The sequence below is a fragment of the Mya arenaria genome, chromosome 7 (assembly GCF_026914265.1).
Source record: "Mya arenaria isolate MELC-2E11 chromosome 7, ASM2691426v1".
Taxonomy (NCBI): domain Eukaryota; kingdom Metazoa; phylum Mollusca; class Bivalvia; order Myida; family Myidae; genus Mya; species Mya arenaria.
The window spans coordinates 40152267-40224194 of record NC_069128.1 but is presented as its reverse complement, the minus strand read 5'-3'; the positions used below and the strand labels follow the sequence as shown (position 1 = coordinate 40224194).

At 34.2% G+C, this 71928-nt stretch overlaps 4 protein-coding genes across 4 annotated transcripts; 2 read left to right on the top strand and 2 right to left on the bottom strand.

Moving 5' to 3' along the window:
* Positions 1-11409: 11409 nt before the first annotated feature.
* On the bottom strand, positions 11410-15771 carry LOC128241754 (multiple epidermal growth factor-like domains protein 10). Its single transcript, XM_052958825.1, has 4 exons — positions 14243-15771; positions 13870-13963; positions 13383-13462; positions 11410-12231 (listed from the first exon to the last, which is right to left on the bottom strand). Exons 1-4 carry the CDS (start codon positions 15561-15563, stop codon positions 12062-12064), a joined length of 1665 nt encoding a protein of 554 aa, XP_052814785.1. The 5' UTR covers positions 15564-15771; the 3' UTR covers positions 11410-12061.
* Positions 15772-26926: 11155 nt separating this feature from the next.
* LOC128241138 (putative nuclease HARBI1) lies at positions 26927-29357 on the bottom strand. Its single transcript, XM_052958111.1, has 5 exons — positions 29033-29357; positions 28174-28286; positions 27870-27981; positions 27620-27667; positions 26927-27003 (listed from the first exon to the last, which is right to left on the bottom strand). Exons 1-5 carry the CDS (start codon positions 29355-29357, stop codon positions 26927-26929), a joined length of 675 nt encoding a protein of 224 aa, XP_052814071.1.
* A 3596-nt stretch (positions 29358-32953) lies between these two features.
* LOC128241137 (P2X purinoceptor 7-like) lies at positions 32954-34823 on the top strand. Its single transcript, XM_052958110.1, has 4 exons — positions 32954-33111; positions 33700-33826; positions 34079-34170; positions 34667-34823. Exons 1-4 carry the CDS (start codon positions 32954-32956, stop codon positions 34821-34823), a joined length of 534 nt encoding a protein of 177 aa, XP_052814070.1.
* Positions 34824-45940: 11117 nt separating this feature from the next.
* On the top strand, positions 45941-71659 carry LOC128241136 (melanopsin-A-like). Its single transcript, XM_052958109.1, has 5 exons — positions 45941-46010; positions 46923-47108; positions 47542-47708; positions 48908-49010; positions 71220-71659. Exons 1-5 carry the CDS (start codon positions 45941-45943, stop codon positions 71657-71659), a joined length of 966 nt encoding a protein of 321 aa, XP_052814069.1.
* The last annotated feature ends 269 nt before the right edge of the window (positions 71660-71928 follow it).

Here is a 71928-nt window from a genome sequence, read left to right as displayed (position 1 = left end):
AGGTTAATTAATTTTGTGCAAATGACAAAACTATGTTTATGCCTTTTTGTCTGTTTGTTGTGCTTGTACCTTTTTGTCACCCCTCTTCTGTCCTTTCGGCCTTTGTTCTGTGTCTCTTAACATGATATGTATTGGGATGATTGACGGCTAGAAAGTCCCATTAAATTCAATTGCGTTATTGATCAGACTTAAGACTGTAAGGGAGGGAATTTTAATAAAACTGAGTATAGCCTCTAGCGTGTTACCGGAACCCAATTCAATAAAAAGATACAGCTGATGAAGGGTCTTTAGATCGGGAATCATTATGTAGTCAAAAATATGAAGTAAACAGCAAGGCTTCATGGCAGAAACAAGAATTAAAGAACAGGCATTACGGTAGAACATTGTCCGGATAGCACTTTTTGACGCCTTAGATCCCACAGAAAGTCCATATGTAATTACATCTTTAGTCGATGACGTGTCGAGCTAAAAGTTTATCTGCGTTAACTAAAATGCCAAGTTGTAATGAAAATCAGTGAATTCAACAATTGGTGATGCCAGCTCAGGGTAAAAGCCGTGTGGACTGTTTCATTACATCGAGGCATACAGGTATACCATTTTTACAACTTTTTTCAGTTTTTGTCTTGGAAGAGCAGATTTTTGCGTAAATATCCGCAAACCAATGACAAAAAAAAAAGATCGTAGAGTATCATATTTACGTTCGATAGGTAATGTTTTATGGCGTAAACCGTTACTTACGGTTTAAGAAAAATGCATAAACATCAATTTTTGAACTTAAATATAAAAATCTGCGATCTTAGATTATGTCAGCAGTCTTGTATCACTGGTTTCCATGGAGTTTCGCTAAAATTAACTCGTTCCAAGACAAAAAATGGAAAAAGTTGTCATAACGTTCAATCTGCAGCTTTAAGTAATTTAACATGTCAAAGTAATATTATCATACACTGTCCGTTGTTAAAGGATCACGTAGTTCCTCAGTAGCCGTTTGTATTTACTTCTAAACAATTTTTGTTTTAAAAAAACAACAAGTAAAGACAAATGCGAAATCTTCATATAGTTCAAACTGAGATGAATAATTCTTTAATTCTAAGTATAAATATACACACAATAGATATGGCCATATTCACCGTGTTGACGTGACGTCATATCAAGTATTTTGCGCGTAAAAAGACATTATTTAACAGTTCAACTATTAAGACTTTTGCTTCTAAGATTTGAGTTCACATTCAGATTCCTGACGTAAATACGGGACCTTCTGCACGTACTTTAGGTTAAGTTTTTGGGTGACAGTGAATACTGATTGTGTAATGTGTATTTTTGGACTTTCTTAATGTTTGATATAAAATGCACATTATCTATCAAACTAAATACTAAGTGTTATTTTCTGAAAGTCTTAGCTCTTGGACAAAATGCCATTATCATGCGTGTGTAATACTTTAAAACTGCTGTTCACGAGCGTCATGTACACATCTTATCGGACAAAAGAATAATACCAGCTTTCGGTATGCTTTTTTATTGATTTAAAAGCGCAATGTTTGTTCTTATTTAAAATGTTCGGACAAAGTAGCTCGGAATGTCGACATAGAATCTCGAAATTCCGACTTAACTTTAAGAATATTACATACGCTGAAGACCATTAGTCTAGGATATACTCTGTAATATTGCATCTTTTATCATAATTTTATTTTCATTTGATGGTTAATGACGAAATAAAAGACTTAATCAGTTTATATCGAAAACATTTGTACCAAACAAGTATAGAGGACACTAGTTATTAGTAGTGAAGGTTTGTGTATTTGTTCGATTAAATATTCCACAGATATTTCAGGTGACGCCCAGAAACCTTTGTGTTGATCTGTCGATTTGACATACAATATTTATTTCTCTGTTTTAGACGACATTGCTTCTTTATCATTTATTTCATTTTTTGCTGTCTGGTCGATAAGTCACCATATTGACCAAAACTAAAATGCAACAATTGTTGCGAAAACTTTGAAACACCAGTAGAAAACTGGATATATTGAGGGTTTGGTTTTATATTATAACGCTAGTGTAACTACTCATGCATAAAATTTAGCCTTTACAAAATCTTTACGAACTACGTTATATTAATTCCTTTAAATTCATTTGATGAACAACGCATACTTAGCTTTGTATACTGATCTCACAAAAAGCCTTTTAATGAAATACGTTATACGATAAGATTGGCCAACATCAACAAAGTTCTCAAAACACACACACACACACACACACACATTTTAATGAAATGCTCGTCATTGTTTTGTTGTTACAAAGTTTTGCACACATCCAAATTCTTCTTGTCATGTTTTTGTATTAAATCCAAACGTTTTGTTAATAGTTATTCAAGACGTTTATCTGGGAATCAGTGGTTTAAACACTACAACATTCAGATTTATTTTGTTCATGTAAAATGTTATAATAAAACATATAGCCAAACTGCTTGTAGTTTTATGAGCTGTTGCGATATTTGTTTTCAAAGGGAGCGACACTGAAAATGGAGTACTATTGCTTTTGTCTATGGTTTTAAGAATAAGGTCAATTATTTGCATTGGATGCAATATTTATTTCTCTAAATTGATTAATTCAATTGATGGTAAGAATCACTTGTCTAGAGTTTAAAATTTAATGCAATACATTTTCTTTTTTGGTGAGAAAATGACTTAATGGTGCTTACATGCGAAACCTTAATCCAAAGGTAACCCGACGACGACGCCAGGGTGGTAGTATATCTCTTCTTATTCTTCGAATAGTCCAGCTAAACACCGTCCAAAACTGAACATTTACCTACCTCTTCAATAGCCGTTATATGATTTACAGATTATTTACATCGATCCATGCGTTTCAAATATGACAAAGCACAATCCAAGCGCAGGCAAGCATTCTGTTATGAGAACGAAAAATATACACATTTCAATCTCAGATGATTGGGAAAAAAAGCCTTGGTTAAAAGTAACACAAGACAAATTTTAGACGCATTTCTTATCTCTCGCTCGTTTTGTCCCGACACATTTAGAAAAAATTAACTGCAGGGAATCACACCATATTTTAGAAAATGTGTGACGTTTCTCATTCTTAGTTTGATTATGGGCTGTTGTAGAATTATTTCGGTAGGATCAACTTTTGTATTTTTGGTAGTGATAGGTATTTGAAATATGTACGTATACTATTAATTAAGTTGGGTATGTGTTGAATTTTATGATGATGAGATCAAGTTTATTTTGAACCCCTTTATTTCAGAAACAGTTTAATTAAGATTATCGCAAATGGCCGTCAACGCCCGTCTATTTGTAATACTTTAAACTAAATGAACTAACTAATAAGAGTTTAGGATATGCGCCTTCATACAGACATTGTCACAGAAAATGGTCTGTCACTCAAGCCATTAATTGGATATATTGTTTTGTTTAATACATCTATACCTGAATATATTTTTGTAATATAAAATGACAGGATAATAAAAGTCAAAATATTTATCTGTTGTTACGGTTACCTACGTTGACCTATCGTTTATATCAATTCCTCGCATTTTCGGTCAGATAGGGGGAAGTTCGAGCTAGTGCAAACCTAAAGAAGGGAAATATTTATAATCCCTGGGATCGGGGATGTTCCAGGTAAATAGAGATGCTCAAATTTATGTATTGTACCTGGTGAACACTTACAGTGAGTATATAAATATATCTGTTTTAATGATTGAATTCCCTTCCGGCATATTGCATTATCTCTCTGTAGAAACACAAATTCTACAGCAATGCTCTGCAGAATGGAGTTTTACAATATAATTCAGAATCCCATACTAAATCATTTACTCATGGAGCTATATCGATGCGTGTGCGATCCATTCATTGTGTCAGTACGTTTGTGCATCTCGTTCAGTGTATTTTGGGTGTTTTCCTTTGTGCTTCTAAACAGGTTTATATTTGAATGTTCGAATACTAGAATGTCCCTGTATTTTGCGTTGTATATCTGGTCGGGCTTGAGACTGTGAGGAAGTCTTGCTAATGGCTTTCAGCGTGCTAGCGGATGCCCATATTGATACGAAGATACAGCTTAAGAAAGATATCGGAAACCGTTGTGTAGGGTAAAAGTTTATTTCTTTTGACAAAAGGTGAAAGCCATTAATTAGGATTTAGGAATAATCCCCACTGTGAAACTTTGTACGAAAAGCTCTCCTTACTACTTGTGTTAAAAAGCCATATTGAATTACATCTTTAGCCGATGGTAATATTCTGGGTATGTTCCTGTTCCAGTAGACTCGTGTTTCACTGCCGTTCCAATGCGGTAAACCCACCATTAATCGATGAGGTAATTGTTCTGGTGTGGCGTCTTATATCATACGTTGTTAAAATATAATATTCTATTGATGGTTTTAGACAAAAACCTCGACAATTCCAGTACATTTCAGAATTTGACGTCGTCGCATTCCCTTTCATTGTGATATGAGTTTGTTTGTGAGGTTATTGGTTGTAAAATCTTTACGGACCGTTACAAAGTACTATGATACATCCTTCATACACAAGGATTAAACATTTCTTGTGAAAATGAAATTTTTCATCGTAAATTGATACTTTGCTTTTATTATTAAATTATTAGTATAATTTCTGTTCTCAGCAACGTATTTCAAATTTAAAATAGTCGCTTTTATTCAATTGAGCATAGCTAAAAACACGCTATATTTGTCTTGCAAAAACGAAGGGATGACATTGCTTATGATACTATTACTGACATTTATCAAATTATTTAAAGCCATTCATGACGTTCCTTCCCTAATTTCGTGATTATGTCAGTTGTAATATTTTTAGTTGCAAGACAGTACTAAGAAAGACTAGCAGAATATCCCGATTTAATAAAATATACATTAATGATCAAAGAAGTACTTGTGTATTGACAAATATCAACATTATGATAAAATTAATGTAAATGTCTTAGTGTTACACAAGTTCAGGTTAATCATGTTTTTGTTTTAACTCGAGTTTAATAATTGTCGTTTGAATATTAACAAAAATACAACAAAACTCGGTACCTCTTCTTAAAATTGATTTACATACAGGTAACGCGTCAATAAGTTTAAAGTGTTATATAACAATTCATACAAAGGTTTGCTTTGCTGTTCAACCAGAAGTTATCAGTATTGTCAGTTACAATTTGCACCTTTCTTAAGTCGTGTTTAGGTTGATAGGGAAGTCATCCCGAAGACACAACGTTCAATTCATACTGTTTAGGTCTATTCATCGGTTCCTCCATTGTGTATTACTCGTTTAACTGCTGCAATTCGCATCACAAACAAATACATATGCTTTAAAATCTGTGTAAACAAGCTCAACCGAAGATCATTTGATGTGACATGTTGTATTATTTGTGATCAGCTCAAGGCATTGCAATACTATTGTAAACATAGAAACCGTTAATAATTGAAGGTTTATCTAGCAATAAAGCCATAAGATGCCTTCTAAATTATTTCCATCGAACAAGATGACACATCATGATTTTCATATGACAAAAAATACACGGAACATATACATATTTCTAACAATGATGTTTAGAAATAAACGTAACATTGCCCCAATTTTAAGACCCATTTTTATCCATCGCGCGTTTGTACTGTCACATTGACATTAATCTCTTAAGAATAGGAAATTACTCCGCATTTTAGAACATTCGTGATGTTTCTTAGCAGTGGTTTAATTATATGCTGGTGAAGAAACTTTTAGCTTAGAAAAATACAAACTTGTAAATGTATTTCATTCATCGATATATTGAATGTGTATGTATTTTAAGTAATCGCAATCCGAAATGAGTATGCATAATTGTATCTTAAGTTGATTATATGTTGTAATAAATGAGAAGTCGTGGTTGTATTGTATCCAGTCATGTTGTAACATATCAAGGTCTATGGACGGCAACGCCCGTCTATTGTTTAAAGGTATAATTCCTACATAATTGTATGTTCATAAACGTGAACAGGTTGGTATCTGGAACTTACGTTTGTTACCGACACAGCGTTTACAAAGGTCGCTGCTTCGAAGAGCATTGTAACTTCAACAATCGATACTATGGCCAGTATTCAATTTAAGCTTCATAAAATGCTGAATTTAAGAACAAGGAATGTTAGATTATAACACGACACATTCGACGAAATAAAGCATATTTTTTATGTTTACATTTCGGCTACTGAGCTTGTTTTTGAAATTATTTTTCACATGAAGATTATATGTGTGTATGTGGTATTATTACATTTGTGTCACTCGTTCGAATCACTTTGCTCTTAAATGGTGCCTCTAAAACATGGCTTTAATTTCAATTGTTGACTTCGGTGCTTGCCCCTTTAGTTTTAACTGTATGATTATTCTCTCATATAGTAAACAAGTTGCAAAGGGTATAGTTTTAACAGATTTAAAACCCCCCACAGATTTACCGTTTTTACAACTTTTTTATTTTTGTCTTGAAAGAGCAAAGTTTTGCGTAAATATCTGCAGACGAGTGATATAATATTGCTGACAAAAGATCAGATCTCAGATTTTCACATTTCCGTTCGAGAGATGGTTTATGGCCTTAACCGTTACTTTCAATTGAAGAAATATGCATTAACAATTTTGTATCAGCTTAAATATTAAAATCTACGATCTGATATGTTGTCAGCAGTCTCATATAACTGGTTTTCATGGATTTTTGCAAAAATTGGGTCGTTCCAAGACAAAACATAAAAAGTTGTCAACACGTTCAATATGTGCGAGTGCAGCTTAAACACTTTATCCGAAAACTATTTTATCTGCAGCAAATATTGTGTCGTCTGTATTATACTTGCATGGGGGATACAAATCTAATTTATGATGACCGCTGCTGTTATCAAGGTTGCACTTCAAGGAATTTTTGAGCTAAAGGTAAAACGTCTGCACCAACACCGGATGTATCACACAAAGGCCAATCAAAATTCAGACGAGGCTGACACAAACAAAAGGTTAAGAAAAGCATCAAGATTTAATGAATTTTTCAAATTCATACCATGTCATTTTAGCTATTGGCACTAAGTCTTTACATAAGCCAAGACAATAGAATCAAGGATATAATCAGGTTAAACGAATGTTATATCTATCTCAGGGTATAAATTTGAACTAGTACTTTGTATTATTCATGGTATTGCCTTAAGTGAATATTATATCGTAGTAGTTCATAGTAGATCATACCGATTACCATCAACATGTCTAATGCGGTAAATCCATGATCGTCGTAAAAAAAGAAAAACAATATTTTAAAATACAAAGAAATATATTATAAACTATAATTAAAACAAGAGATGTTTGTCAAACATTATGCCCCCCCCTGAGCGCCATGTTGTCAGGATTAAATGGACAATTGAATGAAATATGCATGGACCGAAATGTCAGCTGATTTGTTGCTGTTTTAAGATTATGACAATTAAAGTGTGAGGATAAAGTGTGTTATGACCGTCATGAACTTTGACTCTATGAACTCAAAATCCAGAGTCATCAGCTGGTCACCAGAAACCGAAATGTCAAGTTTGAGGGCCATGGGTGCAGGCATTGTCAAGTTATCACAAGACAAGTTTTTTTCGTTCAAGGTCACTGTGACCTTGACCTTTGACCTGATGACCCCTTAAATCATAAGGGGTCATCTACAAGTCAGATGCAACTCCAAGTCAAGTTTGAAGGCCATGGGTTCAGGCATTGTTGAGTTATCACTCTGACAACCTTTTACCATTCAAAATCACTGTGACCTTGACCTTTGGCTCTATGAATCCTAAAGTCAATAAGGGTGATCTACTGGTCAGGCTTAACATCCATGTCAAGTTTAATGATCATAGGTTCATGCATTGTTGAGAAATCAGTGGGGGAAGATTTGTTAACTGTTTTGCGTTAAAGGTTACTGTGACATTGACCTTGGCCAAATGACCCCCAAAGTCGATAGGGGTCATCTACTGGGCAGGCCCAACCTTCATGTCAAGTTTGATGACCATAGGTCCAAGAATTGTCGAGTATGCTTTCAAGGTCACTGTGACCTTGACCTTTGACCTCAATAGGGGTCATCTACTGGTCAGGCCCAACCTCCATGTCAAGTTTGAGGGCCATGGGTGCAGGCATTGTTGAGTTATCACTTGGACAACCTTTTATCATTCAAGGTCACTGTGACCTTGACCTTTGGCCCAATGACCCCTTAAATTAATAGGGACAATCTTCTGGCCAAGCTCAATCTCCAAATCAAGTTTGAAGGCCATGGGTGCAGGCATTGTTGAGTTATCACTCGGACAACCTTTTACCATTCCAGGTCACTGTGACCTTGACCTTTGGCCAGATAACCACCAAAAAGCATAGGGGTCATCTCCTGGTCAGGCCAATTCTCCAAGTCAAATTTGAGGGCCATGGGTGCAGGCATTGTTGAGTTATCAATCGGACAACCTTTTACCATTCAAGGTCACTGTGACCTTGACCTTTGGCCCAATGACCCCCAAAAACGATAGGGGTCATCTACTGGTCAGGCCCAACCTCCAAGTTAAGTTTGAGGGCCATGGGTGCAGGCATTGTTGAGTTATCACATGAACAACCTTTTACGATTAAAGGTCACTGTGACCTTGACCTTTGACCCATTGAGCCCAAAAAAACAATAGGGGTCAGCTATTGGTCAGGCCCAACCTCCAAGTCAAGTTTGAGGGCCATGGGTGCAGGCATTGTCACGTTATCACTCGGACAACCTTTTACCATTCAAGGTCCCTGTGACCTTGACCATTGGCCTGATGACCTCCAAAAACAATAGGGGTCAACTACTGGTCAGGCCCAACCTCCATGTCAAGTTTGAGGACCATGGGTGCAGGCATTGTCACGTTATCACTCGGCTAACCTTTTACCATTCAAGGTCACTGTGACCTTGACCTTTGACCCGATGACCCCCAAAATCAATAGGTTTCATTTACTAGTCAGCCCCAACCTTCATGTGAAGTTTAATGACCATACGTCAAGGGATTGTTGAGTTATCACTCGGACAAGCTTTGGTCTACCGACTGACTGACCGACCGACCGACCGACCGACCGACATACCGACATGCCTGTGCCAAGCAATATACCCCTCTTCTTCGAAGGGGGGCATACTAATTAAAGCGACAGTCCGCAAATCGGGCAAATTAGCCATGAAAAAAAAATAAAATTCATCTATGTGTTGATAAGCATTCCTGACTGACGAATCCAAAAAAATTTTGGTTCAAATCGACCTAGAAATGAGTTTTTCGTGTCATTTTCAATATCTCTTCTTAACTATCGGCCCCCGAGAGTTAATGGTTATATAAATAGAAAAAACAGTGGGATTCCAAAGTTCTTGCGCATGCGCAGGGCGATACTATTTCCCGGTCTCTCCTCGTAAAATCCGGTCTCATCCGGTCTCATAATTCCCGGTTCATAACTTATGGCCCCAGGCAACGGATTGTGTTGCTGATGTTTATAACACGATTTTGACAATCTTATTTGTTTTTATATGTAACAAAATGGTATAAAATATATAAACATTATGTCTTAATTTATGCAATTTGTTATAGGTATACACTATTTATGCAATTCGTGTTAAAGGTGTAGAGAAAGATGCGATGCAGTACAAATGCTCATGTTTTTTGCATAAAAGATTGAGGACGGCTAGAGTATGAAGTAACTTAGAATTGCACCTTTTAAATTATGTTATGTTATGTTATTGTTCTTCCTTTTATGTTTACCCCCCCCCCCCGACATAAATTTTTTTAAGCATAAATGATTACAATTGAAAAATTCCATGTTTGCATATCCGACTCATATCGATACGATACGATATGTTTATTGCGTAAAACATTATACAATGTTCATCGCATGTAAACAAGTAAATCAATGAATGGAGAAAAAGTACACAAACACATTTTCTGGAGCTAAAAGTTGCAATGTTATAACATCCTATTATAGTAATTATGCGTGTGCTTAGACATTAAAGCTACTAGATGAAGAGTGTTTCTTTGAAGTTGCGCCATTCTGAAGTAATCAACACATTATGTCTCCATTTTTCGTTTATAATTTTGTGCTATTCGCTAATGCTAGGTTTATATTAGGCCACGATTACCACGATGTCCCCGATTCCAGAGCATCGTGGCGAACGTAACAGAGCGTGGAGTCGAATCGGGGTGATCGTGGGGGAGCGTAACGGAACGTGGTTGAATCGGGGACATCTTGGGCATCGGGACAGATTTTAAATCAAACTTAAATTTCACCACGATTGCCCCGATTCATTTTCTAATCGTGACATAGCGTGGCCTTCGTAACAAAACGTAACGAAGCGTAACAGAACGTGGAGTACAATCGCAACAGATCGGGACCAGCGTGGACACATTTTTTCATCCCGCTTCGCTGCGACGTCTCACGATAGCTCCACGCTCTGCTACGATCTACCACGATCTGTTACGATATACACTTTTCTACCATTTATTGCTCCACGTTGCGTCACGCTCTCCTACGGTATCCCCGATTGTCGTTCACGTTCTGATACGCTCTGACACGCTCCAACACGTTTCCTCACGATAGCCACGATTTCCACGCAAGCTGCATATACATAACAGCTTTATCTACTGGTACTCTATCGTTTAGGATTCCACATGAAATGCGTCGGCATAAAAATTAAAATTAGACGATCAGTTGGCAGAAATACATAAGGCAACTTGTCGTGGAAGCGCATCTGCTGCAACAAAATCAATAGTTAAACAAAAGAAGGATAATAGAATTCCTGAAGTACTGAGATAACTTACAAATTTGATTTACATGTAGTCAAGCATTGTTATTTTTTGTATTATTATTATCAATAGTATACTTATAACTGAATTTAATATGAAAAAAACACACACTCAATGTGTTTGTTATTCATGACATTAATTTCAGTACATGTGCATATTTCATGTTTTTATCTTTGCCTAAATTTATTTTATGTTTTATTGATATAAAATTTGAAATAAATAGTGACATAATTATCATCAAATATCTAATGTTTTAATCAACTGTAATCTTTTGTAATCCTATTACCCCCCGCGCTCATTAACACCTTTTTGATCACGCCCGATAGCTACTATAAAACAGAGACCGGAGGAGACCGGGACCGGATGAGACCGGGACCGGGAAATAGTATCGCCCCCAAGAGTAGTCGGAAAAACCGTAGACCTACTTTCTCTTTTGCCGTCTAAAAATAGCAACTTTCGGCAATTTTCAATTTGTTAAATCTAAGTTATTAAAGCGATTTTTTAAAAAATAATTGCGGTTCAGTCGGTCTGAAACAATGTGGAACTTATTAAAAACTTTTCAAATACGGTTACTTTTGCGGACTGTCGCTTTAAAAGCAACTGAAGTAAAATTTATGTCGTTTGCAGTGGTATACCAATGTTAAAAAATGTACACTATTGTGCGTAAAATGTTTACTATTGCAGAATGGGACCATTTTTGCAGCCTCTTTTTCATAAAGAGTCTGATAAAGAAGTCGTGAACAAGAAATTGTTGTCCACCGCGGTCATTTCTATGTTAGCTGTTATTATATTTGGTGATTTTTTCTATCAAACTAAGCATGTTACGTAAATAAAGTCTGATTTTAATTTAATTTAATGCTTGTTAATTAAATGAACTATCTGACCGTGTCGTCTGACATTTCGAGACCTTCCCCGTGTTGTTGTTGTCTAGTGTTTGAGACTCATTGTTGACAGTCATTCATACATGTTTTTACAGAATTTGTTTTGAAATCATATATTAAGTTTTTGGTTTATTTGTATTGCATGTTCTTTGCATGTAGACTACAAAATATATTGTAAAAACAATCAAGGTTTATTTGCGAAACGCTCATAACAGCGTTAAAATAAACTCCTATCATCACCTACAGTATCAAATTTTCAAAAAAAAATGCTGATGAATTCAAAACTCACTCTTAGTTACAATGCTGCTCTATTCTTCAATCGTATGTTCAGAAAACACTTTCCAATCAGATGGGGCTCTTCTTTAGAAATGCAATAAGAGTTAGCAGATGAAAATCTTTGTATTTAGTTTCTTTAAAGGTGTTCCAAATCAGTTTGAGTCGAGCTCGTGCCGTCAGAAATGAGCGTCAAATAATATTGCCCCACTATCTCACCGAAGTCATCATCATGGAAGTGTTCCCGATTATAGGCGTACGAATAAACGCCGTTAGAGATCACATCTGTCTGCATAAAGGACGTTTCATCTGGAATAAATGTACGTAAAAAAATTATTGCTATACGAAAAGAGGACATACATATTTAACAGAAACGATATAAAAGCTTAAATAATTAAATCAATAAAACGATGTTTTATTAATTGAAATCATTGTTAATAAATGGATACACGACTTTCATTTGAAATATGGATACTTCTTTAAGGGGTAAACACACCAATCAAAATAAAAGTTAATATGTAATCCACATATATATTGATGTGTAAAAATAAATTGTGTTCATGCTTTTCACGGTCGAAGTAATATCGGCATATTATTATGTAGGAAAAGTGGTATTCCAGCTTATAATCGTAACAATGAACATCTTGAAAGTCAGAAAGTATATTAAATATGTATCCACATGCATGACAGAATTAAAACAGTAACAAAACTTTGTCATCATCAAACCAATAGAATCGTCACGACAACTAATCGCATCAAAGACCCCGATAAACGGCATAAGAGATTCAGTGTACGGTATCAACATAATTATCTACTGACTATGTAAATTTAGTAACGCAAAACATTCATAAACGCACATTGCATTGGTTACAACTGAATCGACCTATACAATCGACGCAATTAAATACGTAAGCAGGGGAGGCACGTTGAAAATTAAACTTCTTTGAATTGTTGAAACAAACGGTTTAAGGCAGCTACTAGAGCAGTATCAATTTACTGTCTCCATTCTGCAAAACGTCATTGCTATCGGGTTTTGTTTAACTGATTGAAAAGTATGTTTCGCTAATATAGTTAAAAACAGTAGTTGGTTGATTTGATTAAATCCGGTTAATGTCATTTCCCTTAGTGTTTGGTCTTATCAACAGCGAAGTTAAGCAGGTAGGTCGTTCATTATATTGGTGAGTGAAATACACGATTGTTTTCGTGTCAAAAAAAATATGACCATTAGCTCAATAAACTGCCTTACTTACAAATCTCCTGAACTCAATGAATACAATTGAGTATTTTATAAATGAAAGATCCTATATGAATCGAAAATAGATTATATTTACTACTCAATAATCATTGAGGACACTTAAAACATTCATGAATGTACTAGTGTAAAACACCATTAAAATATTCATATGAATGTGTCTATGAATGCGCATTACTATGTCGTGGAAACATCTCGAAAAACGTACTTTCCTCATGAATATCATAGTATACATGGCTGTTTTGAGTACTAAAACTGGGCATCTGGACAGGAACTGACATCCTCCGTCTATTGGTAGAACAAGTAAGGGAAACATGTTAACATGATATTTATAGGTATTCCATCAATAACTAGAACCATAATTGAAATGTGTACTGTGTACAAGCAAAAAAAGGTTCTATAATGTAAATATGATGTCATAATGTTCTGCTAATGGAAACAAATATGCAGTGCCCATTGGATGATGTGTTGTTAAGGTTTGTTATTAAGGTTAGGCATACTTTAATGTAAATATGATGATTTAAATTTACTGCAAGACCAATAACTGTTTGTCGTATGTGCGTGGTATCATGTGAAAGCGCTTGACAGTACAAATATAACAGGTATACACTCAAATGAAAAAAACATGCCTGACATGTTGGAACATGTTTACATATTTCGATAGCTATTATTTCAGATTTTGATAAAATATATACCTAAGTAAATATCCGACAACTGACAAGGATATGATGACGATAAATCCCAAAACTGCACCCATAGCTACCATACCAATGCTTGAATGGTCGATGTCTACAGAAACAAAGCAATATGAATTGATAGTTATGTAGTCAATACCAATACACATGCAAATATCAAAGTAAATAATACTAATCATAATGAAATATTACAAAGGGTCAGCTTAATAATAACACACTTTGGTATGATGGTTAATTCAAATCAATCTCAACCTGTTACGAACGGTATGTTTGCAGGTATTACTGTTATCAATTTTGATTCTGTTATTGCTTTATCAGAAATAAGTACAATGTTAAAGGCCTTCTATAATAAATAAATATAAAAATAATTTACCAGAGCACCATACTCCATTGTATCCGTCTTCACAGCAATAACAAAGGCCATTTCTATTACATTGTCCCAAACGACAATTTGAAGGACACGGAATGCATTCTGATCCATTTCCATTAAGGTATGTTCCACTTTTGCATTCTGAACAAAACCAATGTGTTTTGTTTGATTTACATTCTGTGCAGTTAGCGACCTTTTCGCTGCATATTTGCAAGCACTGACGACCAAAATACCCCCTAGTACATCCTTTTAAACAACGCCCAGATTCGTCGTTGGCACATTCAGTTCCTGAGCACGTCGATGGACAAGGAATACACGCGTTCAATGTTTCATTGTAAAACAAACCTACATTGCACTCCAAACACTTTTCGAAAACTGTTTCATCAAGGATTGCTGTGCATTTCCGGCAAAATCTAACGAACTCGGAGCAGTCTTTATTACAACTGGATCCGAAGTAACCGTGATTACATCCCTCCACACATGACCCATTAACGGGGTCGCATATAGAGTTATCTGACCTTGTTAAACAATTGGAGTTACACGTTGTATTGCAGTATTCTCCAAATATTCCTCTTTTGCATTTGTAAATACATCGTCCTGTTACATTATTGCATTGGTCATCCGGGCATAGTAAACTACACCTTTTACATATTCCAGGTTTGTACATATAATAACCCAATTTACATGTAACACACTGGAAAGGATTTTCCTGTGAACACGATAAACAGTTTCCATTTAGGCATTTATCATCACAATATATACCCGACCAACCCTCAGCGCATCCCTCCGTGCACAAATATCTGGTATTAATTATAATTTTGCATTTCTCTTCTTTACACAATTTAGGGCATAGAAAACAATCAGCAAGTTTGTCAATCTCACATGTACTTGGTAATGACTTTTCAGTAGAATTGACATTAGCACAGTTTTTGCTACACATACGTGTTTGTCCTGTCAGTTGATTTCTTTGCAATCCAACATTTTTATAATTATATGAATTATCCTGAGACGTAATCTCACTCAAACACAGAGATTTCGGGTTCCCTTTGTTGTTACATGAAACACAATTACCTTTCGAGTCAAACCAACATGTAGATTCGTAACAGGTACCACCTAGATGGCCAACCAAACATCTGCCTTCTTTTAAATAACATTTGTTGTAAATGCATGACTTTAAACTCGGCATATGACATACATCTGCGATGTTATTCCCTGTTTCGTTGCAAGTATGAAAGCAGTTTTCATATATTTCACATACACAGGCAAATTGTTCAGCACATATAAACATGATTAATCCCAACATAACAGATATTCTTTGAAGCATTTTGTGCTTTAAACGAAACGAATTAATATCCCTACAAGATGCTAAACGCAATAACACATTTACACAATCATGTGCAGGTGCATACAACGGCAAGTTAAGACTTTAAACATACATTAAACGCGTTAATATTTTTTTAAATGTGTTTTGTTGATAATGCTATACTAAGTGACCGTTATCCATACAGAACGATACATGAAGATAAATATGAACCAAGCGTATATTTCAGTTTTCTTGAACGCGGTAAATAAATAAAAAAAAAAACTTGGTTAAGACTTCATTATGTTTTAAACTGTACGTAAGGAAGTTATACAATCACGAAAGGAAATTTAATACTATTGTCAGTTAACAATATGTTTCATATGAGCTGTTCCATGATGAACTTTGCATTGTTAGTAATGTAAAGTTGTCAGTTTCTTCTAACAGGAGATTTAATGTCTCATGACATTGACGAACTCATTAGTAGTGTCATTAAACCGGGTTTATGTTTAAACTTTTTGCTACTGAGCTTGTTTCTGTAGCTTTTCGCATAAATATTGGTGGTATGCATTCGTATATTAAAAAAGTAAACTAAACAAATTTAACATGTTGTAATTCAAATTAAGTATTACTGTGATGAATAGCTTTTCTCAATTTGGCAATTCATATTTGGTAGTTTTATTTAACAGAATATTTTCTTAGGTCCATGGAAAAATCTAACCGGAAATAATTGCTTCTCAAAAATAATGTGAAACAAAGTTTCAACAGAAAAAAAGACAAATAGCTCTGAATACAGATAAGTAATTAAGATAATCGCTTCGACACTTAATAATAAGTAGCAAATTACAATAGGGCTACTAAGGCCTTTTGTAACTCATAATGTTTAATACGTTTGGACATACACAACTGCTATATGAACTTTTAAATAAGGCTTACCATTGTTTATAGCAGAATATTTGAATTATGCTCAACATGTCGATGAAGCAAAGTGTGATTGTGGCCCATTTATACGAAACATGAATTAGATTCCAATTCATGTGTAAAATAATTCGTGGCGAATCAATACGTCAATAAATGTCGGTTTTATTTTCCCTTTGAGTAATTGTAATGTACTGAAAAATAAAATTGTCCAGTTCGGCATTCTCCATAACTTATTTTTGGCTATTAAGTATATATAAACAGCATCCGGATTAAGTTTGCAAATCCGGAATTTTTTCAAACTTATTTTCTTTGTTTTTCACCCAATGTTTTTTATTTTTGTATTTTTAAAATGTGTTAGGTAATACTAATATGAGATATTTTTTGTTTCCTGAAATATAATTTAGAAATATGTTTTTTCTGCATTTAAAGTAAAGTTTACCAATGGGATTCCCATTGGAAAATGGCCTTCCCGTTTTCAACATCATAATATGAAAATAAGAAGAGGTTTACCCTATCACTACAACAATTGCACCGATGTTGGTTACTGAAGTAACGAATCTGAGCTACACTTTGGTCATTTTATCCAGTTTTCAAGAACATAATATGTTGGTAAATAAAAAGTATATACTTGCATCAAGATGGTAAGTCAACTCGTGTGTTTTTATTTGTTTCTGTTTTACTGTACATATCATTTAAAAGATACATGGTACACATTCGCTTATTATCATCTCACATGTTATATGTATTAAATCACGAACTGTTAAAAATATAGAGAAAAAATGTGGTGTTGCGTTGTTATAATGAACTTTTAAAAATGTATACCTTAAAATAAAAAAAATGTCCAAAACCCAAACATTCACAGCATATCGTCAGAATAGAATGCAAATAAATAAATTGAGCAAACTGTTACAAATGTGGTATCTAAATAAACAGTTTTAGGCGAATTATCCAAAAAAGGTTAAAATTCAATCTAAACCGAATAACGTCGTTCAATCAAAGAAAACTTAAACGTTTTTGGTGATTCTTTCATTTACAAGATGATCGGAAATCAGGGAAGTTTGCCCTTTCTCTGTTTGTTTTTTCAAATCTTACAAAGCTCCTCAAGAGCTTTCTCTAGAATTTAATAATTAAAAAAGTGTTAATTCTAAATTGTCAACACATTGAATTATTATTAGTGCTCTATACGAACATTTGCCAAATAAGTAGACCGCAAACATTACTGCGCAGGTGATGCGTCGGGGGAATTCATGCGAAATTAAATGTCACATTATGTTTACAGAACAGTACCACACCAATTGCAAGATTTCGGCATTGACGTATTGCTCGGGAAACTTCTTTAACAGTCTGTGAGTTGTATGTAACAACGAACACTTATCAGAAGTTAAAGAGAAATTGAGAGTTTAGATTGGACTGTAAAAGTAACTGCCTATATTGTGAATTTAACATTTGAGGCATATCTAAGGTTAAGGATGAAACTTATGTTGACTTTTTCCCGATGTTAATGTTATCCCACTAGAATATAAACCTACTTTTAAACTTGAGAAAAGAATTTTGGTTCATATAACATGATTACTAAATATTCAGCTTGTTGGCATATCTTGACAGTTTGATAAGGTTCACATTAGATGCTTTCATGTTTCTGTATGTATTTATGGAAGATTTATACGAAAATGCAATATCCGTCCTTTATCTATACATATTTGCCCAAGTGTCTGGATCGCTAATATATGTTTATGAATCAATTATAACTTGAGAGACACACATTTTCTGGTGATAAGATTTTGACCCGACACTCAACAAGTGACACGTAGCGAAGCAAAACAATTATGCACAGACCCAATTGAGAGACAAATAAAGTCGCTGAATGGCATGTACATTGACATAGGTTAATCAATGAGTGACGGTACTAACGTCTTTAAAGGTCAGCGAAAAAAGAGCTCACTAGGGGGTTTGCGGTTATAATTGGCTTTGATCCTGTGTTTAGTTGTATACTGTCAAGGCTTCGTTTATGCTCAGCATTGCGCTAATTGTATAATAACATTGTCAATAACAGATATGAAGAACAGCAGACAGAAAATGACAAATATCACGCTGATGTAACAAACGTAGCATGCGCATGTTACCGGCGTTTTCGCAAATGACATACTTATAATCCGTTGCAAGACAGCAGTTATATTAATGTTTAGTAGTCTCATATCAGAAGCTTAATAAGATTAAGACAAACATTTTGTAATATTAAACTTATAGAGACAAACGCAACAACAACGCGACAATGAACATTTTCAGAACTAGCTTTTTAATTTGCAGTGTTTTATGGTAAAACCTGTCAAGTTATAAATACATTACATAATCTAACTTTACTCACGCTCCAGAAGCATGTAAATATCCAGGAACATAGTTCCCATGTCCTTCAAACAACCACGAGGATAAGCACGAAGCAGAGAACATTTCCAATCTAAATAGACAGCTAATTTAGTGTACTAGTTGTACTAGATACGTCGATATATCTTTGTTTATCACAATTGAGCGACTGATATAATTATCATCACAATCATCATCAGTAGTCATAAGCAGCACTACTAGCAGCAGAATCAACCACCATAACCACCAATACCACAACACCAAACCAAAAACCACTATGTAATTACAAAAGGGCGCGATATGGTTCTTTTGACTACAATTGATTTTATATGTTAGTGAAAATGTAAAGTCAATATATTTACCAATGCAATTCGTTGACTTTTCTGTTTTCTCTATAGATAATCCTATACGAGAAAATTCACTCAGTGACAATTTTTTTTTTTTTTTTTTTTTTTTTTTTTTTGTAAATGCCTTCAATTTTTCGTTGAAACGTATTAAACTGTCAGAGTGTCCTTACGAATTATTTTAAACGAACCTTTGTGACCAACAAATATATTAGTTACCAAGAACACGGCCAATGTTAGTTACGATTGTACAGCGAAATTTGTTAAAGCGACTTGATGTTACCCGTGTTGTTTTCTAATATTAAAACTTTAAAGGAATACTTCCAATGTTTTGCATACATATCACGGGAAATAAAGAGTTCATACCTCAAGAAAGACCCAATATTAAAGTCTTCATGCAGAAGCAAATCTTTTTTCAGTCCAAGTTATAACCGAGTTACGACGCAAATGAGAATTCCGCAACAAAGAACACAATTCACTGGAAAGATTACATGTAAATTGAAAAATATATGTAGAACTAAATTAAACTTAACACAATATGTTACCTATACATAGCTAAATCAAAGATTTTTAACTTTATTGTGACCAAACTAAAAACGTTCGTCACCAACGCTAAGAAATAATTTAATGCACGGTGATGAAGTTATTTACCGTTTGTTATATTAGCAAGATGTATATAAGGTACAGTTAATTACTTTTGATATATTGAAGTGTTTTCTGCATTGTCCGTTACCAATAGTACGCCTCACCGGCGAAACATGAACCTATACATTTTACAAATAAATTCAATATTAAATAGCGGGGAAATTACTTCGTATTCTATAAGTAGCAACATAAAGTACTGACAGAACACAGCCGTTGTTTGTCACGATTTGTACAGCGAAATTTGTGGATGCGACTCCATGTTACCCGAGTTGTTTTGCCAAATTAATACTTTAAAGGCATTTTTACATACATATGACGAGAAAAACAACATGCAAACACCACAGATAGACTACACATACATCACAAAGGTTGGTATCACCGCCTTGGAACGGTCAGCCAAATAAATATTCATTATGAATTTTGACAAGTGTATTGAGTTGTAACCTCACATTTATGATTAACCGATGGTTTATGTTGTAAAACAAACGATATCAACATATAAATTTAATTTAAATACTCAGCAATTAGATACAAACGTCGCCTGCATACGTTTTTTTTATGTACGATAAACAAAGACAGTTGCATCTATTCGACATAATTCGTAAGTTAGTTAAATCTTTAAAAGATGTGTACATACAGTTTCAGGCTATACTTTGCATATTCCTTTGTTTTCACTCAAAGAACCAAGGTAGATTTAATGTGATTTGGTCGGACGAAAAATATCTCTTTTATATGTTTGTTTTTAATATATCTTGTTTATGGTGAGCATATAGATTATCACGTACACTATTATTACTATGCCTAATGACTTCCTCAACTAATGGTCATCTTCAGACGATTATTTCAAGCCATTAAAGTAATATGAAAGTTTAATAAGATGCACATCATGTGCTCTTTTGTTTCAGCTTGTTATACTGTACGATTCGTCAGAGGATATGATATGCATCCATTATTTAGACAGCTAATGCACGAATACTTAACCGAATATTTATATGAAAACTGCAGAAACGAGTCAAGCAGTTGCAAGCTCTTAAACATAAACCCTAATGGTACAGGACTAAAGCCAGTAACACAGAACAACAACACAAACAGAACTCACGAACAGCAAACAACATATAAAGTACCATTATATAGGGGTAATTAGGGGTGTTTATCAATATTTGTTGGGTTACCTCTTGAAACAGTGATCAAAATTAAATTAACTGGGGGTTAAAATATGTTTCTGTGCACAACCGCATACTTATGTCAGCTATTCCAGCTAAAGAAGAAACGTAAATAGCAAACATTATCCAAATATGTATACACTTGAGAAAAATGAAAAATGAAAAAAAAGGTATAGGTAACTTCCTACTATTAATATGATTAGTGATCCTGAATCTATCCGTAGACGAAGGAATGAAAAACAGAGTTCCTTATATAATATTTTTAAAGATATGATGCAGTTACTGTTTGAAACAAGAAACACACAATATAGCCTGCCTTAGAAAAAAAAACGTTTTAAACTGTGCAATCGTTGAGTTTAATAACGTTGTCAAGTTCAATCTCTAAAATTTTGGTCAAAGCAAAATAGTGAAATTATGAACAGTGATGCTTATACCTTGAACTCTGCTAAAACCGGATTTAGCCCTTAGAATTGTTTTCACTGTGCCTTCTCAAGGCGTTATCGTATCTGTAGCCTGTTGGGAGGGCAATCGTATTCGTTGTAAACCATGCATGACTACAATTTTGACCGCAAATATCAATACAATTCAACTAGCGATAATGACCGATGTGCATACCAAGTTTGAAAAAAGGGAAGAAAAAAAAAGTTTAAACATATTTTATTCATCAATACATGTCAAATACAATGTAAATCAAATACAAGTTCAAATGTTATGAAACGGATGAGAACGAAAGACAAATAAATCTTATAATGTTCTTCTACAAACAATTTGTAAAGTGCTTTTTAAGTGACGGACATTATATAAACTCTATATAGATGACAAAATGAAAATCATAACGATGAATATAAAGTAATAGAATGTTGAACTATATCTGGGACATATGATAACACGGTTACCTAATTACTAGTATTACGCAATATCGTTAATTGAATTCAAACGGAGAAATATAGAGTTGAAGAAGGAAAGGTTAGGTGGTTGGTTTTGGTAATTCACTTCAAGTGTCAAGCAATCTACTTAGCATAGAACTATGAATGACATTACAAATTTAGTCTGAATTCGATACAAATGTTGGATAACTAGTCAAATCGTTTGGACAATTGAATAAACAGATGAACAGCATCAAACACTAACTTATTTTGATCTTCTGAAAGAGTTTCATCACCATAAAGTAGGTTATTAAGAGTTACTTCAGTCAGCTCTTCTACAGAAGACCGCATTATTCGCCTTTGATCTGTATAAAGAGGACAAATTAGGAGAAAATGATAAGATGTTTCCTGACTTCCACACGAGCAGAGGGGAGACGGCACGATATTTCTAACAAACAGGTGATGATTCAGTGAGCTGCATTCATTGCGAAGACGTGTATGCAAGACTTGTAATCGGCGCTTACCATAATAAAAAAGATCATTCGTTTTTGGGACATCCGACTTCAGATAAGTTTTAAATCCAGAAACACTGTCAATCAATTTTACTTCGCCTGGGAGATTATTCCATGCAGATATAGTAGAAGGTAGGAAAGAATTCATATAAAGTGAAGTATTTGTACGAATGCTAGATATGTGTGATGAGTTTCTTAACAATCTTGACGAGGCTTGGCCTACTGTTTGTGGAACGAGGTCAGAAAGGTAATCTGGTGCAAGACCATTTTTCATTTGAAAAAAAGAAGAAGCTTGTGTTTTTCTCGCCGAGAACTTAAATCCTCCCAACCAGATTCGATCTTTAGAAGTCGCAGGGAAACAAGTCGAGTACAACCAGTAACAATTCGTGCACACTCAGTTTGAATTTTATCAAGTACATCCTTGTCATATTGAGTACAATTACTCCAAACAACATCAGCGTATTCCAAGATTGGCGTATGAATGATAGATAGGTGACCTCAAGAGACCTCCTATCAAGTTGATAACGGAGTCGTTTCATGATATTGACTCTAGACCAAGCCTTTCCAATAATATAGTTAATATGATAATGCCAATTTCCTCCATCAGAAAAGAAAATACCAAGGTGCTTGTGTGATTCCACTACAGGGATAGCGATATCAAACATGTACAGAGAGGGATGTATTGGTTTGTTCCTCTTTCGAGAAATAACCATTGATTCTGATTTGTTTGGATTAAACTTGACCAGCCACTTTTCAGCCCAAAGACTTATTTTATCAATATCTCTCTGTAATTGAACAGCCCAAAAAAAAGTTGACATTCTACGTTTCTATTCCTTAGTCATAGTTTGATACGCTTTAACAACATTGTACTATTTACACCCTGCTAATGCATTTGTGTAAACCAATGCTAAATAGTTCTTTTGACACAATATGTAAAGGACCAGTTGCACATTGGATTAATTAATTAGAGAAATAAAATAAAGTTGAGTTTGCATCTAGAATAGAGACTAAAATAATGTTTGATAAAATCCCGAGGTGCAAGCGATATTTTATTAGAAAGAAATGTTTAGAAAATACCAACGTAACTAGACAACTGAAACACTATATGCTACTGAAGTAGACAAGTGGGCGGATCATAGCGCTTTACACAAGCAGTACCTGAGCGGTTGCCAAATCAGACTTGAGAAATAAATAAAGAAATACTAAACATACAAACGAAATTTCAGATGAAGAAATTAAGCTCCTGTTTTAAGAATAAATGTGACTTTAATATTTTCGAATTGAAATTATCAATGTTGTTAAGTTAATACTTTCTAAGAACTTATTGCTCATATCTATGTGCACCTGAGTCCTGATCCTACTTACAAAGCTTGATGCGTGTGCGGTCTGTGTGTAGTAATTTTATAAGTAAAAGTGGTGTTGATAGGACAGTCAAGTGCGTTACAACAAGACCACCGATCCGTCTATTTCACTCCGAATTTTACGGTATTCGACACAATTCTGGTAGAAAGTTATATACCCTCAAGTTGCTGGGTTACGGATTTTAGAAATCAATTTAAAGCGGGATTAGATTAGACATTTCATCGACTCCGTGTAAAAAATAACATCTTTGCAAATAATGTTTGTTACGTGCTGGCTTGTCAGAAAACGAATGACAAAAGGATATTTCAAAACAATGTTGAGGATGGCGAATTTGAAATTTTAAAAGGATGCATAGGTTCAAATAAAGATACGTTAGGAAATAAGAAAAATGGTAATCCTTTTTTAAACGTTTTCTTGAACATTGAAGCCAAATGCTCTAACTTTTGCTTTCTTACAAAACAATTTACAAGCGAACAAAATAGGATGTTATTTCATCGTTCAAATATATTTTTGAACTGTTTTTTGTTCAAATATGTAAATAGTTATTTCCGGAAAATTCACGAACAATTAGCAAATTATCTGGGCCCGTATTCACGTACATTTTTTATTGACTCAAACTCAGTCTCAGTCTCAGTCTCAGTTTCAGGCTATGCTAAGACTATTTTGATTTTGGTATTCACTAACAATTTTAGACTCAGACTCAGCTGAGAATACTTTATGTCGATGATGCAAGCGGTATTTTTCCATGATTACGTCAGCAGGTGCTCTCACGCGCCGTTACATCATTGGCAGACGGATAATGGACTCGACAGGTATATTGTTTACATGTTTTTCATTAAATTATTGATACTGATATCGTGCATTTCGTTAATAAAATATTTACATGCTGATCATATACTGAATAATTTCTCACTGAGAACTCTTTTTTACGTAGATACCTTAGCAATGGACTAGAAAGTTGAGTTATTAAAACGTTGTTATTCTTTTAGGGTTTCTTAACAAAAAAGTCCCCCATGGACAGAGTCAGCAGAGGTAAGAGCTCCTTTTCGGAGAAATGAGAGGGTGTTGGGTAAGGAAAAATGCAACAAAACGCCGGGCAAAGTGGCAAGATATTGCCACTGTTGTAAGCCAGTACGTTTGATAGTTGAAACAGACTTTATTCCTTATTTGTAAATGTGTTTTTTTTGTTGCTATTTCTTGTTGAGACAGCACAACACGAAAGATAATTGTTCATAAGGTTTACATTTTGCATGCGGTATTAAACACAGCTTTCAACAACTTCATTATAAATAACAGTTACGTAACATGGCCATGCAGAGCTGTATTACTGCCTCATTATTTCCACTGAAACACACTGTACTTATTTAAAATATACATGTATCATCATTCTAGTGATGTGATACACTTGTTATTTAATGGGCCAATGAATGAAAATTATTCATATTTTTTTTTATTTATTTAAACTTTTATAAGAATGCAATATACATTGAAACAATAACCAGTGGACATTCAACTTAGTAAGATTTACTCAAGTTAAAATTATTTAAAGTAGCACACCTCATGTTGTTATATTTCAGTGAATTCACAGAGCCACGTTTTTCGGAACAGTGCCGGAAAAAAAATCAAAATGTAAAAGGACGCTGTAAGTAAAATATGTTTACCATGCTACTAGTTCATAGAGGCAGAAACAATCTAAAAGATTTGCAATAAAAAATTGCGGAATTTACTGAAAGTATTCATGTTCATGTATATGATTATATGCATCTCATTGTGTCAGTACATCATTAACTAAAACAAAATATTTCTAGATGTTTGGTTGCTTTAATTGTTAATTCAGTCAGGTGTGAAAATATGATAGAAAGTTACATTTTCTTAACACTTCTGTATGTGTTGATGCTTTCAAGGGACTGTACACCAGATTGGCACCAAACAAAGTATTTTTATGAAAAGAACCTCTTGACAATTGTTTAATAGAATGTGTTACTCTTTGATACAATAATTGTAAAAAAGCAGATATAACATATTCTTTATATGAAGCAGCATATAGTGATTTTGTTTTAAAATAGTGTATGATTGAAGTCAATGATAAATGTGATAGCTATGCTAACATTATATGTATTAAGCCGAGTATAATATAAAAAAAATGTTTTCGTTGTTTTTCAGCCAAAAGAAAAATTGTCACCAGGGGGCAGTCCACAATAAATGAATTAACTGCAGAAAACCTTTCGTTTGACAATGTCAGGATTAGGGAGGAGACCAAAAAAATCAAGCTCGAGATGGACCTATTATTGGAACAAAAAAATGCAATTATTTCAGTGAAGGAAATGGCTGATGCAGCAAAAAGTTATTATATACAAAGGTCTTCCATTGAGTTTCATTCAGGAAATCCTTTTGTAGATTCCTTTACTTTTAATAAATAATTCTGCTCAACCAATTCATTGGATATTTGAAAGTAACAAGCACACTGTTAGATTACCTTTGAAACATTTTAGGCCTGTCCCTGTACTTTTCATTGTAGATTTGAAGGTGATGTACTTGCTTAACCTAACTGTTCTTCAAAATTACCTTTGAGATCCTACATCAATCTTCTTAAATTTGAAGCTTTGTACAGTGTTGAATTGCAGGTATGATTGGCTTAGGTGCCTCTATTTTTGATCAAGTCAAACTGTTCTTGTTGTAGTAAGTAATGCCCTGAAATTCATGTGCTATTAAAGTTAGAAACCATATATGTTATTCCGCTACTGAATAAATAAATGTTCATGTTGTAAATACAGGAAAAAGGTTTACCATAGTTGCATTAAATACAAACCTACCATACATTGTTGATTACACTTCAAGTTTGCTGATGGCATTTCATATATATGTTACAAATCATTGTTTATCCATGTCCGATGAAATATTCTTTGTAAAGTTTGCTTAAGTAATTATTTAATAAGGACATAAGGTATGTAGTTTGCTATATAGTATATACATATCAAATTTACAAACTGTATGGTGCCATAAAAGCATCAGACAATTAAGTTAAGAAACAAAACAGGAAATCAGTCTGTTAGGCTAAACTTATCACTTTACATGCATGTGCCACTAACTAGTGCTTGATCGTCCTGTATGAAAACCATGCGTTCCTAACCCGAACTCCAAGGTCCTTTTGTGCTAAAGTTGCCTTGCCAATAGCTTAAACGGTGTACAACACATTCACCGTCCATCTTGATGCTATGTTACAAGCAGGTTAGCATGCATCAGAGGATGATTAAATGCTAATGGGTACATAGACGCCAGGATCTCAGCACCTGAAATGAAAAAAAAGGTTATGATTGCCATCTATGATGTTCTGCCAGAAAAGCACAACACATTTAACATTACATGTGTATGTATTGATAAGATGAATGTTGTATTACAAGTGATTTTACCTATCGCTCAGTACATTCTGGTCACGTACTCTCTGGCGGCCCTCCAATCCATGTTGTCCCCAACATCAACTCCATGATAATGGGTGTTATCATTGGGGTCGATTGGGTCCACAGCAACGATATCCGTGCGATCGATCCCCAGATTGTGCAATGTGATGCAGTTTCTAATATGCATACATGCCCTTTCTGGAGAACAATTCAACATCCTCCGAAGTACCTGACAACAAGAAAATGCATTGTTTTGGGAAAAAAACACACATTGAAAGAACAAATTACTTTATAATTCTTTATTTTATATAATTAAAACATTGTCATACATCTATATAATGTTCCTTAAGCAGAGGGAAATTTTAAAAAGTGTTAATGTTATTCTACCTGAAATCGTTGCTTCAAAATTCCAAAGGTTTGCTCAACAGTGACCCTTGTGCGACACAGTGCCCCATTGTAACGTGCCTGTGCCTCTCCCATAGGATTCATGTAGGGGGTTAACATATACCTTGTACAGGCATAGCCACTGTCAGCAAGTAAAACCCTTGCATATCACCTGTGGGTAAAATGTGTCATTATATTACAACTACACAACAGATCAATTATAAAAATAGCCATATTGTCCTGGTATTTTTACTTCTTTATCTAGGAAGCCTATATTTATCCATATGAATGCATGCTATAACTAGATAGGAAGCATATGGTTCCATTTAACAGTACTAATGTATCCATTGATGAAGTCATATACATGTTCATACCATCTTCAAAATTCCTTCGGAGTGCACATTGGCGCCAGATACGTGCATCGTGTGTCCACCCTGGCCACACCACTACTGCTGATGTGATCCTATATGAGGCATTAACTACAGCCTGAAATATACACAGTTTAATATTTGTGATTTCAATAATGCTAAATTACATATAATTCAAATCAGTTCAATAAATGTTATGTTAAGTATAACTTTATAATTGAGTAGAAACTCAAGGATTAAGATGGTTATGGTAAATGAATTCAACATCTTGGAAAATGGATAACATTCAATTCAATTCAATTCAATTTACCTGAACATTTATTGTAGGAAATCCTTTCCTCCCAATGTAATCCTCTGGATTGGCCGATGGCTTCTTTATTGAAACATGCGTGCAATCAATTACCCTGACAACGTTGAGAAAGCCTGAAACATGATCATGTATAATTTAAGACTTAGTAAGATTTTTTTGTTATTGGTCCCAGTCTTAGGTGTTCAGAAAACAGGAACTGTATATCATCAGTTACTCTCAATGGTTCCTGTAAAAACATAGTAATGTATTGAAATTCATACTCAGACTTTTAAATGGAATATTTAATTACATCAAATGAGGAATTGGATCATTTATCACGAATTATATATTAGTTACTTCGTTCAGTACTGTTAAAATACATGTAGAACTCCTTGTACATGCAATTCTAACTTATTTTACTAAAATATTTATATCAACAGTAATATTTGCATTGAAATGAAGGAATATGTCAAACAGGCACAACTTCATTTATCTCAGTTATTGTCATGCTTAAAAATCAATTGTAAAGCCTTTTTATTATTACTTACTTCATACATGTATACATAAATCCAGGTAAACATAAACATACATGTATTCATGACAGAAAGAGTGAAAAAGACTATAGGTGAGGTATTTTTAGGTTAACCTACATAACAGGGTACAAGGTTTACGTCCCACTAGGAATACTCTCCTTCAATGGAAGTGACATAAACAATATTTTTAGCTGAGTAATTCCTTTAAGGTTTAAGCTTAAGAAGTGAATATTAAGTGGATATTACATACCAGCCATGGCACCGAACTGCTGCTTCACTTGGCGGACACGATCACCGGACGGGAAGCAGATATACCGGTCTGCAAGAGCAGAAAGCACCTGTCCAACCTGGAGGCAAACTCTGCTTACTGTGGGCTGGCAGGTTGACAGTGTCACCGACAGTTAACTGGAAAGCTCCTGTTGCCAAAAACCGCAGGTAGCATAAAACGCACAACACCAAAGGTATTGCGAAACATCTGCCTGTGTCCCGGGCAGCTGCCTGGCATAAATCAATAATGAAGTAGATCGTATCTGGCTGGAAACGATAGCGAGCAAATCTCTCCTCTTCCCTTAGGTCCTCCAGAGGGTTACTCCCATCGCGAAAAACACGAGGACGTGGCACTTGCCTCAGATACATGCGATCTATAACGATGGCTCTATGTCCAGCCGCCATATTTGAAGGTTGCAAAGCTTCTAAATTATAGACTCAACGTTTGAGACTCAGGCTCAGACTTTGGACTCAAACTTTGATCTAAGAGACATTAGTGAATACCGTTTTACAGCCCAAAGTTTGAGTCTTGAGTCCTAAGTCTACATTTGAGGCTAAGACACGTACGTGAATACGGGCCCTGATTATTATTTGTCTACCCCACCCACGCCTTACAACTTTTTTCAACAACTGGTCAACAGCGTGATCTTCACTCTTTGCCTGGAAAACGACATGTCTTCAAGCGACTTAGGGCCACTCACACTCAATGAGTTAATCCTCTGTTATCACATAACGGTTCAGATATTTTCGAGTGAAAAGTATATCCCTATTCACAAGTGTGAGTGAGACTCAAGTGTTTTGCGTGAATGGGACATTTGTGAGTGCTCGGCTGGGCCACTTGAACCGCCCTCGAGGTTTGGTTGTGGATACGATTTGAATGAGTGTAAGTATTAAATGTAAATAAAAAGAAGAAAAGATGGAATATATCCGAGATTTGGAAAAAATAAGGGACATCCTCGTTCCAAGACAATACTCAAAAGACTGGGTTATTCCTTTGAAGTACTTCAATAAGGGGGACTTCAATAAAAACAAATTAAAAGGATGCTCCAATCCGTGAATCGTGCTGATCTAAAACGCAAAGCAAACTGGGTGGTTGCAATTCTTCCCTGGCTCCAAGTATCGGCAGCTTTGTAAGACCTTATTTTTCCCAGATCATATTCGTTCCATCTGTGGAAAATAGGATCATATTCTTCACAGCTGTGAAAAATAAGATCTCATTTGTCACACATTTGAAACATATATATGATCGAAGCCGGTTTTTATAATGGTAGATGAAATTGTGGTTGTTGTTGTGACTTGTGTTGACATAAACAGATGTACTGGAAAGGGTATTTCCAACGCTTTCAACGGATTAGACTTTTCGGGTTAGATTTCTGTTCCGAGCTTGCCTGATATAGTCGAGCATCAATGATAGTGTAACAATTCATCCTCTGGGACACAATACGATCAAGATAAATATAGAGAAAATTTAGTTTTGGGAATTGGTGGTGTTGCTGTTATTATTATTATTATTATTATTATTATTATTATAATTACTTTTATCATACTATAATCATTATTATTATTATTATTATTATTATTATTATTATTATTATTATTATTATTATTATTAATATTATTATTATTATTATTATTATTATTATTGTTATTGTTATTATACAACCTATCATATCTAAGGTTAAGGATGAAACTAATGTTGAATACTCCCCGAAGGATTTGTTGACTCGCTGGAATAAAACACTTTACATCTTATAAAACATAAGAAACCATATATTTTGATTAAGCAGCATTATTATATTTTCAGCTGTTTTACATATATTGACAGTTTGATAATACGAATACATATTTAAGTCAGGTGGTACAATGGAAAACGGCTACACATCTAAAAAAAAAACAAAATAAAAACATGCATTTTTTCCACTCTAAAATGTTAATTTGTTAAATTAAAATTTCTTTTGAAATGTAAATGTCAGTTTCAGAATAATATTGTCGTTTCTTTGTCGCCATTTCTAACAATGAGTTAAAAAAACAAAAAAAAACATAAATATGTTTACATTGTATACTGTGAACACCGCCATGATCATCCAGGTAATCCGATATGAACATGAATATATACATGTATATGTGGCTGTTCTGAGTTCGGCCCTCAGACTGGTTTCTGACAATGAGGGATGACTGAATGAAACAAACTCTAAAATATAAAAAAAGCTTTTATACAATTAATTTCCTAAATTGTTTTGCTAACACGTTCGACATTTCCAATTTTCATTCAATAAAGGGCGTCGTAGTAATTTGATCATGCATTTAAGCCCTGTTTGTTTTTGAAAGTACTATCGTTATTTTTGGAAGATTAAAACACTAAAATAATTTATTGATTACTGTTCAAAAACGGTTCTCCGGAGTCCCATGCTAGTCTTCCTTCATTAAGAAAGTTGTTTGCTCCAATAAATATATGCGTGATTGGGGGGTCGATTGTTAATTTGAATACAAAGTCGTCTTCTTCTTCGTCGTAGACTGATACAAGATATGCTCCTATCTCACTGCATGCCAGTCTTGCGGCTGAACACGTTTGTTGTGTCTCTTCAATCAGATAGCAGAACGACTTGAAGAGGATCAAGCCTTCTTTGCAAAATGTTATCGCATGTATTGCCAAACCGGGCAATGCCGACCATTTGTCTTTGCCGTTGTAGTCCTGGTCGAGCAAATCACATACAAGACGCTGTTTGTAGTAGCGAATGGTTGCTTTGCACTTTGACGAACTTGAGTGTTTCGAACAAAGGTCTAAGCAATCTACAACTGACCGAGCAGAAACACTCTCAAAATTATTCCCAGATACAATCGATATTCCTTCGAGCTTCTTGTATTTGGAAAGTTAAAGACATACCGCAGTTGTAAATGAATTGTTTGCAAACGTTGCGAATATAAATGCAAAATGCATAGCGCAATAAGGCTGTTGATCGTGTGCGTATGAAGTGAAATTGGTACTCTGAAATACTGCAGATTGCAAGTGCAGAACATATTGACATGACGCAAATCCGCCCTGATATAAATATTCATAGCTATTCAACCAATTGAGCTATTTAGCGACAGCCATGAGTCTTGATACAATATACAATAAGCTTTCGACACCGATTTCTCCTGAAACATAATCGAATCATCCCTCCCTCCCTCCCTCCCTCCCTTCCTTCCAAATGTTTTTGAATGTATCTTGCATTTGTTATTCTTTTAAATAAACTTTAATTTTGCTACAGGATCCAAATCATAGTTTGCCTTATCGCTAGGTTCTAGACAACACCTCAAGAACTTTCTCTTAAATTTTATAAGAATGATAAGAATCGTGTTTATTCTAAAACTTCTATACATTGAATAACTAGATGATCTAGAACATTCGATACAAATTCTAGTAAATACATTCTGGTAACATCATAGCGGAAAACATGGTTTACATTAATGAATCTGTGGCACTTTACAATGGAACGAGGTTATTAAACAATGAAGTACTAAGTTTATATGTGTATATGCATGTAACAATTCAAATACCTTGATAGGTTGAAAGTGTTATACGTATTTTACATTATTAACACCACTTGCAAGGTTTTGGTATGTCCGTATTGATCCGGAAACTACTTTAACAGCCTTGGGGCATGCAATAACGAACTAATATCACGAGTTTAAGAGATATTGAAAGATTTGAGTGGAATGTACGAGCCTGCATTCTGCATTCTGAATGTAACCATTGAGGCATATTCAAGGTTAAAGTAGAACTGAACTGTATTTTGACAGCCTATTTTTATCCAACTATCTATTTTCGAGTGTTCTCGATGTCAATTTGATAAGGAGCTAAGATCTCATATCGAAACTGAAATGTATTAAAATAGCGCTCAAAGTAGCCTCTGTTCTGACCAATTTCTAAATGTGACATGACTGGTGTCCCCTTGAATACTCACCGGCGTTGCTATGCCCGAAATGAAAACAACCGCCGAACTGTCAACATTTACAAAATGGAGCTGCCTGCGAACGCTGAATGTAATAATATTTCGCCGTACCTGTATGAGCCTGAATGCGGTACGTGTGTCAGTTCATCTAACAGTAGTGAAGGTGAAACTGACGAAGAATTGGACGTTGAAGAACAGGTTCTTGGACCCAAACCATCGAACTGGTAATAAATACTTGCACTTTTAGTCAGTGTTAGAAAGAAATCGGGTTTTCATTTCGATTCAATCAGTCAGTAACCCATTTCGCTATTTCTTATTTAATTTGACATCTATTTATTAGAAGTGAATATGTAGCCAATTATTACGATCAGGTTAATTATAGTGCGTTATGTGAAATATTGTTTTAGAAAATGGTTGGTTATGCTTTATTTTTGGTTTTCTAAATTTTAAAGGTCGCTATGTGTTTTTTTTAAATTGTGTACAAACTCGTTATTATGAAACCTGTCTGATTAAGTTCTTTAGCTATTACATTATGAAAGTGTCTGTGAATACAGTGACTGGTTTCTGCAGACATTTCCCTAATATAACGGTATCATCATTGCTTACTAGTCATTCTAAATTGCCGTCCAGGCTTTTATTTAATGATGGAATGCCGTCCAGGCTTTCTTTTAATGATGCTTACCATCATTAAAAAAAAAGCCTGGATGGCATTTTAGAATGACTACATTGCTTACATATTCTTAATTGTACTCATGTAAATATTATACATGTAAGTGTACATGTAAGTGTACATGTACTTTAATATGATTCAGGTGCCAGTGTGGAAAATGCGTCCAAACGACTGTAATAGAGTCTGTATGCTGTTGCAGCATTGCCCTTGTCCAGGCTAGGATGATGGAGCAGCAAGTCAGCTGTATTTCTGACCATGAGGGTTTTAAGGTTAGATTTAATTATGTATTACTCATATTGCAAACATTATGAATTTAGTAAGTTGAGTTAGTGGTTTCATGTAAATGAATGAATTAAAAGGTAGGGTTTTTTGAAACAATTATTAAAAAACACATACAGTTTTGTCAAACATGATAGTATTTGCCATGGAAATGAGAGAGATGTATAACAATTGGAATGTAACATGTGTTTAGTTATGTATTCTAAAAGTCATTGCATACATATGAACCTATTTCTTTGCAGTCCAACTGCCTTAACCACTGGGTCATTGAGACGAGTTTTTTCGAGTTCCTGCAACGTGAAGGCCCACCACTTGAAGATACACCAATGAATGAGTAAGTAATAATCAGTGGTTGAAATCAGCACAAGCCTGCAAGCCCTGCACTGGTAAAATGTCTTTTGGGCTTGCTCAAATTCTGAATTTTATATAGCAGGGCTTGTTCAAAAATATGATTCCATGCAATAGTATAAGAATTCGGGCTTGAACATCCGAAAGTCTAATGTCAATGACTGAATAATAAATGGGTGCCAGGAAGTATTGATGTCAGGGCTGATCATGATGAGAATAGAATTACAATTATTTCAGTTTCTTGTTATGCAAGTCCACTGATAGATACTCTTTCTATCATGAATACCTAATCATGAATGCCCTAACCTGATGTAAAGATAAGTTATTCAAATTTTATATTTTTTATCCATTGCATGATGACACTGTATTGTTATGGTGTGTACATTGTTCAGAATAATGCATAATGTATTAAGCATTTGAAACCGATTTTTGAAATGAGTTAATTTATGTCATTTAACATGATGTTCCTTTATGTTTTACAGAACTTATCGGTATGTTTCATACCGAAGATTTGCAAGATTCATATGGAAGCACCTGCCGAAACATTCCAGGAAAGTGCTGCCATCATGCGTGGTGAATGCCATTCGCCAGGCATTTCCCTCTGAGGAATATTGCGGGTTTAAATATGCCTCAGTGTGATTTTACAATTTCTTTGCAAAAGCAGAATTTACACAATGGAAACTACACCAACAATACTTATGTAAAAAACTACAGAAACAAGCCAACCAGCCATAATTATATTAACATAATAATATGGAAATCCTTCTGTTGGTGGCGGACCCGTGGTCTAGTGGTAACCAATTGACTGTTAAGTCAAAGGTCACAATTGCGTTTCACTCTCACCACAGAAAAATACAAACAGTCTTTAGGGAGGGACGTTAAATTGGGATCCCGAGTTACTGTGCTATACATTGGTGCATGTTAAAGAACCAGGGTAGCTGCTCTTACCAGGGTAACATTCTGTCTGTGCACTATGCTTCAAAAACCTAACAATGACTAGCAATCGGAGCACGCTCAGAATGGGCAAAACTCAAATGCGAGTATACATAAGGTTACACACTAGCATACCTTGGATTCATGTTACCAGTGTTTTGATCTTGGTCCATTTTCATCAAGTTTCTTAGTGATTTTTTATTCTTAGTAAAAAAAAATACACTTTTATTTGTCTATAAATACTCTCCTATTTTGAACGAAAGTATGTGTATGCATTTGTTATTTTGATATTTTCATTGTTTAATATTTTAATACTTTTAGTGAACATTTTGAAAATCATTATTAGTTTTCATTTAATTCAATTTCAGTAAGGAACTTGATGAATATGGCTCCTGCATCCATTTGTATGATAACTGATGTCAAATTATGATTAAAGTATATCTGATGTATGTAACAAGTGTAAAAAATATATGTCACAAATCAACAATCTTGTAAAGTCTCAACCAAGATCTTGTGTGTTGGGACTCCACCAGGGGAACTTCCTGATGGCCACACTTGTTGCAGAACAAAACTTTTTAGGTGCCAATCTGGTGTACAGTCCCTTTAAAGTTAATGTTTGAAAAACATCATCTATGACACATAGGCTTTGGCAGTCTTTGGATCATTTTATCTCAACAAATAGGCCAGTTTGAACTGATTGTAATTAAAACTAACCTTCCAAACTTCCAACACAGTGGGAACCAAATACAACTGTTGGAAGTTATAAAACTGTATGTCAGTAAAGCATGTTAGGTTCATGAAACCTAACATTTTAATGACCTTCGAGGGACTTTCACCGGAAAAAAGGATGGCTCCACTGAGGAGGAGATTCCCAGCAGGCATTCGTCCACACATTTTCTGGGAATACCACACTTTTGTATATTCACATGCATGACATATTATCTTCACAATAAGCCCAGTCCCTATTGCACATTTCTGTATGTTTGTACACATACCACATGATGTACATGTTGTGAGTAGTTCATTCAGGCATGATTCATAGACAATGAACTTTGCCTCTTCATGTTCAGAACATGGCATATTGGCGGCTGAAGGAGGGCTGTCAGGAGCCCAGTCACTGTCACTGTCATCCAAAGTGTACAGTGACCCAGGTGTACTAATGCAGTCATGATCCGTCTGTGCACCCATATCCTGTGTGGTTATTTCCGTTCCAACACCTTTTGTTTCATAGCTTGTGGAACACTAAAAAAATAGAAAATTAATTAAGTTATCAAAATTGCATTGTAATGTGCTACAGCACATGCCCCAGTAAAAGTCAGCACACGTTTTAACTTGCAACAGCTATTTCAATAGTAAGACAAACCAGTGGTGTATCAATGCACCATTCAATTGTAAACACGCCCCCCCCGGCTGAGAGTATACCACGTGGGGGAAATGGGCTGTGCTTTTACCTTTCAGGTTGCCCTGCAGTGTTGTGTGCGTTGAATTTGTTTGCACACCGTCAACATAGGGGAATGGGTCATACCTAGGATGTCCAAATGATGCAGGATTTAACTAGGGCATCCCCGCATGGCTGGGATTTTACCCCGGATCAGCTGGACCGAAAGTCAAAGTGCCCGTGCGGGCGTGGTTACAATTGACTGCATAACAAACCCCCCTCCCCCTCAAAGTCATTATATATGCAAACATGTTTTTCATGTATTTCATTGTCTTAATGCATGAGCATTTCTTATCAACTATACACAATAACTCTTATGGTGATATGTTTTAGTCAAGCGTCTAGCTATTTAAAAAGAATGAGTCAATGATGATTATTAGTTTAAGTCTTGCATATATTATTAATTCACAGGCACAGACAAATTAAACTCTTTATTATTGTATAAACAAATATTATATACCAATGGCCAGATCGTTGTCTGACACTGGACATTGAACATCTGCGGTTTTGCCGTGGTAGCTCCTGATTTCTTCAACTCATTTGCCACTTGTAATTGGTCACTGGCATACGCGTGGTCCTTTAATAATGGAAATGACCAATCAATGCATTATGAAATGACATCATAAGATTTACTATCTTCAGATACTACATTGCCATACGCATCAATGAGGTTGTCATACCATACATGCAAAATTTATGAGAGGCTTCCTAGGCGATTTTGGTCTGAGGGGATATTGATATTATACAAGGGGATTTCTACACAGCCATTTAAGTGCAAGTACTAAAATATGATATAATAATTAATACAGAAACACACTATTATTAAAATATTTTTTGTACTTAACCCATCACGGTTATTCATGGAATTTCACGCTCAAAATACTATGGATGCTTTCCACTATCAACTTTAAGCAAGCTTCTTCCTTTTTTTATATTCCATGGGATATGGATCCCACAGCCAGGGACCAGGGGATGGGTCAGAATTACATGCGATATCTCCCCCCGTAAGGGGGAAATGGCATGTATGAATTAGAATGGGATGTTGTCAGCTATCTTATTACAGCCTCTTATTATCGACAAGCATACCTTTGTCATCACAGAGTTCAATCACACAGACTTACCATAAGTTCATTGATAAACAACTTAGATTCAATAATACAAGTATTTATATACCTACTCCAGATCATTAAAGCTGTACGTCCAATATGAACAAAATCCCATGAACCATATCTAAAGATTAATCAGTAATATGCATACATGTAGATCTGTAAAAGGAAAATCATCATAAAATTTCTACCACCTCATTGTTATTTTAGTATTCATGTCGTAAAAAATGCGTCTTGGCGATACAGACTAAAACCGTATGATAATGATTACCGTATTCATATCGTACCGCCAAATGTGGCAGTAAAGTGGATCACAGTGTTGAGGGAAAACTCACAAATTGTTACCCCCCCCCCCCTCACACACACACACACACACACACACACACTGCAGTTTACAAACAGTTATTACAGATATATAAAACTTACAAGAAATGAGCTTTTTGAAAATAAAAATGGTATGATTCTATTTCATTGATTGTAAACAAGTGTGGAAGATTATGTCCTACTCCTAAAATAAACTTACCGTCTTTTCCCTTCCATTGAAAGTCTCATGAAATATATGGGGAATAGCACCGTTTCTCAATCTGTAGCCACGACCTTCGCTTCCTAATGGTAATAAATCAAACTGAAAAAAATAAAACAACAATACAAATCATAAAAATTTGATAATCATATTCAACAATATTTTGCATTCTTTTCATACAGAATTTAAGTCATTTACACTGCATAATGTTAGTTATTAATTTATTTTATCTTGCTGGCAACAGCCTACAAAACGCCTTATTATGTCTCTATTTAATACCTACAATTACGTAGCCTACATGATATTTAAAAGGAAAATGATAGAAGCAGCGATACGGTCATATTCCGAAAAACTATTGTTACATTTAAAGCGCTTTGATGAATATGATTTTTAACATAGGATGTAATTAATGAGTAACCTTGTCAAAATGGTTGCTACACACTCTGTCTCCGTACTTGCCAGCCACTGGCACCCTCGGCCCCGATACCTCAAGGACGGTTCTCACATCCTGTGGAGCACAAAGCAATTCATGTTTGTGGATGCTTTGAATCCATTGCTGTAGAAGAACAGCATCTCTTGGAAATGTAAAACGACAAACCCGGTTTGTCTTGCTAGAACTGTCGCAACAGCCGACAAAACACCTCATAATGTCTCTATTATTCGGTCCCTCTATTATTTAAAGCGTAACAATCCCGCCACCTGTCAATTGTCGTATGTTTACATCCGGATGTATCCCGGTCTAGTGTTATTAACACATGAAGACTGGTAGCCAACATAATTGCATGATGGGAAGGGTAGCGCATGCGCATTTTACACGAAGGGAGACAACAAGATGTCCACTCATTTCAAGGGCATTAATTCATCTAGCAACCATAGAATGGGCAGAACAGAGGCCGAATTCCGTGGAAACGGTAGAGCGTAGAAACGAAATGTACGTTTCTTATATCAAACTTGAGCGCGTTAAGAAGAAACAATAAATAAAATAAAGAACTAGAAATTACAGTTCAGTTCACCTTTAAAGATGAAACTTATGTTGAATACTGCCCGAAGGGTTTGTTGACCAGCTAGAATTAAACACTCTACATCCTATTAAACGTAAGAAACTATATATTTTCATTAAGCATCATTATTATATTTTCAGCTGTTATACATATATTGACAATTTGAAAAGGTTTACATTAGTTGCTCTCATGTTTCTGTATGCATTAGTGTAAGATGCATACGAAGATGCATTATCCGTGCATTACACAGCGATTATTTGCATGTTTGGATCGCTGATAAATGATACCAGATTTAATTCACTGAATAAAAGTGTATTAAACTGTGCGAAAATGACATTGGAAAAGAGGTGAGATGATATATGTTTATGAATCAACTTTTCAATGTAGAAGTCACCTGACAAAATAAATATTAATTTTGAAATACACATTTAAGACTTATGGTAGCACAACCCTTATGCAAAACTCTACCTGATTGTTGTTTTTTTAATTTTAATGCTTAAGCTCTTGTGGTAAAGCACAAGGTTTGAAATAAGACATAACGATCTTAACAACAGGTAAATACTCGTTCGTGTCGTTTCTTAGTGAGTGTTTGAATATAAGCTAGTAAAGAATAATTTCGCTTCAAAGAACTTGCGTTTGCAGTTGTATAAGTTAAGACCTTGGTCGAGAATATGAGACTCAGACTCAGAAATGCACAATTTTATTTTGTTAAAATATATTACAGGAGTCAAGGTGATACAAATTGCTGTATCACATGCGTTGTAAAATAAATAGACACATTAGAGAGATATTGAACTATTGAAGGCCAAAGATTATACGGCCAAAGATAATAAGAGGTGGGACTGTTTTTCTTTACAAATAATGCTGATTGCAATATATATAAAATATACGATATTTATTGGTCGGTATCGGCTTCCAAATGTGCTTAAGCCCTACGCGTATCATTGCTGCCACCAATCTTGTTCTACATCGCATTCAATCAATGGTTAATTACTCCAACTCGTCTGGCTTAAAACAACTCTGCCATTATACCGTTATGACACTTGTAATATATTTCCGGAATGCGTGGACAATGTTTCACATACCTTTGCCATCAATTTTCAGTCTCAATTAAACACAAATTTGATAATTTTGTTTGGAAAGGCTATATATTCCTGAATATATCAGTATTTGTTTAATTTCTCAGAGTAAAGCAAGTTGTGTCTTTTACTAAGCGAAATACCAGTTATATTCCAAAAAAACTCCATCTATCTGTTGTTTAAAACGACGGGTAGATACGGAAAACCAAAAACTAACCTGAAAGAAAAACAAAATTCCGTTCCTAATATTTATATCGATATGTGCCCTTATCGGTCACAAAGAGGTAGGCGGCGGATTGGTGCAATCCTGGAGTAGGAAAAATAATATGATAAATCTCTGGGGTCGGGGATGTTCTTGGTCAACAGAAATGCGACAATTAGCAATGTATGTTGAAGAGTCACCAGTTATTCGAAGAGATGTTTCAGAACTTTATTTTAATTCATCTACTGATGAAGCTGTAGCATATTGTGTGCGATCTATTTGTGGTGATGTAAGTTTGTGTATATCTTTCAGTGTATTTCGGGCCTTTGCCTTTTACCCTGAAACAGGATTTTTTTATTACATGCTCGACTACAGGAATATCGCTGTAGTTTGCATAGTAAATCAGATTGCCTTAGGGCTATAAGGAAGGCTTCTGTAATTGATGTACTAATTGCCTTCAATTTGTTAACCGATGCCCATACGATACCAAAAAAAATCAGGAATATTAGACTGACATACGGAAGTCGTTTTGTTAGCGAAAAGCCGTTGACAATGGTTACCCATATAAAAATTGTATGTGATTACATCTGTAGTCCATGATGTGTTGCGCTTAGAGGTTTATCTAAGGTATATCTTCGTCAAATGTGCAACGGTGAGGTAAAACTGAACCTTTACTGTGCGCTATCGCGTGATATTCATTAAACAGAGAGCAATGTCACGACACAATGTTTTGAAATATCTTACTATGATCTGGTTTCGTGATATGATGCACGAGTGATAAACAAAGTTTGTCACGTGACCACAGGTGCAAACGCTTGTAGGAGTTTTGCCAGATTTGATTGTCAATCATGGTAGTTTCCTATCAATATTTTTACGCAATAGTTAGTAAAAGTGACATAGCGCTTTTTATTTAGTACTTCGATCTGTGTTTTGCTTACCATTCATGTATGCGTGTTTAACGAGGATACTTGGGAGGAAATATTGTCAAGGAATACAAATCACGTAGCTAACATCATGCACCAGTCAATTGTATCAACGGCTCCCCTAGATCCGGTAGCATACCGAAGATAGCCGGGGAAATGGGCAGTGTTTATACCACCCGGGTGGCCCGTAGAGCCGGGTGAATGTGGTGTTTTGTTTTCGCGCCAAACAAAGCAGGGAATGTGCCTTACCTAGGGTCCCTGGGGTTCGGGGGCATTTGGCGGGGAAATTACCAGCTGCTCGTCCCCGCAGGGCGGAGATTTTACCCGGGGTTAACATGACCGAAAGTCAGAGACCCCGCTATCCCCCGGACCTGGGAGGGGGGACAGTGGATACAATGGACTGGTGCAGTACATTATACCATTGCAATTTCGATTGTTTATTAATGATGGTTATTTGTTATATAAATGGTTTGTGCCATGCGATTTGTACAAAACGTTATTCTTCGAAGTATTTTAAATTTTGTTAAGGCACTTTGGCATTTTCATAATGCTAAAATAGCTAAAATGGCAAACGCACTTAGGCATCTCATATCGATGAATGAACGTAATTTCTGTAAAACCCTTCACACCAAGCATACAGAAATATTATATATTGAAACACATTCTTTGTGTAAATATTTTGTCAATGCAACGAACGGAGATACTTTAAATCCGTGTATTCTTCTATGGTCATTAACATCAGTTGAACATTCCAAGTTATACATTTAAAATGTTAAGTTAATTAATTTTTATGTAAATGTATTTCGGGTAATCAAAATGCCTTACTATTTCAATTGATGCAGATTTGTGATTTAGTTTATAGACTGAAGTCAAAAAATTTAATGGGCCATTAAAAGGTAAATTGAATATGGTTCTGTTAAGATACATGCACGATATAAACGTGTAATAATATTCAATATAAAAGGTTGCTTGTGAATGAAAAGTCCACTTAAGTAAAGCCGGAACATTGATAAAAGTACATTGACCTTAAATTGAACATAGTGTAGCTTACTTTTTCGAAGATATTTGCATTGAAAATCAAGCAGATCCTTACAGATGGTGTCTGAGATGTTTTGCGATATATCGAGGCTATAAAACATGCGTCATTGTTATATTTACAGATTATTACCATACACATAAAACCCTTTCAAATTGTGCCAAAGGATTATGTTTCACCTTTTTGTACATGGCTTCTAGTTGATTTCTTCATAAAACAAATAAACCGACAGACTGTTAAAAATGTACATACACATTACCTACTAAACCATAATTAGTTTATATACACATTGACGTCATCTACAATTAAAACTTTATCAACCTCGAGTCCGTTTCCATTAAGAAAACCAGTACATGCGTGTTTTTCGATAGCCCTGTTAAAAAATTATCCTATCGGTTAAATTTAACACCTTGTTCTTTGATTACAACTGAAATAACCTAAACGAGTCAAAATGCTCAACCATAACTACAATCGAGGATCATTAAGGTGTGTCCACAGCGCCACCGTCATCGTCAATAAATTACTGCCGACACTGCATCTTTGTACAATTATGCAATGACTTCAAAACGCTAGAAAGAGGTTGACATGACGATTCAAATTAAAGAAAATAGTGTCAATATTATAGTTTTTATGATGTGATATTTACCAGATTTCATCTCAGCATTGTTTCTTATTTCAAATGGATTATTAAAAAATCTATTTTAAATACGACCCAGTTTGCAGGACCAAAGTTGGTGTTTGGAAAAAGAAAACGTTAGGTCTTGCGCCCTACATTGTTCTTGATTTACAAATGTCAATCCCGTTGTTATATGATGCAGTCATGTAAAGTCTGTCGCACTTGTTAAACACAGGCATTGTTTGACGATTATTGTTAAAAGTGTATTAATTGCAGTTTAAGGAAGCACACACCTTATGAAAACCTGCACTTAATACTCTTCATTTTTATGCTGTAGAATATCTTGTTAGGCCCAGGACTAGAAAATTTTAATTGGTTTTAGAGTGGATGTTCGAATCCATCGAACATCACATTTTTTGCTATAATGTTGTTGTTTTTTATTAGCTTTTTCTCAGAAGTTTAATTTAATTTTCAATTATAAGTAATAAGACACTTTCTGCACATAGATATTAAACTTCATTGAGTATCTTAAAACATGTAGGAACGGCTTAAATAATTTCTTGAAAATTACAAAGTCTATTTATTTTAAAGAAGACGGTAAAGCATTTTGATTATGTGGCATAATGTTCCCAAAAGGTTAATGCTTATAATTATCCTGAAAGCAGATATATTTTTCGTTACTCTGGTACCATTATATTAATAAAATCATGGATTTTTTTCTTGTCTCTTGAGTGTTGTCGTTTTTATCACACTAAATGATTTTTTTATAAGGGTATAGTAATTCATATTTAAATGAATTTGCTATTGGAAGGTAAATTTAGTTTCGATTTAGTTTTGGAATCCAGGAAAAAATGCACATTAATAATAATAATAATAATAATAAAAATAACTTTATTTATAGAAGGTAACACATTAAGACATAGGCATCATATTATGAAAAACATAACACATGTCTTATTTACAATGCGGCCTTCTGAAAGAACATACACAGACACACACACACACACACACACACACACACACACACACACACTAAATAAGATGTGATGCAAATAATTAATACTCAAAACACAAATGTGAAAAACACATTTTGAACAATACCGCAAAAATATATATTGTTAAAAAAGCGTCATTACCTTTTTTCGTCATGGCCTATAACTAAAATTAATGATCATTTTAAGATTAAGAAATTGTCAAGCTGATCATCGTTTGAAATGATGTCCATTAAGGTCTTACCAGCTTAGATATAGAAATATAGTCTGTAAGGTGTATTTTGTAACCGATGACGATGTTTGTTCTAAGTAATGAATATCTAATCAATGTTAACATATTAAATGTAATGTAATGTGGTAAGATGTGGTGTAACTGCCTACACTTATAGGATATGGAGATGTGGTCTTATTGTTAGGGTGTTTTATTACTTGTTTTGTTTGTATAACTGATATCATATTAAGTGTGACCGAAAGCTATATTTAATACGCTTATCCGGTAATGCAGTGTCAAATATGTATTAATTAATTATGTAATCACACGAAGGTCCAAGTTTCGAGTACAAGTATGACGTAATTCCTTTTTTATAGCACTATTGTAATATTACCTGAATTGTCCGCATTTTACCCTTCTAATTTTAGCATTAATCATTAAATGCCTAGTTTCACTACGCATTAATACATTTCTCTTCTAAAGGTTACTGTTTCAAAGTCTGTAAAAACTTTATTCTTGTATTTGTTAAACCTTTAAAATTGTGGTGTTGGCAAAAGTGTATCATTGATGCCCAAGATTTGACAGATGGCTTACTGCAGCGTAACAACAAAAGCAATCAATATTCTTTGATCTAATTTCATATCCAACATCTTGATTGCATTGCCAAATGTTTTTACAGGTCAGGAATATTGCACATTGCATTAAATGTATTGTCTACTTATTTCGAATGTATAAAACAGGAAATCGGCAATGTTAACTGGCGATTCGGCAATGCATACATTCAAATCGGCAATTTAAACAGTCAATTCGGCAATGGAAACAGGCAATTCGGCAATATAAACCATTAAAACAGAGTTAAAAACAGTCAATATAAAACAAGCTTATGGTTAGTAAAATATTTTTCTTAATTCGTTTTGTGATTATTAATTTATATTTTTGTAATTTGTTTGGTGTGTTTACTTGTTGTTGTTTTTTTGTGTCGAAGGGCCATAACATACCAGCTATAACGCTAAAATTAAAATCTATTTTCTACTTCTGTGAAAGAACAGTTTCTATCGAGCATTTTTGAGATTTCTTTTTCAAACTTCGTAATCGAGAAAATGCGGCAGAACTAAAAAAGGCAGAAATGGACCACCACGAAAGGAGTGATATGACGAATGTAATGCTAGTCGTGTGACAAGTATCTGAATCTGAACATTCCTTCATTATATATATAGGGTTACAAGAAGCAAAACAGATATATGATGTTGAAACAGATAGTGGTAACAGAATGCTATTCTGATCATATGTCTTATTTATAGATGGACGACTGTTCTTTCACCTCAATATTCATATGGGTGCGCGAAAATGACCGTGTAGTAAGGACTGCTATATAAACTGTCAACATGAATTAAATTAAATCAAATAGGTTTGCTTTTGGTTATTTATTCGTTATAAGGGCACTTTATATTCAACAATCTAGCACATCAATAAAAAGCGAATTACCATGTCTGGTGGAGAATCTTTGTTCAACATGTCTAAAGCCTCTACTCATATACATGACTATGTGTATTACATGTATGGGTCATACGTTTTACTAATTCTTCTGTTCGGTTTAATACAAAACACAGTTACTTTCTATGTGTTCATCAGTGACATGCGTTTACGATTGCTGCATATTTATTTTATTGTGGCTTTAGCCTTCGCTGACATCGGTATGTGTGTTTGCGGCAACTGGATGATTGTACTCTCAGCGTTTTTTCGTCGCTGGATATTTGGACATTCAGGTGTGTACATCCATTTGTCTTAAAGTGGCGACACTCTTATTTAAAATCAATACATACACATGTATAACAAACAAAAATATTGAGTAATACACTATCAACTTATTATTAAATAATGCATTTATGGAGAATATTAATTACTGATAACAGTTTATAGTCGTGTATTTAATAGCTGAAATATTAAATGATTGATGAATGCTTAAATATTTACTGTGGTCTACTATTGTTACATGTAGTAGAAATACGGTGTTTTCTGCACCTTTCTTTCAAATTAAACACAGCTTCTTCCATAAAACAAACATGTATTAATCCTTTTCGGTAAATTAAATCAATTGAATTAAATATGGTAAATTTCTTTTGGTAATAAATGTGCATCTTAAAACTTAGAGAGGACACCTCCAGTTTTGAAAAATATATTTCGTTTGGTTGTAAAACGTCTTTTCATAATCGTAATAACGTGCGTGTGCCCTTGGTAATGTTAATGGTATCTTTGTCTTTCAGTAGCCCTAAAAATTAAAGCAAATATATTTTTACTACTTTAGTAAACAAATTTAATTCTTTAGGCATTTCGAATATGATGAATATTTCTTTTTTCCCATTTAATATAAGATATAATTGATAAACACCATGTCCTTTGAAAAGTATCTCTTTACATTGTCCTTTTTTCGACGAGTTGTTGTTGTTGTTCGTTGGTTTGTCGTCTTCGTCAATGTTGTTGTCACAGTTAAGAAATAAAATGTTGTCCATTAATAAAAAATAAATAAACTTGGTACGTATTTCAAAGAGTCATCCATAGCAAAGCCGATATCTCTAATTGTAACAAATGTTGATTGTTTGCCCTTTGAAGACTAAAAAATGGCGAGCTTTGGTTTTTGCTCCGAGGACTTGTTATGAGATTTAGCGTATATCTTTTAGGTTGTGTATATTACGGATTTTCCACAACGATGTTTGGGATTACCCAGATCTTTCTTCTCTCGGCCATCGCCTTCGATCGCTTTGTGATCATTGTAAGACCAAGGGGATTTTCATTCTCCAAGACGACAGCAAAAATCGCAGTTTTACTGTGCTATATAACCGGTTTCGGATGGGCCTTATTACCTGGTAACGTTCTGTCATTAGCCATGTATTTGCCTGAAAATGTTTGTTTATAGGAATGTGGTGTTTCAGTTTGCAAACATAAGACGGAAGTGAGTTAAGGCGGTTACGGAAAACAAAACAAACTCAGAACATCCTCTTCCCTCTGCTATTTTCTATAGTACTGTCGGTAAAAACTTGAACGGACTGGAAAGTCTTAACTTTAGCTTTTTTAAATACAGTGCTGCCTTTAAATACAAAAAGTGATCAGTATCTTATCGCTTTCCTGTCTGGAAACTTATTAAAATTTTAACATCGTATAGCTGCTTAAAATGTTTGTTTTTTGTTTATTGAAATAGCGTTCCATTTTGTGACTGGTGTTATATCGAATTTGAATAATATTTTGTTTCATTAATTGTATACACCTTGCTCTATTATCACTCTTAATTTAATCTTTCAGTACTTGGATGGAGTTCCTATCAACTAGAAGGGATCGGTATTCGATGCGCCATCAGCTGGAAAAGCAACACCCGTGGAGACTTGGCGTTCTCGATGTCAATTCTTGTTTGTGGATGGGTGTTCCCGCTGGCATTGATCCTTTACAGTTATGGTGGAATATTCTGCAAGGTAATGCGATCTTACTTTATTTTCTTTTTTCTAATTAATGACGTATTAGTCATGAGATAGTTGTGTCTGGTCGGATCAAAAAGCTCTTGCTGTGAACAACACATGAGAAAAAACAACATTGAATATGAATGTGCATATTTTAAAATCTAACCAGACCTCACATGTTATAAAGTTTTTTTTAATTAAGCATAGACAGCTGATCTGAATAAGCAAACACGTATTCATCCATAAATGAAAGAGTGTTAGCTTGTTCCCTTTTGTTTTTATTCGACTTTAACCATTTTGCCATATCAAGTAATAGCACTACATGTGTACGTTTTTACAATCTAAACACACATATTATTTATAGCAAAAAGTAACCTTCCAAAATGAGTATCGTTTCCGCTCGTGATTATCACGGAACTTGAGGTCCAGTATGTATAATGGCATAACTCACCGACAAAGAGGAGTTTTCACGTCTGTTGTCAATTTTATGAAAGCAATGGCCGACGGGAAACCAAAAATTGCCACACCTAGATTACAATAATACTACAACAAACTAATCGATGAATGAACATTAAAATAAGTTTAACACAATTTATTGACACACTTCCTTCTCCAGCAGAACCGGTATTTACACGTTTACTGGAAGATTCAGGTAAAGGTGTTAAGTAATTCAACTGACAGGGACGTGTTTTGCTTAACGTATTTATTTTACTATTTATGTTTGGAAACAGGATTTATCCCAACCAAATGGCATCATATATTCTTATGAAACAAATTACTTAAGTTAATTAGTTTTGATCGACCCTTGCTATGCTCCCATGGTGAAACGTCAAAATGTAATCAATAATTATTTGAAAAATGGAGAAATTGACGTCTAAATGACAAGACATGTAGAATGATTTTTTAGTTTCCTTTCACGTGTCATTTTAAGACTGAGATACTACTATTCTAAAACGCTAACGTGTTTTTTTTTGCTTGCATGATCATGTCTGTGTGCTCTCGAAACACATTTTAAGCAAACATTGTGGTTTTTGTTCTCAACTATCTGTGATACAGGTCTGCATTTGTGTGTTGATGATTGGCCCAAAATGTTCAATAATTGAATATCATTTGTGTGTTGATGATTGGCCCACAATGTTCAATAATTGAATATCATTTGTGTGTTGATGATTGGCCCACAATGTTCAATAATTGAATATCATTTTAATATATAGCTAAGACAAGAGAGAATAAGGACGAAAACCATCAATTCCAACCTACGATCAAGGCGGGAAAGAAGAGATCGACGCATGGCAGTAACTGTTCTACTTATGATTGGTAAGTGTTGTCAAGCAAACACTGTGTAAATACAATCATCATCTAAAACCAACACAATACAAATGTTTCAGAATAAAATAGTGTTAAGAAAGTTGCATTCATCTAAAATGATGGCATGTAAATGCTCCCTCGTTTTATTGGCATTCGTATCAGTGATTGTGAACGCCTTTTCGTAACAAATCTATAAAACTGAAGAGAATGGAAACGAAACAATAAATGCAATTATCTATTTTGCAATGTGAAGATGATAAATGTATTATTGAAGACTGTTTATTTATTTTTTTAAAAAGTGATTATCCTCGGATCAATATCCGTTTTTCGTATTTTTAGTTAATAACATTACAATATTACCATTGATTGATTAAATACTAAGGATGCGAATGAATATTCGAATATTCGATCAAACGTTTGGTATTCGAATGTCAAAATCGGTATTTGAATATTCAATGTTTTGTGTGTGAATAAATGTATAAATAAACCTTTTGCCTACAACTCTGTTGTTGTGTTTAAAGTTCGTTTGTCCTGTTTTTACAACGATTGGCCTATACTGCCAGAGGTTTGAATGTGATGACAATACATCTAACACGCGTCATATTTCATTAAGGGACATATCGTCGGGTACTACAAAAAGTCCCCGTAGTTTTACAATAACTGCCTTTTTAGACAAGTTACACAAAATCAATTATTTTCGGTAAATGACAATTAAGGTATTAACTAGTTCCCGAGTGGGTATGTTTTTTCCATAGTTTTATTTAGTGGAGGTCAATCCCAGAACGACGCTGCTCGTCCTACGGAAAGACCAGAATTCCATCTTAGTTCACGTTAATAACAAATATGAAGGTACATGAATATAAATGAAAAGTTTTGTTGTTTTACTTTGTTCATAATGTATTACTTCATGCCTTTCTGAAATAAGGAATTTCAGAGGCTCATTTGGTGAAATTCAGGGTCTGTCGCACGTATTGGTTACGACAAAGTAGGGCTAAAATGCCCCGACTATTACTTTAGCGAATACTATAATAGTTAACACAACTTTTAAAACATGTATTTTGGTAATCGAATATTCGAATATCCGTTCGAAAGAATTACCGAATATTCGAATATCAATTTTGCCATTCGTTTGCATCCCTAAACACACATAATTTTCAGCAAAAATAACATTTCTGTCAATTTTGATCAACTAAAATTTGGAAAATATCTGTACAGGTGCTTCGTTGCATGATGTTTTGATTGATATGTTCCATTCATCCTGTTCTCACTAAATAGTTGTTATAAAAAAGGGATAATATAGAGAGATTGAATATGCTTTTTAACGTGTATCTCCCTCTCTCTCTCCCTCTTCCTCTCTCTCTCTCCCTCTCGCTCTCTCTCTCTCTCTCTCTCTCTCTCTCTCTCTCTCTCTCTCTCAATAAGTGTCTAATCAGTTGAAAAGTAGTTGCGCACTATTTCTTTTATCCTATACTTGGAAGCGCAATGATACTCACTAAAGTCACTTTACTTGTGATATTATACATATCATTCTAAACCTGTAAATCGATAACTTACATGGATGACGTAGTTTGCCAACATATGCCAACATGAACCCGTACAAATACTGTTTCGCTCTGTTTTCGATATGTAACCTCTAGTTTCTCTTTTCAGTTGCTTTCATCGTCAGTTGGACACCTTACTCTATCATCACACTAGCTGCTTCATTTGGAGAAAAAGACATTACCGAACACTGGGTCGCCGTGTTTCCTCTGTTAATAGCAAAAACCTCGATTATTTGGAATCCAATCATTTACGTGGCTAGACATGGAAATTTTCGCAAAGCTTTCTTTGAAAAATGTCCATGCTTGCGTGATTTCATACAGGACATTAAAACATTTTCGATCGCTGACCGACTACTGAGCGATAGTGGAAGCATAACCAATAGTAAGAAGGTTTCAAGTATTTCAACATATGAATGGGATAACAGCGCGTCTTTAAGTGATTGTCTGTTGAATAAGACGCTTCGTGAAACAAGTCTTTAGTCCAGAGGTTGTAATCATGAACTACTGAAGCCCGAGTTGTATTACACAAATGTTTTTCAAAAATACGCCTGATGGCTTTATTAAACCGGACACGAGGTATAGCATATGATCTATGGTAGTATGTCGTGATAAAACTAAACAGTATTTATTCTTGGGTAGACGAATAAGGGGTTCTCATTTTGCGGACATTGCGTAATTTTGTAACGATACGCCTTTACTTCTTCTTGTCATTTTGCATGAGACTCAGAGGGACAAGCCTAACTTTTAAATGGTAAAATTTTCCTATATGACTGCTTCACTGACCGCATTTTTTGCAGTCCGCGAGAAGACTGAAAGAGACCAAACTGAGCTTTTATTGTTTATTTGTACAAGGTGTAAAATGGGATATGACTTTAAAATTATCATTCAATATCCGAAACGACAAGTCAAAATGTTTATTGCCTACAAATATCGGTAAAATGAGTGTTAAGCCAGTATTCATGCCAGCTTTTGGTACATACGGCATTGACAATATTTTATACCTTACTAGATTACCTCGCTGCCGTGTGCGTTTCCCTTCTTGACTGGATGGTTCTGGTGGATGGTTTTGTCAAACATTTCGTCGCATAACTACATAGTATTTGCTTGCAATTTATTAAATTTGTATTGTATTGCCTATGTAAAACTTAGTGTTGTTGCTCGCCTTAAATAAAGTCAAAGGTGTTCATGTCCGTATAACACAGACCTATATGCATACGGAGTAAAGTAATTTATACGGCGGCAGTTTACCAATCATGTCACCGTTGAATGTCGAACAATGTGTTAAATCTGTTGTGCATAAACTTTTGACTGTCGCAAAGTTTGACCGTAAATGTATGCATCATATTTACGTAGTAGTTGTCATTAGTTTATAATGGTTGTTCAGGAAATCATCTACGTTTTTTTGGGGGGGGAGGAGGATTTTTGATCATTAAAATCAAATGTGTAAAACATGATTTGCGTTAAAAAAGTGTTTTAATTGTGTTTGCATCAACCTATACTTTTCGCATTTAACACGTGTGTTTATCGTTAGGCTCATATATCTAAGCATTGTTTTACTGGTTTCAGAACGAGTGTAAATGAGGTGTTTTTTTCAAATTAGCCCACTGAAGTACGCAGTATCAAATATCTGAAGATATATCAATGTATTGATTCTCGGTTTACTCATCTGTATTCAATGATGTTTCTGATTTCGCGTGAAATACACCCAATACGTAGATTCTTGAATTACACAAGTGTAACGTTACTTTAATTAACCTTATATCGCCCAACTTATATAAACGTTAAACAACAAATCGAGCATTGATTATTTTTTTCTTTTTTGCGACGAATGTGTCATGCTTTGAACATATTACAAGTCAATTCAGGTAACAACATTATTAAGTAATTACAGGCCACTGGCCAAGAATACATAACACCAAACGTAATTAATAATGCATGAATAAGTACAATATTTATATGTAAAACTACATTTATAAACCCAGAAGCTGAAAGTTTAAACATAAACCCCGTTAAATGGCACAGAACAAACGCTAAGACATATGGCACAAAAACCTCGTTAGGAAACGGAAATATTTGCATTTTAAATGTCACTGTATCATTCTGAATTAATATATGTTGTTGTAAATATAACATTAAAACGTGTGGTTGTATGTTTGTCATTGGCATTATGGTGTCCAAACATTGACAAGAAGCTCAAAAGGGCAGCAAACACGTATAAACAAAATCAATAAATCTTCATGATTCTTTATTATATTAAACATTTTAAGCCGATGTTATTGGTCGATGACAGGGTTCTCATACCAAATTGATGTCATGTTCAGCATCGGGTTCCGATTCCTAGAAGGAAACAAAGAAACATAATCGTCGAAGATATATTTAAAAAACACATAAATTAAATCTAATTACTTTGAGATATATAAAAAAGGCAATCCGATAAACGATACAAATCGTTAAAAAAGCTAGGCATTTTTAAACTCATTAGGATTTCTTTTAGCAAATTACGTATGGTTTAACTTGTTTCATGACTATATTAGGTTGTCAATTGCAAGTTTCTGAACATAGTACAGATTCAACTTTTGAAATGTTTTGGTGTGTTTTTGTAAGGAAAATGCCACAACCTAAACAATTAGATATTTTCGACTTTCCCCCATTTATTACTGTCAAGGAAACGGCGTGAATGGACACTTCCTGTTTCCAAACTTTACGAGTTTTACTCTGGCGGTGTGTAAATTATCTAGATCAATCGATACTTTGCTAGTTCAAAACTAATAGAGGAAAGTCAGATTTATGTCCGTTTAAAAATGTAGTAAATGAATGTTTTTCTGATCATATGTTCTACTTATAGATGTTCTTATGGTTAGGTTTTGGGTTTTTGAGAAAGGCAAATCCCTAAGAACCATTTGCATTTTTAATCAGGGTTCATGCGACTGATCTGCCAAAACGCGAGTATCTGCATGCACATGCATGTCAAAACAAACAAATTATATTTCCATCATAACAGCTTAAGATGCATCATTGTTAGATCAGGTTTTATCAGATTTTGCTGCTTCAGATGCCTAATATATCATTCAGAAAAAAATAAATGATGTTTTTTGTTTTTGAAAACGTGATTTTGTACATAAGTGTGTGTTTTATGTACAATTGTATTAAGTATCAATAATATTAGTCAAACCAGATGGTGGCATGCTTGAGTAAAATCACCAACGTGGTTTGGTGTCTTTATGTTCATACATTCGTCTTATGTTTTGTATGGGCCATGCAGTCGGTGTATCTGATGGTTTATTTGTTGATTTATCTCTTCGAACTGTCATTTACCATGAAATTGGAGAATGTGTTACAAATGTTCAAAATAACACGCATTTTCATATTAGAGGAAATAAAGAGTAAATGTGTATACAAATTAAGCGTAGTATTAATTTATTTTAAGGTTTTTAGTTTGCATTTAGCTTTATTTTCTTCAAAGGTTCGGCTATATTCGATTAAGACAAAGACTATTATCCACTATTTAGTGGTTACGTATAATATGTTATCATTTTTCATCTTGGAATGTCGGATACATTTCAAACGAGGATGTTGGGTATGTTTATGTTACACACAAACTTAATGGACATGCAATGTTCTGGTTTCTGTTTTTATTGCCCAAATGTTCATTCATACAAACATTTATAAATGACATATAAATGTATACCATTTAATACAAACCGTTATACTAAATAGTATGTGAACAAATAGATATTGATCTAACTCTTTGTTTGAAAACTCCTATTAGCGTTTGTGACTTGTTTTCTAAAAAAAAAAGGTAGACGAAAAAATAAAACAATGGGAGAGGTGGTGTGTATTTGATGTTTCGAAAAAGTGTTCCTATTATAAATGTTAAATTTAAAAATGAAAAAAAACACTACTAACCTTAAAAAAGAATGGATTTTATAAAGTACAGTTCTTTGATGGATATTTCATTCAAATGCGCTTTACAATACTACTATATATTAGAACCGTTTTGTACCCTGTCTTATGTCTTTTAAACAATTGTCTATTGTAATGGTATCATTTTATGATGGTAGGTTTACTCTATGCTGGTAATAAAAAAATCTTGAATCGTGGGAAGTGTTGTGTCCATCTTGCATTTGTATTCGTTTTATAGTTAAATAAATTGTTACAGAATGTGCAATCCTATCATAAATTAAGTATATTTCAATATAAACCAAAAAGTCCCGGTTCGTTTTGGAGTTAATTTGTTTAGAGATTATTAAGAAGGAAGAGCTAATATAACTATAACGTAGTCTGGCATGATGGCTGATAAAACCCCTATTTCCACACGATACATTATAAAACAGAAGGATTGAATGGGAAAAGTCGATGGTATCCCTCACTCGTTATATATATGCTACCAAGGTAGATACGGTGAAGTAGCAGAGCTCATCATAAACAAGACATGTCACAGAGACAGCGCGCTCGACTATTCCGCCGCTTTTCTGTGTAAGGATTGAAAAGTTTTGGCGAAACATGCATGGATCACTGTTAGATTAAATTTCAATGCAATACATGATGTGCAGTGATATTAACATATATGTGGTTATATGGAAAACTTTAACCAGAATATTTAAGTCTTATGATAAATGGCCATTATTTGCAAAATACGGTTATCTTACTCGGTTATCCAGTTGCGTTGGGTGGTTGAATACCATTGTATAAAGTCCAATACATCAAGTAATTGCTGAGATATTATCCTATTTGTGCTAACATGCAAGACCTTAACCAGAATTTCTAAGTCTCATAAATTATATTATATGAAAGATAGAGTTATTTTACTTGATAAAAGAAGAAGGCTAAATGGTTGGGAGCCGGTGTGTAAAATTTCAATGTCATACATGATATATTCGCTTAGGTATTGACTTAAAAGTGGTTACATGCAAAACCTGAACCAGAATTTCTATGTCGAATAAAAAGGGCCATTATTTGAATTTAATGGAAACTTGAGTTATCTAACTTCGTCATTAAAGTAGGTTGGATGGTTGAGTATCATTGTTCAAGTCTCAAAGCAATACCTCAAGTAGTTGATGAGATATTAACCTATGTGTGCTAACACGCAAAACCTTAACCAGAATTTCTAAGTCGGGTAATAAAGGCCTATTATTTGAATTAAATGCAACTTAGAGTTATCAAACTTTATTAAATAAGTAGGTTGGATGGTTAAGTACCATTGTATAAAGTATCAATGCAGTACCACAAGAAGTTGCTGAGATAATAACCTATGTGTGCTTGCACGAAAAACCTTAACAATAATTTCTAAGTCGAATAATAAGGGCCATTATTTGCATTAAATGCAAACAAGAGTTATCTTACTTGGTTAATTAAGTAGGATGGATGGTTGAGTGCCAAAATATCAAGTCTCAATGCAATACCTCAAGTAGTTGCTGAGATATTAACCTATGTGTGCTTGCACGAAAAACATTAACCAGAATTTCTTAGTCGAATAATAAAGGGCAATTATTTTCATTAAATGCAAACAAGAGTTATCTTACTTAATTACTTAAGTAGGTTGGATAGTTGAGTACCATTGTATCAAGTCTCAATGCAATACCTAGTAGTTGTTGAGATATTAACCTATGTGAGCTTGCATGCAAAACCGTAACCAAGGTGTGACGCCAACGCCGACGCCGACGCTTGGGTGAGTAGTATAGCTCTCCATATTCTTCGAATAGTCGAGCTAATAAGGCTGTGAAAATATGTTTATTTTGTTTTGAATCAAATTAAATCGTTTATTTATCTTACTTAAAATACATAAATAAATAATATACATACAAACATATTCTATTTTGTTTAAAGAAAGCCACATGAAGAGCAAATTTTGAAGTGATGTGTTACGCGCTAAAGTAAGAATACACTTTCAGTTGTGTTACATGTTTATACATTATTTGACTATAACTATGTACAATGCGCTATTATTGCTGTTCTTAAAAGTTGTATTCAATCTTCTCAGAGAGGAATACCTGGCAATCATTGACCATTACGAAGACTAATGCACAGTGACTAGTTAACCAAGTAAAAGGTTATCTGGTCAAGTATTCCTAAAACAATGACAATAAAAATGACAATTACAGCGTCCATTATACAGTAGAAAGTCTTAAAAACGTCTGATCTTTTCGTTTAGCTAACGTATATGAAATTGGGTCGATATCACATTTGTTGGCAGTTATATGGCTATGATTTTGGTTGAATGGAAATAAACCAATTGAACTGTAAGTATCAGCTTAATAAAAGATGCGCATGTCACACCATTGTTTAGTTACCAATGTAATACCATGTCCAATAAGAAGGAAGATCATTTCAAATATGACAACAGGTTGCGAATATGTTAGAATTATGAGAGAAGAGTAATTGTTAGATATTGAGATCTTGCTAGGTTAGTTTGAAAACGAATACACATGCCATACAAGAAAATTCACACAAAAAACGTCGCATTTCAAGAAAATCAACCTTTCTACTGACAGACGGACCGATGGACAGTGTGATTACCATTTACCACTTTCAGGCGCATAAAAATCCAATTACAATTGTTCATCATTTAGTAGGTTAAGTACATTTGAGATGATGGCATTTCATCAGCCAAAATAATTGGTTTTGTTTAATTTAATCGATATGTCAATTGATATATGATATGATTACCTAAACCAATCCTGTTTATGATAGTTCTGATAGCTTGCTTTAGAATCAGTTTGAGCTTGTTTATGTTGTTTGATACACAAGTATTGACCCTAGACAACTGGCCTGCGATGCGACCCACTTCATGGGACACCCCTTCACCTTTTTATACCATCTTAAAAATCTCACCATTTCATTATAACTATCTGAAATGATACTTCCTTTAATAAACATTAACGATAGGTATCTTAATCATATGTTTTGCGTAAAAATGTCAATTAATATATAATGACAAAAATAATCATCAAATCATGTTTAATCATGGGTATTTGGTCTGATTACAATCTGAATATGTCTTTAATATAATGTCATCGTAAATTGTTTACAAGGAAAAATACCCTAGTTATAGCAAGGGTCAATTTAAATGTAGAATATTCAGTCATATCTGACAAACGACTAGCAAGCACCTTTCCAGGTTATAATTCCTAATATTGGTTGCCTTTGGGTAAAATGACTTTGATAGTAGCTTTCTGACATGCTTCGATATATAGGTATTTTCTTTTCCCTGAAACCATGTTAAATTGCTTTATGTTTTACTATTACACTGTGGTTATTGTTTGTCAACATGTTATGTTCATATAACCGATAACTCAAACAAAAAGAAATCACTTCTCAATGATTGTCAATTTTGACCTCTATAATTAAAACATTCCAATAATTGATTCTTAGCCATAAAGACAGATATCAAGTTACTGTTATATATGACCTTCTGGTCCATGCCCTGTTGGCCTGTCTTCTGAGGGAGATATTTTACGGTTTAAGAGATTGGAAATGTATTCCCATTTCAAGTTTGCCAGCTCGTTGCGAATATGTTTGAAATATGATAGGAGAGTAATTTGTTAGAGACTGAGATCTTTTTAAACTAGTTTGAAATAGAGAACCCATGACAGACAAGCACATTTTAAAGATTGTAAAAAACGTGGCATTTAAAGGAACTCAAATCAATGATTCTAGAGTCATTGCATCGACAACCTATTTACTGACGGACGGACCTAAAGACAAACAGTGTGCTTGTTGTTAACCACTTTGAGGAGCATAACAAACCAAGTAAAATAGTTCATCGTTAAGTAGGTAAAGTTCGTTTCAGCGCAATGGCATTTGTCTTTGAAAGTGTTTTATGTTTTTTCGTGTCTGTCTGAAGTAAATGGAGAAGCCTGATGCATTACTTGTTTTTCTCGACGGCTCTTTTGTCCGTCGTCGATATTTTTAACTACACCATTGTCTGGCAACTAGATCCAAGTGAGATGAAATGTATGTTGAGTCCGATTCAGGTGTACTGCAAATGTTTTTACACAAAAATGAAAATACCCTTTTCGACAAGCAAACTCTTAACTCGATTATGAAAATATTAACATATTTCAGCGAGATAGCAATTATACACACACTTAAGTGTAAATAAAACCGTTGACTGCGTAAATGCTGAATCGCTAGGAATTAAAACATTACATAATCCTTATGATTTAACATGCTGTATATCTCTCTATAAACATGAAAAATACATTTACAAATATTCAGTAATCAGTACGTATGTGAACCGATCAGTTGATCCATACCGACGACAATATCACGTACATATTGAGAAACATCGTATTTGCATTGCGAACTCGAGTTGTGTGCCTTCATAAAATGGTCGCATGCTTATGCAATGCTTGGCACATTTAGAATATATAAAAATATTGATCATTCTAGAAAATATTAAACCTCTAAAAACTAAATAACACTTGAAAATTTTTAAAGTATATTTCAAAACAAACAAAAACAACCAATAATTAGCAGTATTCTAGACAAACGTAAGATTTGGTTAATTAAGTGAATTATTTGGGAGTGAAAAAGGCAAGCTTGTATTCAAAATAACAAATAATTAGGAACTTAAAATATAATGATACAATTCCACACTTCTATTACATTTCTTTTGATTATCTTTGACATGTCCGATGCCGCAGATAATCGACCCCATTGTTAAAATATACATATTTTATTTTACAAAAAAAAACAACACACCGTAGCCTAATCTTTAAATGATCTACGATCCCCTCTCGGACACCCGTCAATTCACTTATACCATGCTTAATCTATCATTAGTAAAAAATCATGAAAACTTCCATCGTTGGTAACTAAACATGAATGAATACTAGGTAGAACTATAACAAAAACCTGTTTAAGGAACCAATTGATCACTAAAATTATCGTGACTGTTCCGATGGCAGGTATAATAAACTAAAAGTTAAAAAGTAAACAGTTACCATCACCATATAAATACAAACAACATAAATGAACATGAACAGTAATGAAATATCATAATTCACCTAAAAGCATGACATGAAATACATTGAAATGAATGAATACATTATTTTAAGTAAATCTTAAGTGAAATGTTATACAGTTTCATATAAAAAAATAATATTAAGGAGAAGTATATATTCTGTGTCATGGGCATTACTTGAAGTCGTTTAGGATTTTACTTAAAACTTCATATATAGATAAACCGAATTTAAGAAAAGAGCAGTGCAAAGTAACACTATTTCTGGCTGCATTATTGTTTTAATTAGTGTGTTAATGTTAATGGGTATCCTATGTTCAAATGAAGTTGATGCTGCTCTTAATTTGACGGGGATTAAGCCGTATGTGACAGCACTTTCTTCTTAAAAGCCAGATTTAGGAAAATGGCAATTTTCCTTTTTGTATTTCAATTAAGTAGCAAACAGATCCTCTAGAAAATAACTGAAATTTTATTAAAAACAAATATTTAGTTTCTTGATTAAGATTATCATACAAATCAAGTATCTCAATACTTGACAGGACTATAATATGCTATAATAGACAGCTGCTTCTTTATTTCATGTCATGTTTGCATTTTGTTACATATAATTAAGCTTGATATATCAAGATGCTACCCTCGCATCCAATTTTTTCGTCTACTTATTCTGCATATTCACTTTTTTGTGCATACATCACAAGTCTGTTCCATGATGCGATCCATGAAAATAATTGGTGTTCATTAACGTATCCGAATTGATATTGTTTAATTCAACAGCAAGGTTCAGATCTTTGACAGTTGGTATATATATAGCTGTAATGGCTAGATAGTGAAAAAAAATGTCAAAGCTCACCAAGCATCGTTGGTGTTAGCTGAAATGTAAATAGTGTTGAATATCTAGAAGCGCAATGTCCAAACTTAGTATGCATCTTAACGTAGCGTTAATTCATCAATATGGTTAAAATTAAACACCTTAAGCCCTGCCTTGGGGATTCCATAACTTGTATATGCCATACCAAGTGTGTGTTTACCACGTGATCAATTGCATAATATATGCCACGTCGGAAGGCAACATTTTTCCTAAATTGAAAACTGAAAACATAGATTACTTTTCTTTTACTACACCATTTTAAATGAAACAAATGGTATTCTATGCCGCCTAAATATCCCCACCATTGTTGTACTACAGGATAATGAAAAGGTGATTGGTTTCATCAAACACTTTGAGAAACCAGATTTTAACAAATGCTTTGACAGTGCTCCGCCAGACGGCCTATTTTTTAACGAAAACATACTCTTAATCGAACCTTGGTAAATGACCGGAGGCGGGTTTCCGTAGAAGGCGCAGACTGCGCTATGTTTAATTTCAAATGGTGACAAAATAGTATAGTTATCTTTGTTTATTATCTTCATTTGAAGTATAATTTTGGGCTCCGACGTAGCATTATAACATAATTTATCACGTACGCACACTGGTTCCTATTTAGTAAAGGCATATATGAAACTGAAATTGCCAGATCCATATTTGGTATTTAGACGCATGTAGTATCCCTTACTAAGATATTTAAAATCCTTCCCCGTGCGATGCAGAGTGAATATGGACCTCATGTCATAAATCTTGAACATCCTGATATAAAGGCTAGACACTCTTAATTTCAAATATGTTTGCAAATAAACATATATGGATAAATAATAATATAAAATCATATCAAGCCTATCATCAAAATTGTTGGATGCATGCATGTCTGCTTTTTAAGCAGGAGATGCAGCAATGCAAGATTCAGTCATTCTATAAGAGCAGGTTTCATGATATTTGGCAGCAACACATGATGAAATCAGAAAGGTATTCAAATCATTTCATTTTGTTCATTTGATATTGGTACAGGTGTTTTAACGTACATATATACTTGCCTTTCGTGTTCATTGTCAAACCAGATTGCCACAAGCTTGATTTAAATCTCCACTTTCTTTGATTTACTTGTATAGGCATGCGGTCTGTAATATTGTATTAGCTATAAATATGTTATGAAGTCACAATATGTTTCGGTCAAAAGTGTTGATTTGTCTTTGAGCTGTTAACTGGTCATTCAGTGGAAAATTTGTCACAAATGTCTATTATAGGAAAACGGTAGTTCATATGCGAGATGTATGCATATCAAAAGTCAGAGTCACAGTTAAAGTTCCTTGTTAACAGTTTTTTTTTACCATGTTTAGGAAATATTAAAGTAACTTTGCACATCTTCTAACCATGATAAGACATCCAAACCCTTGTTGGACATTGGTCAAACTACATTAGGTTTCGTTTATCTAATCCGTAACTTAAGCATGGATAAGATAAATGAAAATAAAGGGCAACACATAATTAAGATTTATGGTGTCATGTTATGTTCCTTATCCAACATTTAAGTTATATCCAATGGGTCTCAAGTAAGAAGTTCAGGGCCATAATTTCCCTCTTGTATTTCTCGAGCTACTACAGAGTAATATTGTACAACATGATAACATATATGTTCTTTAAAGTAACTTGTGCATAATTTGTTTGTAAAAGATAAATACAGTTACATGTTTGGAATCATAGACTTAAGCGGAACTATTTCAGGCATCCACTTTGCAAACACATGAACACTAAAAGCTGTTTTAGATAGTGTGCAGCAAATCGGACGACCTGAATCCTGACAACAAACACAGAAGTAAAATGAATTAGGATACAATACCATATTTGGTGACCTAGTACCTGTCTGAATGGCGTACAAGTTCAGAACTTTTTCATGCTATATCCGAGAAGACAGATGTTGCACATATCAAGAGATTTTGGAGAATGGATGGCCTCTTGAGAAACTATCGAGACAATATTCCAGACAAATTAATCTAATGAACACTGGTGCTCCGTTTCGGGGACGTACCATCCTAGTTTTGTCATCTAAACCAAATAAACTAGCTTGAGAATTCATTACTCAAAATTGTAAAACATATTCCCATGTCGGAGGATGATTGTGTCATCAGGTGGGGAATTGCCCGCTTTTGTTTGAGGTAATCAACGTTACACGAAATAACTGTATTAAAGGCCGTCTATCATACTGAAACCGGAGAAAGAACTGTGCTGGTGAAATATTTATATAAGAAAAAGATGATTCCGCGCATAAACTCATATGGCCAATTTCTTGGTCTTGTTTTATTCCCCGGCTAGCAACAAATAAATGTGATGAGAATGAGCAACACTTATTGAATGTTATGTCACAAAGTCTAACAAGGGTTGAATAGGTCAACTGAATATTAACCGCCAACTCATACGGAATATGCTCGGGCACAGAGGGAAAGAAAAAAAAACCTAATGCATTCAAAATTGATCAAAACGTTACTCTTGATATTACGTTCTATAATAAACGCACTGGAAAAATATTGAAATACTTATTTCAAATATAGATAGTTGGTGTAAATCAGCAGGATGCCATTTATTTTACATATATTTTGGGTAAAACTTGCAATGCATCATTCTGAACATAATACATGTATATAAATATAATAACACAGACTGCTCTGCCCTCTGTAAAAACAAGCTCAATGTGTTTTTTTATTGTATTTTAGCCTCTGGTGAAAGGCATGTGTCCTTCGTCTGTTACATTTCGTGAAAATACAAGCACAATGTATTACTATCCGGGGTTTTCTATTTACTTCTGCAAAAAAGACATTCATCTTTCTTTTGTTATATGGTCATTTCAGTAATGGTTCAATATAACAGTCAACACTTTATTTCTAACAGAACCTAAACTTACTTCTCTACTATTAACATACCACAATTAAATGAAACATATATCTCTTTTCAACAAATATCTTTATACATACATTTGACATCATACATTTTGAGCAACTCTGTGAAAAACAGGTTTTCTTGGCCTGAGTATACTACTTTGATAACAATTTGTGTTGATCATGAATAGGGGTAATTTTCATTTAGTCCTTGCTTCACTGTAGTTTGTTTTGTTCTGATAAGGGGTAATCCTATGAGTGAACTTGGCAAACATTCCTTTCATAATCCTTCCTTTTGGTTCTATTTGATGATAAGTAACAGTTTTCACTTATTGTCCTTGAGCGTTGAAGGAAATTACGAAAAATGTGGAAGTGGAAGGCTTAAAGAATATGTCACCTCACAAACAGTAATAAATTAGTTTAATAAACTGACTTTACAAAGGATATCCGTTGACCGGCATGCAAGTTAACCCTACGCAAAAGGTATCAATACATATGACCTAGTTATTGCGACCATTGATTAAATAGCATGTATGTATTTACCAACATAGTTAAAAGGATGTTATTTTATATTGAACGATTATGCGGGAAAATCAATCCATAAGTACATTCATCACCAAAATTATGTCCTTATGTATTAACCTTGAAGTTAAATTTGTTTCTTAATTTGTGACCTTCCCTTTTTACTGTATCCCTTAATGTGTTGTTTATTGGACTGTTTATAAAGTCCTATAAATGTAATAGCATTGTACCCTACTAGATTGTCAAGTATAACAGCATCCGGTATAAGTTTTCGAATCTGGTTTATTTGCAAAATTATTTTTTAATTATCTTAGATATCAACTTCAAAAGTGGCAGATAGAAGTTTGCGCATCAAATAAGACATTTTAATTAAAATTAAAAAAAAATGTTTGAAAAAGTATGAAAATTTTAATTCCAATATCGATTTCTCCCGTTGGCCACCAATTTGATTTTAGGTCCCGCGTTGGGGAGAGATAAAGTGGGGATGTATAACTGTCCACATAGATTGAGGATTATTTTTTTATGTAGCTATTTAGTAAATTCAAGTTAATAACAAAAATAAACAATGCAAGCTGTAACAAGATTTCGCGTATAACATCGGCTTTCTCACTTCATAATGCTAAACTGCGTCAGATGTAGGTTCTTATTATCCGTTTTCGGGGAAAAACACAATAAAGCCAACAGTACAATCATTGCGAAGCTTTAAAAAATATAACAATTTGCATGGATCACGGCAATTTTACATCAACTTCCTGGTATGCTCACTTCTAATATTTAATTAAATCGATTAATAAAAGGTTAAATACTACTGTAGGTTCGTTGGATTAAAACGAAATGCATATAGTTCTTATTGGATTGTTCAGTATGAAGTCAGTCAAATCAGAAAGTCAGTCATTAAGTACACCCGTTCATCATTAACTCAATCTGAAAGGCAGTGTAACGTTTCACAGTAATAATGCCTGTCATCCAATCGCTTAAGCGTCTGATTTCATAAGGCTGGTTGGCCCAATATGCAATTTGCCAGAGCTTTTTTCTTCCGAGCATGTTCTCAATTGACATTTAAGCATCAATTGGTTTGGTTCGACTCATCTATAAACACATTGCAAGGTTTGTAGGCGAATTTTCATATAATTTTGGACATGTTGTCTGTTTAGTTGTGTCCGCAGACGACAACACCCTCACCCCCTCACACATTTTTTAAAGTCATTTTAAGTCCCTCGTCCATTTTAAATGTTAGACAACCTATGATCTATTATGACGATTAACAATGTCAGAAATGTTTACATTTAACTACGCTGCAAGAAAAATAGTTATGATATAATATAATTATTTCAATTAAGCTGTTCAAATAAATGACTTCACCCTTAGATATTTTATCAATTTTGCAATGAAACATTTCACTGGCAATCAATTTAAAATTTGATATATGCAATATAAACCAAGAAGATTACTTTAGAATAAATACAACACATGTCCGTATGCCGTTTCTTTCACAGTTAATAGTTGGCCACATAAAGCATATAAAGGGAACTTTCAACATTTGGACATTCACCGTTCATAGAGTCGCCAAAAGAAAAATTGTCTAAGACGGCTGTTTATATTAACTAGGTAAACATGCAATAGTGCAGATCTGATGAATTGCTATTTCTAGCTTAACACTCATGACAACCATACATCTTCTCAAAATACAATTTAAAACCAATAATTCAAATTTGCACCTACAACTTGGGTGGGGGGACTGAACATTTGTGAATTGTAGAGTTCTTTCACTGATTTATAGGGAAGACGTGTTTGAGCATTAACACCATTAATTTAAGAAATCATTTTATTAACTTTGGACATACTTATGGTGCACCATATTTGCTTATGTTTGAAAATATTAATTACACAGCCTATATATCAAAGATTGTCCTATTATGTTAAAGCAGTTAATATTCTTACCATAACATGCGACTAGGTGGTTATGATGCCCTTTATGATTTCCTTTGTGGGTTTGTAGGGTTGATACCAGGAATTGATGTAAGAATGGACTTGAATTTGGGACAAACTCTTTATTATTATATTATTTAAACTATTGACATTGGGTAATTTAGGTTTTGGGGCGTATTTTAATATTTTTCCTCAACTGTATTGACACAGAAATAAACTTTAAGCAAAAACAATATACTGAACATGCCCCCTATCAGGGTAGGGATGGATGGGGTTGCAGGCCCACCTTCCAAACTCTTCAAGAAATCTGCTGGTTATTTTAGAAGCCTAATCTCAGTTGATAAGAGCAGGTGTTTTAGGACCACACAAGCTCTGTTTTGTTTTTGAAATGAATACTATCAATGTTACTAAATATAGAAGAGAACAGTTGAAACTGCATAACTTTTTTAGAGTTGATATGTATTGACCAAACTTCATATAAAGGGCAACATTATAGATACTTTTCATTGGAATGTGTTTGGGCCTCTATGGTCAAGGTCACTGTTATTTAAAAAAGAAAAAAAAACAGTTAGTACTGAATAATCTTAGTTAGAGTTTACACATCTTGACCAAACTTATATAGAAAGAAATAATGGAGACCTTACAATTTGCGTTTGGGTCCCCTTGGGTTAAAGTCAATGTCGATGTTACCAAAAATAAAACAGAAAGGTTGAAGCCAAATTACTTTATTTTGGGTTGATATATCATGACTAATCTTGGTATTTAGGAAGAGTTAATGGATTTTTTTATTAGATTCCGTTTGAAGCCCCTTGGGTCAAGGTCAAGGTCACTGTTACTGAAAATAGAAAAACGAATGAAAGCTGAAATCTGAAGTTTTTCTGCCAATCATTGAAAACCTGGTTTCGTTGCATTGCGGCCCTTTTTGTATGACTTGGATGGTTATATAAATATATTGTTGTGTAGTTGTGGATAAATAGCAGTTTTGGAGTACGTAGAATGTTAAAATGTAGTGATACTTCAATTCGACTTCAAGTTGCAAACCTTCTGCATAGAAAAAACAAGCCTTAAACTGTTTCAAAGATACTGTTGACTAATTTTAAGACAAGTTCAGTTGCCACACATTACTTATAATAGTCCAGTGTAGTGCGGCTTTAAAATTTGTTAGTTATTGTAAGTTACGTACATATGAAACAAGAATTTTGTTTTAGTTCAATGAAACGCAAATTAATAAATCAAAAGTTTCATAAATAATGCAGGAAAAACATTGCTGTGTGTACGAGTTTAAAAATCTGACACCAAAATACCATACCCACTATTGCAACGCTATCTGAATCATACAGAATCTGAACGTTATATATGCAAATTCAACTTTCAAGTAATCGGAGCGCTCTATTTCCATAGTGCCACAAGAGTATGCCCTTCATTTCCACAACATGTTGTTTCATAATATTCTGACCTAGTCTATGACCATATATATTATAGATCGTATAAACCTGTAAGATAGTAACCGCAAATGTCAATGTCAACAATTTAATAACGTAAGGGACAAGCTAATGTTGTGCGAACAAAATAAGCCTACATTACTAATTTGCCTTTCGTATCGTTATGACATGAGTTATTTCTTAACAGCTGATATTAAATAAACGCCAATGGAGTCCGCACATGTTGTAGGTGCGTCTTGGCCCTGCAGTTTTCATTCTTTTGCATTTCAGCATTGACAGTTGATTCATATATGACTACTATAAGCTTCATCATCGATATATCACAGTTTGATCGAGGAACACATATTTAGAAAAAAAGGTTATTGTTATGTTGACAAAAAACAACAACACAATAGTGACACGATTTAAACTTCAGATAACTCACAACAAGTCGGTTGTATTTTATATAAGTAATTTGGCATGGCCTTATAAATACGATTTTTTTCCCGGATTTATAATCGTAATGAGTACCGCTTATTAGAGTTATCCTTCTAATTTTAAGACAATACACTGCTCATTACAATGCAGTAGATCACAATATTGCATGATACACTAAAGGCCATTTCAACCATAAAATGATGAATATGTATGTATGCATTTTGAATATGTATAATGTATGACACAGGGTAGTAGTTGTTCACTACATTGCAATTGTCAATATTTTTAAGGAAATATATATGTATGTCCAGATATTTTAGTATTGTTCGACTTTGTAAATTTTAGCTAGTCTGATTTTTTTTTAAATTTTGTGCTTGGGTCACTTACAAGCAAACTATCAAATCTATCACTTTCAAACTTTGGAATACCTGTTCACTATCAAATATACAATATGAAATTAATAAACCGTAAAAGGATAAAATCAAACGAGAGTTCAGCACCCGCAGGCGGTGCTCTTGTTAAATTAATTATTGCAACATAGCTGAGCTTATACAACTCTTGTGCCCCATTCAAAGCAAAACCAATAGTTGCCTTGTATAATTAAACAAGATATTGTGATTGCCTCAAGTATAATTTTCTGCATAGATGTGTTAAGGCCTCAGACCACTATGAGCATTTCCTATAAATTATTTAGTCAATCCATCAATTTGCACGCGAAATAACACAGCTTTCTAGTGTTTTACATCACCAAACACAAATACTTGTATTTTTGTACAGAAAATTATACCGAAAATAAGCTTTTGTAAACTTTCAAAACATTGCAAATGCAACATTTCGAAAGTAAATCTACAAGTCCCGACATGAATCTATGTAAATGGGGTCCTCGATTTCTTAATCATTCCCTTATTTGATAAGAACTATAAGAACACACGTTCATGATCAGGGAAATTGAGCTTAAAATTAACTCAATTACAAGACGTTTTCAGTATAACACCACACTTAAAATAGTATAAGATTGTGATCTACTTTTACTTCCAAATCAGATTTCAACTGTACAAAATATCATTTTTATTTCACTGGTAAATCTCTAGACATAAAAAAAACACCAAGTAAAAGCTAAACTCAAAGGGGAAGGACATTCTGTTACGTTTTAACCTAGAGACAACCTTGATTATTTACTGATTTAATTTCAAACATTTATTTTTTTTATCTCGTTTCATAAAACTCTTGAGGTAACATGATAATGATGAATGTCATTTCGGGATTGATAGTAACCGCGAATGTGAAGGATATTCTGTATAACGTACTACAGTAGATAAATCTGTTGATAAGTGTTGCAGAATGACAATGTATTCAACGATCTTTATGAGCTAGAAAATAATGAATAACTTTTTAATGACTGCATGGTAGTAGACAACAATTAGTTCGATTTTAATGATGTCTTATGAAGAACATCCTGTATCATTAAGGGCAGGAGAAATTGATAAATCCCTGGGTAATGATGTACAAATTATATTTGTATAATATTAAATAACCATAAAACTAAAGTGCACGAGTTATATATAATTCTTCATAGTTGATGTTTTATTGGTAAACACTATTTATCGAAAGTTTATGAAATAAACGACAACGAAGCACAAATATATTTTTATGTTTAATATGGAATGTATATATATATATATATATATATATATATATATGGAAAATTACAGAAACAAGCTCAGTAGCCAAAAGTTGAAACATAAACCCAGTTAAATGGCACAGAGTAAACGTTAAAGACAGAGAACACATAACAATAACAAACCAGAAACAACACAAAATTTCACAAACAACACAGTACAAAACTCCACAAACAACAAAGTGCATATCGAGGGGTGAAAGCGAAAAGGTTCTATATTTTTCTTTATTCAATGCCACTTAGAACCTTTTCGCATTCACCCCTCGATATATAGTATATAAATAACAAGGTATGTTTATTAAGGATTCTTAAGTACCGCCTTGGAAAGGTCAGTAGACTAGTAAAATGGTTTTAGGAATAGGTGAGGAAAATGTTTATACATAGGTGGTATTCTTGTATTGTATTGCAAAGTTTATAGTAATTATAAGCTAAATATTCAATTGATACAATTCATATTTTCAATACGATGATTTAAAATAATGTCATATTTCTAATGAAGGATAATAATTTAATATAACTTTTGTTTCGTTTTCAATTGTAGCTGAACCATTTGAGTCTTACACACAATATACTTTATAATATATTTATCAATTATATGCACATGTTCATTCCAGAGACCCAAACAGTATCAAGTCCAATTTCTTAAAAATGATAAATTATATTGTCAACAAGAAGGGTTACAATGAAATGATGATTTGCAGTTTGCTACTTGAGTCTGAACTCTGACCTAGGACTGTTCGTAATCACGGCATTGATGTTAATTTTTGAACTTCGATTGAGCAATTCAAAGAGAAAGTCCAATCGTTTTCCAAGACGAAATTTCCCTCGTTTCTTTCCTCGTTCAGTTATATACTTTAAAGTGCATATGTTCTGGCTACTCAGAGAGTATCTAAACGCATGCATTTCAGTTATTCCTTATCACAGGCAATTCATGTAAGAACATGTAATCAAACTTAGTGATAAATTAATCATTGTGAAAATATATAAAGTTAGATAAGATCGTCTTTTGCCACACATGTAGGCAAAACAGTAGTATAGATGGTCCTCCGTAGTCAAATTTGCATAATGACATCATCAATTATAAATAGCCCTCCGTAGTCAAATTTGCATAATGACATCATCAGTTATAAATAGCCCTGCCTAGTCAATAAAGTAGGGGTCACGCCAGTCCAACTTTTTTGAGCGGATGATATTGAATAGCAGCAATGAATGAAGAATCTTTACGGGGACTGATTTAATGTATCAATAAAGTAGGGGTCGCGCAAGTTCATTTTTTTATTAATGTTAATCATATGAGTTGTAACACGACTGTGATCTTGATAACATCCTCATATTTGGCGGGAACCAATGAAAATGCAATGGTCAGTTAGTCTTTTCATTAAATAGTTTGCTATATTATTTTGCTGCTCTTCATCATGAAAGGGTGCATATCATCTCACGTTACTCAAAAACATTTGGTGAAGAATACCGACGCCTCTGTCTTTTTGAATAAGAACATCATGATGTTTTGTATTCGACAATGTTTCAATGATCCAGATAGAGTAAAACTAACATCAAATAAATTCGTTTTAGAAAAAGACATGAAGTCTAACATTGGTGTTTTAGGGTATGCCAAAACCCTTACAAACAAAGTCAGGGTGATTTGCAATAAGAAAAAAAGATTTTGTTGTTTCAGCGTATCCAATAAAGTAGACAAAGCAAGCCTCTCGTAGGCATTTACCCTTTTTAGGGATAAGGTCCCTCTATAGGGATCCATAACTATCAAATATATTTTTACCTGTGACGGTGGTGGAGCACATGTTTGAACAAACTATAAATAGAAGATGACTTAATTCTATATACAGACAACCAATCAGAAATAAAATATTAGACCAATGGGAGTGGGTTGCTGTGTATAAAACACAATGTTTCAACAGTCACAAAAGTGTTGCCTCTTGTACGACAAAATGAAATTTCAATTGGGAAACTGTCGATATATTGAAGTAAAAGAGTGGAAAGGGGAGCTCAGGGTTGATCTTCGAGAGTGGGAGAATGGCCAACCGACAAAGAAGGGGATCAGTCTCACCTTGATGCGATGGAAGAATTTGGTCGATGCTATAGAGTATGTGGATCAGGGACTTCGAAACAACGACGGCTATAAAACTCATCTAGGAGGAAATGTGTACATATGTATAGGAGAGGGAAGCGTATGTGTGGACATCAGACAGTTTTGGAAACCCGAGAACGAAGTGGTCCCTACCAAGAAAGGTCTTTGTTTGAGACCTGGAGAGTACCAGCGTTTAAAGGAACTGATTCCTGAAGTAGGCCGGACGCTACCAGAACTAGACGGGGTGGTCCCCTGTTACCTACAGAGTGACCACATGAACCAGTTGGGGGCTTTGAAATGTTCCGAGTGTAATCCTTGTGATTTTCACAACCATTAGTCCTGAGTAACAGATACATGGACAGGTTTGAACGTGTCTGTCTATAAATAGAAATAAATTCATTCACCAAAAATAGACATCACGTGACAGATAAATGGACACGTTTGAACATGTCTGTCTAAAAACAGAATTTACTTTCATACTCTATTAATAGACATCACGTGACTTAAAATTCCTTGTATATAGGAGTGTGTCTCGCTTAACAGTCTCATTTTGGAGTCGATTTTCACTTTGAAAACATGAACTCATCAGATTCATCGCTAGCCGGA

Bases quoted from the DNA above. Each gene is read 5' to 3' on its own strand.
- LOC128241138 (XM_052958111.1), bottom strand. From the start codon at position 29,357: ATGGCGGCTGGACATAGAGCCATCGTTATAGATCGCATGTATCTGAGG. The intron at 27,668-27,869 runs GTATGAACATGT...TTTTACCCACAG, and splicing joins CCGAAGGAATTTTGAAGATG to GTGATATGCAAGGGTTTTAC. The intron at 27,004-27,619 runs GTATATGTTAAC...TTTTCATTTCAG, and splicing joins AGTGGCTATGCCTGTACAAG to GTGCTGAGATCCTGGCGTCT.
- LOC128241754 (XM_052958825.1), bottom strand. From the start codon at position 15,563: ATGCTTCAAAGAATATCTGTTATGTTGGGATTAATCATGTTTATATGT. The intron at 13,964-14,242 runs GTAAATTATTTT...TTGTTTCTGTAG, and splicing joins CAATGGAGTATGGTGCTCTG to ACATCGACCATTCAAGCATT. The intron at 13,463-13,869 runs GTATATATTTTA...TTCTACCAATAG, and splicing joins GTTGTCGGATATTTACTTAG to ACGGAGGATGTCAGTTCCTG.
- LOC128241136 (XM_052958109.1), top strand. From the start codon at position 45,941: ATGTGTGTTTGCGGCAACTGGATGATTGTACTCTCAGCGTTTTTTCGT. The intron at 46,011-46,922 runs GTGTGTACATCC...TATATCTTTTAG, and splicing joins CTGGATATTTGGACATTCAG to GTTGTGTATATTACGGATTT. The intron at 49,011-71,219 runs GTAAGTGTTGTC...GATATATTGAAG, and splicing joins AACTGTTCTACTTATGATTG to TAAAAGAGTGGAAAGGGGAG.
- LOC128241137 (XM_052958110.1), top strand. From the start codon at position 32,954: ATGGAGCTGCCTGCGAACGCTGAATGTAATAATATTTCGCCGTACCTG. The intron at 33,112-33,699 runs GTAATAAATACT...AATATGATTCAG, and splicing joins GGACCCAAACCATCGAACTG to GTGCCAGTGTGGAAAATGCG. The intron at 33,827-34,078 runs GTTAGATTTAAT...ATTTCTTTGCAG, and splicing joins CTGACCATGAGGGTTTTAAG to TCCAACTGCCTTAACCACTG.